Below are 72089 nucleotides of genomic sequence, written 5' to 3'. Positions count from 1 at the left end.
ATGTATGCCCTGAAGTTGAGAGTTTTCACTTCTTGGTGCAGTGGTGGTCAGCTGGACCCAGTTAACTGGGGTTCCTGCAATGGTGATTTACTGCAGGGTTATCCCTGTTCACTTTAAAGTTTATGTGGTGGCCATAGCTGCTTACCACATTTCTTTGAGTGGAATGTCTTTAGGGAGAAGATCCCTTGGTAACACGTTTCCTGCGTGGCACATTGAGGCTGAGGCCTGGAGTACGCTCTAGGGTGCAGGCTTGGGATCTGGCCGTGGCAAAGTCCTGCACAGGTCCTGTTTCGTAAACCTCCACCCGCAGTACTTAAAGTCCCCCTGTAGTCAATAATTGTATCCATTAAAACTCCTCTTTGATCATCAAAATTACATATTTAAAAAAAAAAAATTCTGGTGAAAAAAATCTTCATGCCTTAAAAAAGCTTGAATGTAATGCTACACCATTTCTTCTTTTAGTATACACAGATTCATGAATATGAAATTAGCCCTGTCCCCACTCACTCGCACGAGCTCAGAAATACAGTCAACCAACTTACTGAGGTAAATGTTGCACAATGGCACTCTTTAGAACGTCAGACAAATAGTGGTAATTAATATGATTATACTTTTGCTTGACTACGGTATTAAACAGCTAATAATGTGTTGCTGAGGTCACAACAATCAACAGAAAAATATACAGGGATAATCTAGCTTCTGGAGACTCCGTCCATTGCTTCAGAGAATAGTTTATGGTATGCTAAAGCCCGCCTACACATTGACGTGTGGTTCACTGCAGTTTTAAGGAAAAAATACTCAACAATGGTGTTGACTTATGAATTGGCACATGGTTTGTCTTAAAACATATAAAAAACACCACATAGACATTGCTTGATTTTCACCACAGGGGGACTTTAACAGAACACCGACCCATTATCCACAGCAGCACTAATTAAATTCCATACCTGACCCGACCTGTTTGACATAAAGACAGCGACCCGAACCACACCCACATTAAGTCTAGCCTAGGCTAACTCTAGCCTACATCGGGTAGACACATTTTTTTTAATTTTCACATGTGTAACAAGCAATTAAACCAACATGGCATTCTTGTTGATTGTTAAGGAAAAATAGACAAGCAGTTGGTCCTTGTAATACAGTTCGTAGTTATGGGAAGAAGGAGGCGGGAACCGGCGAATGTTTAAAGACTGCCGCGCACACACTTAATAAAATGTAAACCAAAACACAACAATGTCCAGGCCTGGTCCTCTCTCATCCTTCACTGTAGTCGCTCCTCCTTTTATGCATCCAAGCTCCTCCGGTGCGGCGGCCTTGTCCCATTCTCACGGTCTCTCTGCCTCGCTGCCACAGTCCTCTTAGCAGCATGAAAAATAAAACTTTTATTCAAATTGAGAATAGATTACATACAGAAAGCGAGCAAAAAGCGCTCTCTCACTTCAGAGTGCTTCAGAGCGCAATTAAAGACCAATAGGAGATATGCAAGCTCTTTCGGTTGTCCCTTCGTGCTTGGAATTTGCACCTGGCATGGTGAAAGCGTTTCTTCAGCTGTTCAATTGCTTCGGGTCACCCAGAAAAGGGTTCCCAGCATCAAAGCAGAGGATGAGCAAGTCTATAGTTGTGGCTGTATCTCTTCCATCACTCTGCCAGGAGTATAGCTGCCTCCAAGGCTCTTCTGTCAGGTGTATAACTTCAAGAGGTCTGTGAAGCGGCAGGCTAGTCCTCACCACACACATTCATGAGGTTTTACAACCTGGACATGGGCTCTACCACAGGGTACCAGGTGCTCTCGTCTTAGTGCTTTCTTCATGATTTCACACAAGACAGACATTTGTCTTTATGGCGGCATGGGTATAGACATCCCCAAAGCGTCATTTCAATGCAGCGTGAGTCCTCTTGAAAGGGAAAGTCTCGGTTATGACTGTAACCTTGATTCCCTGGAGGGGGAACGAGACACTGCGTCGCCCTGCCATAAGCAGGGTCCTTGTCAGTGACTTATTTCAGACTATTAGAAGCTAGCGCTACACTGTTTGGGCATACTTTATAGTTTCCTGGTTCGTGATGTCACCCGCCTCTGACGTCTCTTCACACCATTGGACTGATTTCACATGTGCTTCACGACGCAATCACTCAGAGCGTTCCCACAGTGTAATTTCTCGACGCAGCATCTCGTTCTCTCTTCAGGGAACCAAGGTTACAGTCGTGACCGAGGCGTTTCCAGGGCAGTTCAAATGTGACATTAATATGACAAAAATAAAAATCATCTTTTACAACCCCAAATCAGAAAAAGTTGGGACAGTATGGAAAACGCAAAAAAAAAAAGAAAAAAAAAGTGATTTCTAATTTTACTTTAACTTGTATTTCATTGCAGACAATATGAACAAAAAATATTTCATGTTTTGTCTGGTCAACTTCATGTCATTTGTAAATATGCATCCTTTCCTGTCATTCAGACCTGCAACACATTTAAAAAAAAGTTGGGACAGTAAAGCATTTACCACTTTGTAATGTTGCCATTCCTTTTCACAACACTTAAAAGACGTTTAGGGACTGAAGACACCAAGTGATGAAGTGTTTCAGGTGTAATTTTGTCCCATTCTTCCTGCAAACAAGTCTTAAGGTGGGCAACAGTACGGGGTCTTCGTTGTCACATTTTGCGCTTCAAGAGACAGGTCGGGACTGCAGGCAGGCCAGTCAAGTACCCGTACCCTCTTCCTCCGCAGCCAGGACTTTGTAATGTGTGCAGAATGTGGTTTTGCATTGTTTTGTTGAAATATGCATGGACGTCCCTGGAAAAGATGTCTTCTTGAAGGCAGCATATTATGCTCCAAAATCTCTATGTACTTTTCAGCATTAATGGTGCCTTTACAGAAGTGCAAGTTACCTTTGCCAAGGGCACTGACACAACCCCATACCATGACAGACCCTGGCTTTTGGACTTGTTGCTGGTAACAGTCTGGATGATCCTTTTCTTCTTTGGTCTGGAGCACACGGCGTCCATTCCTCCCAAAAAATACCTTAAATGCTGATTCATCTGACCACAGTACACGTTTCCACTGTGTGATGGTCCATCCCAGATGCCTCCGAGCCCAGAGAAGTCGATGGCGCTTCTGGACACTGTTAACATAGGGTTTCCTTATGGCACAGTACAGTTTTAACTGGCATTTGTGGATGTAACTACGTATTGTGGTACTTGACAAAGGTTTGCCAAAGTAGTCCTGAGCCCATGTGGTGATATCGCTTATAGATGAATGACGATTCTTGATGCAGTGCTGCCTGAGGGATCGGAGATCACGGTTGTTCAGCTTAGGCTTGCGCCCTTGTCCTTTATGCACTGAAATTCCTCCAGATTCCTTGAATCTTTTAATTATGTTATGCACTGTTGAATGTGAAATATCCAAATCTCTTCCTATCTTTCTTTGAGGAACATTGTTTTTAAACATTTCAATAATTTTCTCACGTATTTGTTGGCAAACTGGCGATCCTCGGCCCATCTTTGCTCCTAAAGGATTAGACCTTTCTTGGATGCTGCTTTTGTACCAAATCATAATTACAATCACCTGTTGACATCACCTGTTTCAAATCACATCATTATTTAACCATTTTACCTCATCACTAGCCCTAAATTGCACCTGTCCCAACTTTTTTTAAATGTGTTGCAGGTCTGAATGACAGGAAAGGATGCATATTTACAAATGACATGAAGTTGACCAGACAAAACATTAAATATTTTGTGTACATATTGTCTGCAATGAAATACAAGTCAAAGTAAATTTAGAAATCAGTTCTTTTTTTTTTTTTTTTTGCGTTTTCCATACTGTCACAACTTTTTCTGATTTGGGGTTGTAGATTTACAAACAAAATGCACATCAATGCAAACTTTCTGATGCCTGAAAGCAGACACATGCCTTTCAGAAGGAAATACTTAATACATCTCCAGCAGAGTCCCTTCGAGATGCGGTCAATAGCAGTTAACAGCTTTAAATAGAGTTATTGACAGGGTGCATTAACTTGACTATGTATAGATGAAACCTCCCTTAAGCATCCTGAATTCGTCATCCCAAACAGATCTAAATAATTAAAAAATAAATAAATGTATGTCTTTTGTTACCCACAATCACTGCAAAGTGTCTGTTCATTATTGTACAAGGGAAAACCTTGGAGATTGGCCATACATTTAAGCAGCAACTCAAACAATGTAGTTGTCATGGTCACAGACCATAAATTGTCAGCCCTACATGTGCAACCCAGTCCATTAAGATGCTTGAGTTCAATTAAAGTTCTTCTTATGTTTCCGTTTTGCAAAAGAAACGTGACCATTTCAAGTGCCAATTAGGCCTTAGACCCGACTGACTGAATGAATGCCATGTGCACCAGGCTGTGTCAAGACAAGGAACCTTGTGCAATCCATCTACTGCAGCAAATCTGGCTCTGATTTCCACTCGCTGTCCATCAGGGTTTGGCTGCCAGTCCGTGCCTGAGGTTTCTAAAAGAAACCGCAGGCACACGGACTGGCAGCTCCCTGAATAATCAATATTGACTTCCAGGCCTGATCTATTTTAGGGCCACTCATGCTGCAAACTATAGATCTCTAGGATTACTAGATTGTACTCTTCCCACTCTGGAAGTACTGTTCATTCCGTGTGTGCACAGTACTCGCAGTGCCATAAAAGCTCAGCTGGTGCTGTTTGTAGGCTATAAAGTCAAATATATTGATACACTTTTTTAAAATGCATGCTGCCACAGTGATCCCAACTAATACACAACAGTTAATTCCAGTCCTCAAATCTGATTGAGCAGTGTTCAAAGAGTGCTAATATACAGTTCAACATCACTTTTGATTTTTCACTGTTTGTATCACTCTGCTTGACTGTCTTTGCGTGTTTTAAACCAGACTAGGCCTACAGGTTCATAAGTAGCTGCATTAGTGATAGGGATTTTTCAATGAGTTTCTGCAGTTTACATCAATGCAGTAGGTGGGATCTGTGTTTTTGTCAAGTGGCTGTGTTTAAGAGTGTGTCCAAACATGAATCATTTAGTCATTCATTTAAGGTATTGATTCATTCAGGAACCAAACACGTTGGCCTTTACGAGGGAATGAGTGAATCATTCACTAATCAGATTCATTCAAAATGCTGAATCATTCATGAACTATAAGCAATTGGCTGTATGAAAGAGTCATTAAGTCAAGTTTCTCAATTAATCAATTCGTTCAAAAACACTGATTCATTTATTTGTGTGTTCAGAGGCAAGATCGGATTCTTTGACTTTTGAACATATTTTGTTCAAACGGAGCAAGAATAGACAAAGCAACTGACAGTATTGTGTCTATACAAAAGCAATATCGCAATCGTATTTAGCCTTTGGTTCACTGACGTAATTTTGGTCATCAGTACAGTCGAAAAGAAGTATACCTGGCCGGGTCTTTACCAGCTCATGTGACGTTGCTTTGCACAGAATGTCTTTTAGCAAGAAAGAATGATGTCTTCTAGTATAAGCTGACCATAGCAATTTTACTGTATATGCAAGAGGAGATTAACTTCATGCTCAGTAAACAATAACAATTTCCCGATAGTTAATAGATAGAGAGGAGAAAAAATTGGTTTGGAAAACATTTCCTTCACAGGCTCTTGACAGCTCAGTGAAGCTAAATGATTTCTCTCAAGCACTGCTGGATCAAGTTAAATGTCTTGCTTGCAAACATCAATCCTGTTTATCGCATGTGGGCTAGGAGGTGTTTGTGCACTCCTGTTTAACACATCTCTCCCTCACAGGCAGAGGCTCTGAAAAAGCACAACGGCGAAGTGGCTTTTTCTTTCCCTCCCCACCATGGAGCTGCCGGCTCTCAGCTCATATTTATCTGTGATTGATACGCGACTCTCACAAGACGTGTGAGACCCAGCTATCATACTGTGTCAGGCCACTATCAAACAAATAGTGCTCATTTCCCGGACAGTTTCTGGCACTTTTGTCAGTTGCGAGGTATATACGACTGGGGATGATGAGCTAAATTTCTCCAAAAACGTCATTAGCAAGGGGTGGTCCTCAAAAATGGTTCCTGAAAAAGAACACACAGTTAACACACTAAAGCCACATCCAAACGAAGCCAGAGCTTTCCCTATCCAATAATTTTTTTCCTTGTCTCCAGAAATATCTGCGTACACACCACGAAATCACTGATACTGACAATGTAGTATACATGCCAGACCAGTATGTGGCGCTGTAATTCTGCCACAGAGATACACTAAAAATGGAGAAAAAGACTTGGAGCATGCACGAGACGTGGAGTGACGACATCACCGTTTCACAGAATATACGGATTGGCTGTACACACGAAAACACAAGGGTGTTGTTTTCAGATTTATCCACTCTGGGACCCAAAACGCCGGATCCCTGTGGACGAAATGTCAAAACGATACAATTGTTTTACATATACAGCTAAACGTGTCCCCATGTGGAGGGGGCCTAAAGCGCTATTAAAAGAGCCAATGGAGAGCTTTCATAGAAAACAAACTTCTACCTTGAGTGAGTGAATATTCAGAAAAACATTAAAAAAATTTTTTTTTACTAATTATTCCCATCCCTTTTAATGGCTTTAAAGGTGAAAATGACTGTTGAAGAAGAAGCATTGAAGCATTTTATGGAATATTGCAGTAGTTATTACAAATGATTTATACACTGTAAAAAAAAATTGGGGGGAAAAATTGTGTAAATTGATCATTACATATTGGCCCAATAAATGACTTCCAAATAATTATAGCCATGCAAAAAGATGCATTGTACTAATCATAGCTTAAGGTCTTCACTCAAAATTAAAATTGTATATTCACCGAACATATTTAATTGTGCTCAGTCAATCTATGAAGTCGAAGTGAAAAATCCATGTTGGCTGAACAAGTCCTCCCTCCGAAAAACAGTATACGCATGCGCAAAATGACCTTGAAGAAAATCGTTCCTGTGGAGATTTCAAATGCGGATGCCCGGGAGCGGCAGCGCGAGCGGAGCCGATCCAGCAGGTGCTGAAGACCGAAACAGACATTCCCAAGAGAATAGAAAGATATTCATCTCACAAAGACGTTGGTGAGTATTTAGCACTGAAATTATTCTACAGAGTTTTGCTTTATGACCCGGTATGACGTTTAAAAGACCTTTTGTAGAATCACGAGTTCATGCATTCATTGTTTTCATGAGTGTGTTCTCGTTTACCACATAATTATCTAATGGTAGCCTGTAGCCAATAGTTTTATTTTCCTCATGTCTTATATGTCTAAAACAATAGGTAATAAGGAAATTAAGTCATTTGTGTGATGTGTGCGGCATGCGACTGTTGAACACGGTGCATTTGGCGTCGGCCTCTTTCAGGGCTTAAGTTATTGCCTTTTATCAAACACATCAAGCTCGTGATTTTCTGATGTCCATTCATTCGTCTCATCCTCATTATATAATGAAGAAACTTCTGTTCTGTCTCTTGCCAGATGTGATGCAGGGGAGCTTTGTCATTAATGTTAGTTTTTATTTTTATTTGCAGGATTTTAGCTTGCAGTGCTGCGTTGTCTTCACCACAACAAGACATCCTGTTATGCAGAAGACTTCTTGAATGTATTCAGAGTTTTTCCTTATTGAAAATAAGGTATTTTCACCCAAATATCCTGTGTTGGAATTTACTTGTTAATAAAGTAATGTGATAAAATGTCAACCCTGTTGTCTGTTTCTGTATTTTGCTTAATATATTTATGTTTTAAGTCATTTTTGTCTTTTGGGACAGTGAGAAATAAACAATTGTTACTACAATTTAATATTTAATTGGACCAACCTCACAGTTTCACTGTAAAACATTTCTCCAATTCAAAATTTTCTAGTGACTGATCACATCTAAATTTTTTAGTTGGCCAAATTGAAAAATTTTGATGTGATCGGTCACTAGAAAATTGACATTTTTTACAGTGTTGGTAAATTACATTTTTCCATTGCATGGCTCAACATATTATTTCTAATTGAGCCCATGTTAACAGGCTGTTGCCACAATTGATAAAATTACATTTACAGAATTTCACTTGGGCCAATTGAAAACTTTAGATGTGACCAGTCACTAGAAAATTTTGAGTTGGGAAGATTATACATTTTTTACAGTGTACTTGCACATCATTATTTTATTTTATTTTGCCCTTGTAATCTTTAATCAAAATAACTTCCCTTCCCACTTGCAGCAACATCTCTTGACACTCACTGATAGAACGTTTGGACCCGGAAACAGAGGCGTGTGACGTCAGACTTAACAATCGTATACTCAAAAAAAAAAAAAAAAGGTTCTATATGGCACTAAAAGTGGTTCTTAGTCGTTATCGTAGAGGAACCACTTTTGGTGCTATATAGCACCATATCTTAACATGTTCTGTATATGGTAGCAGTGCTATATAGCACTTTAGTCAGTGGTGCTATATAGCACCCTAGCAAAAGAACCGCTGAAGAACCACTGAAGCACCAAAATTGGTGCTATACAGCACTTTAAAAAAAGGTTCCCACGAGCCAAGAACCAAGAACCAAGAACCAATCCTACGAGCCAAGAACCAACCAACAAGAATGAGTACTTAAACTCTTTTTTATTTAGCAAACCACAACTATCCAATGATCCAATCAATTTCCTATGGACAAAATCAAGTCCCACCCAACATTATTTCTTGTTCGAGAAGCCAGTTCACTCGTACTGTATATACACTCTAAAAAAAGGTTCTATATGGCACCAAAAATGGTTCCTGGCTCGTAATCATAGGGGAACCTTTTTTAGTGCTTTATAGCACCAATTTTGCACCTTAGTCAAAGAACCGGTGAAGAACCTCTGAATAACCACTGAAGAACCACTGAAGCACCAAAATTGGTGCTATATAGCACTAAAAAAGGTTCCCCTATGATTACGAGCCAAGAACCATTTCTGGTGCCATATAGAACCTTTTTTTTTTGTTGAGTGTACAGAGTGCCAGGTCCCATGGCATTAAATTTTCATTTTATGAGGTTTTTCAACATTAATATGAGTTCCCCTAGCCTGAATATTGTCCCCAAGTGGCTAGAAATTTTGATCGGTGTAAACTGAGTTCTGGCTGTCTTTCTCTGCCTTTGAGAAAATGACAGCTCAGACGGGCTGATCTTGAATTCTCCTGTAATGACGTCATACCAGGAACGGTTACCTCCCTTTTCTCCGCTCAGAGAATTTGGCACGCCCATGCGAGTGCCATATTTGTTTGTCCTCGAGAGATCATGGCTTATGATGAAGCATAAGCCATGATCAGTGGATGCAGTGAATGCTGGCAGTTTCTCAGTGTTTGGATGTACAAATAAAAACAGAAGTCTTTTTTCAGTTCCTTCTGATCTGTGATCAGTGATTTTTGATGTGTAGCTAATTATTCAAGTTCACACAGAACTTTATTATTCGTGCACACGCTGCGGCTTCTCTCTCTCCCGACAGAACTGTGTTTTCGTGTTTTCTATCTTGTGAGTCAGTGTTTTTTGTACGTCCTTGTCGCGTCTATCTGTTCTAAAATGAGCATGCAGTCATGAGTTTCTGCTCAACATCGGCAGAGCCTCATCTTTAGAGATAAACCTCACGCACGTCGAGGCTCGGGCTGCACTGGCCAGTCGGCCTTCAACATCACCGACCCCCAGTACTGCATCTGGCCCACAGCGGAGGCACCAAACGCGGCGCGAGATTAAGCAGACGGGGGGTAAGCGTGAGCGTATCCGGGCTAGCCAGCCTAGCCCCACAATAAACTGGATTACATTCGATTACTGCGCTGTTGTGTCTTTTTTTGCGCTGTGTACTCAATGCGCGTCACTGATGCTTTTCATATGATAGGAAAATATCTAAAAATAATGCTATAATCAGCACTTACTCATAACTCATTCATCTCCTGTATCTCCGTACATTACATGTGTTACAAAGTTGGTAATAAGGAGGAAGGCGGGCTCGGCGTGACTGGGACTCGTGTTTATTCAGAACTCTCAGATACAAACAAAATAAACTTGCGCTGACAGCGCTCTCATAACTCAGTACAATATCACTATATTTAGCAAATTTCTCCGTCTCTGGTCCATTGATGTCCGGTTCGCGAACGAATCGTTCTTTTGAACCGGTTCTTTTTAGTGAACCGAACCAGTTCACCAAATCGAACTGAATCGTTCTAAACGGTTTGCGTCTCAAGTCAGCGCTGATCCATCATTTACTAAAGTTACTAACTTTCTGACATGAGTGACAGTCCCTCCGACTAGAAATAAACTAATAACTTTAAGTATATGCTAGTAACTACAACTGTTCACTGAACTGAGACGTGCTGAGAGAACTGATGAGAAGTGAACTCCATGCGTCTCTCTGGCAGGCTCGTGCCTCGTAGACCTCATTAAACCACGCCCCCTCCCATACAAGATCTAATACTCATTTCAAATGCAAAGATGTCAGCCAATCACAACAGTTGGCGTTTTTACTGAAGTCTCACAGCAGACACGCCCCTTGAAACAGGGCATTCAGCCACAGGGCAAACATCAGTATAGAAAAAATACCTTTTATTTCTAAATTATGACATTTTATGATGTAAAAATCATACTAACAATATAAGTACACCTCAGAATACATTATACAATAAAATAAAAAATCCATGCCATGGGACCTTTAAGTTCCCTTTAAATTCCCTCATTCCATTTATTGTAACGTGTGTCAATGTGTAACTACTGACAAGAGTGTGGGATGTTGGGCCACTTCATGCCAATTAATACACTCTAAAAAAAAAGGTTCTATATGGCACCAAAAATAGTTCTTGGCTCGTAATCATAGGGGAACCTTTTTTAGTACTATATAGCACCATTTTTGGTGCTTCAGTGGTTCTTCAGCGGTTCTTCAGAGGTTCTTCACCGGTTCTTTGACTAAGGTGCTATATAGCACCTCTGAAGAACCACTGAAGCACCAAAATTGGTGCTATATAGCACTAAAAAAGGTTCCCTTATGATTACGAGACTTTTTTTTTAGAGTGTAGTGTGACATTTTGTGCCAAGCCAGTTAACATCTTATCCACTGATTCTTTGATTTATAGGATGCATCATGGGTTCTAGTTGAATGTTATTTTTGGAATGATGCACATTTAATGCCTTATCTTTATGTATCTGTTGAGACATTGTGTGGGAGTAAAAATTTACAAAAATAAACATAAATATGTCCTTGTTTGTAAATTATTGTGATTAGGTTTTGTCATGAGTTTTGTCATGGATTGGTAGTTTTAGCCTCAGTAAAGTTATTTTTTTTAGGTTGTGTTCATGTACTGCAGTTGCTGGGAAAAAAAATAGGGTGCAAACCATTTGTCTGTGTTCATAGTGAATATAAAAAAATAAAAAAATAAATACAACAGTTGCTCTGTTGGCCAACCAGCTATTAAGCTTTAATTTCTCTTGTCATGCTTCTGTAATACTGCGTTGCTAATAGAGATCATGACATTTTCAGCTTGGTGCCCGAAAGCCAGAGTGGCTGGTAATGCAGGAGGGTTGAATGTTTCTTTTAACACAGGCACTTTGAGCTATTTTCTAAGCCCATTTGTGTTGCCCAGACACAGTTGTTATTTGTCCAGCTGGGTGAGAGGGACATCCTTTCATGTCAAGCCTTTGTTGATGCAGCATCTCAGTGGGTTGGTTACCTTTCAGTGCACACAAGTAATAAATTACACCTTTACCATGCATAATCACAGAGGGCTTAACCAGAAAACATTCTGAAACATAATGCATTATAATCTATATTATACGTGAATTGCTCTAGTGATTATAAGGCTTCAGAATGAAGAAAGGTACAGTAATTAGTGGCTTTCAGTCGTACTTTCGAACAATTATGCTAGCTGTCATGTCTTGTAGTTGGGGGTCCCTATAGCATTTAAATCTATTCATTATTTCGTACTTGTATACTGAACAAACCTCCTGGAGTAACCGATACAAAAAAGGAAAGCATTTTTTAAGGGTCAGCCATATTTTTACCACATGATGCAGGGTTTTAGGTTACAGTCATTTCATATATTGTATCTATTTTTCAGCGTATCAAAAATTATGCAGTTATTTATTTATACAGTCAGACCAAAAATTATTCAGACACCAGATATAATTTTTTTACTAGTGGGTGCGGGACACTATAGTTTATTTATGTAAGTGAGGATAGCAAAATAAAGTAAACTGTGACATATTATACACAAAAAGTCTTCATATATTGGACAACCAGTAAAATCTATAAAAATTTGGGACCAAATTTATTCAGACCTGACCATGTTTTGCTTAAGTGTTTTTTCTTTAATTGCTAATGCAACCTTTTTCATCACAGACTGAACAAAAAACATTGCTTGGTGATTGGTTGACCTAAATTTGTATTATTTGATTGTGTACTTAAATGTAACAGCTGATTGGTTGATTGTAATCCATTACATACCTTTCTATCAAAGTTATCTGACATTATCAAGATGAATTTGTTCTGACACAGTTTAACTCTTGTCATATTTTATTACCATTTTCTAAACTATAGCGAATCAACTGATAATGTGAGTGAATTTTGGTTTGACTGTATATATTCACACTTTTTTGGTCAAATTTCGCATTCATTACATGAAAAATCAATCATCAAAAGATTAATTTTGTTTTTGCTTCTTGGAAAGAAAATATAACGTTGTTTTTAAAGCATGAGGGGCATACAGTCATGCATGATGTCACAACATTAATAAAAATGTGGCTTGGAAGTATAGGACTGTGACTTATCTCATTACTGATTTCAGATTAAAAAGCTAAATCAAAATCACTTGATATAACTATCTGCTTCTCAGAAATCGTAATATATGTTAATTGTGCTGAAAATTGCTATTCCTTTGAGGAAATTAGTATAATCAAAACATTATTCTCATAACAATTATTCCGTGACAATCATATTTTCTGTAATTACATTAACAGCATTTGCTGCCGTTGTGACTCAAGAGTGCATGAAAGCAAGATTTGGGATCTAAGACTGTAGAATAGGCCATGGTCCTGAAACAAAGAGATTAATTGCAAAGTGATAACTAATTTGTTGTGAAACCATAAGCTTCCACCGACGTAATTGCTCCTCAATTGCTGCCACGTTCTATAATGCTTAATTTGTGCGCTTGTGCACGCTGTCCAACCGCACACTAATATTAACAGACAGCCATTTCCAAGCCTTGCTAATGCAATAAGGGGCTCATGTAGAATAACACTCTAAGTATAGGGAAGGTAATCAAGGCTGAACAAATTCCTCATTCCCAGCTTTTCACTTAAAGGAAAGGCTGGTTAATGCTGGGGGACTTTTTAACGAGGGCCTGTCCTTGGCTTTATTAAAAGTGTTATATCCAAGGATGGCTTTTCTCAATTGTCAACAGTGCCAGGAAACTCTCCAACAAAGCTAAACCTCTGTTAGAAAGTTACAGAGCTGTGAAAAATCCCATAACAGCACTCTAAGCTTGCAACTCAGTAATTATTCCCCTCTGTTATACTTTAGAGCACTGCTGATTGTTCAAGAGAATGGGGAATATTTCGTAATGCCCAAGACATTTGTGACAGTCCTGCAATGATAATGTCTGACAGTTTTTCTGTGATGTGTCTGTTCTGGTCTCAAATCTGATTGGTTGATCAGCTCCAAGAGTGCAGATGTTAGTCCAACAACACTGTCGGAGCCATTGCCTTGTGGGCAGCTCTCTGACACATAGTGTAACAGCGCTTCGGGCGACCTGAGTTTGAGTCCCGGCTCGTGGGTCTTTCCTAACCCTGTGCTCCTCTCTCCTCCACTATCTCTCCCTGTCTATCCTTCACTGTCCTATCCAATAAAGGCAAAAATGCTCCAAAACATAAAAATTAAAAAAAAAAACTAAACCAACAACAACACTGTCTGTGTATCGTCTGTTTGTTCTTGCTTTCCAGACGGACTGTCAGTCTGTGCATTAGTGGCGGGTATTTTCACTAACTCTTACTGCAGGTTTCCTCATTACATTAAGCAAGTAGGTGGCGAAAAGAGACTGTCTTTATGAGTCATTGAATTGTTCCCTCAAAGGATTCATTTAAAAAAATGCTAGTTTGTTAAGGAAGGAAACTGTCTTCATGATTGAGTCATTTAATCATTCACTAAATCAATTTACTCTACCTCAAACAGGCTATCTATGAATAAAAATATTGATTTAACCAAGAACAAGTAATGGAATCATTTACTCAACCGATTCTTTCAAAAATGCTCATTTATTTGGTAAAGTAACAAGTGACTGAGTCATTCGCTCAAATTATTCATTAAAAACTCTGATTTGTCAAGGAACGAAAGTGTTTACTGTTTGTCACTGAACAGATTGTTTCATTCAGGAACAAAAAAAGCAACTGACTGACTTCACTGCATGCATTTAATCAACCGATTAGTAAAAAAAAAACGCTCAATCATTAAATGGTACATAACACACACAGTTTCTGCCAATCTCATGTTAATCTTGAGAACCTATTGAGTAGTATTGCATCCTTCATATCTCAAAAGAATATTTAGTTTTTCATATTTATAAAAGACAGATATGCTGTACCAATTCTTTCTGAAAACAGCCGAACTCGTGGAGGCATGCAGTGGCCGGAGCTAAAGAGTCACGAGCACACACACAAACACACAATACATCATCACATCATCCCTGGATAACGTTCTTAGGTTACGTATGTAACCTATGTTCCCTGAGAACAGGGAACGAGACACTGCGTCCTAAGATGCTTTGAGGAACGCCTCAGCATGAAAGGTGTCTGAAATCACTATCAAATCATGGTAGTCCTATTGACCGGCGACAGCCCACGATGTCATCAATGTGCAACCAGGAAGTATATAAGGGCGTAAATTCAAATGAAATGCCTGAACCACTCCCCCTCAGGTCACACTGGGCTGTCAGTGACAGCATTCCCAACAGTCATAGCCCAAGCTTTAAGCCTCAAGAGGAACCTTTATGCACATTACATGAAGTCCTACCCAGGCTGCTCAGAGGCCTTGGACCAACCACTTCAACAGAAGGGGTCCCTTTAAGGGAATGTGGCTAGGCAACACAGTCTCACTCCCACTCGTCACATATTGACGCTTGGTCAGGACCCCTCGTCGTCACTTTTTTACGTACAGGGTACCCCTTGAAAGGCATTTTTCAACGTTAAGGGTACTGCAGTGATTCCAATGAGACACCTTTGGCGTCATACACAGACGTGTTGGGCATGTGAATGTTATCATGATGTAACTATTTATTGGGTTATAATTTTTCCATTATGACATGTTGGAGTATGATTCTCAATTTAATCAGCCAGCATTATTTTATTTACATTTATTGATTTGTATTTACGCTATTCAGACACGTTTGAAAGTAGCCCAACCCCGCCCCTTAACCTACCCATTTGCGTTATATGATATAAAACACAGAATATAACAGACAACATGCACACTTTATTGAAAAATGTCAAGTATTCCAACTGTTCCGAGGCCAAACGATTGATTTGTGTGAAGAAAAGACCCAAAAGCGATCTGCGTTTCCCTCCGCACCCCGGCGTCATATTGAAGACGCCACAGGTACGGCCATACCCCTCGGCGTCAGTCTATAGACGAACTGGGAACTCCATTGCTTTCAATGGGAAACCTTTGCCGGTATTCTATCGGTATGAAATCTCGCTGAAGAAGTCTCTTTCAGAATACATCGCGATGTTTGGCATCAGTGCACGTGGGCCACATGTTGGTGAGTAGCCATGAATATTTGATATAAAGTATTTTCTGTCGTTATTGATCAGATTATGTTCAGTCACTGCATTATATCTTTCATTTCCACTCAGGCTTCGCTTTTCTTTGCTTTCTAAATCAACACACCTTGCTAATAGGGCGATTAAACACTGTCACGTGACGTGCTATAGACCTTTTAAACAGTTATTCATATTTAATAATAACAACTAGTGTAGTTCCAACGTGGCATTTGTAGTAGAAGCACAATAAAAACAACCTTAGTTGTAATGTGATGATTGTTGTAAATAGACAGTATCCACAACACTTACCATGCTTTTTAATGCCTTTTAATGTAAAATCCAAATATTGTGATGTAAATAGTACTTTGTCCTGTATATAATGTATCTGTTATATATTATGACTTTTTCCTCTTTTTTTTTTTTTTAACCTGAAACGACCAAAAGGGCCTTTCGGACTCAGTCAGCCCATTCTTGTTCATGGAAAAGTAATGGAGAAGACCGAAAGCAGCAACAGCAAATATTTGCAATGGTAAGTATGTGTTGGTTTGAACTCTTTATCAAGCATTTGTTGTTTCTTAAACATATTCTTACAAACCCCATGGCTCAATCAGTGAGAACATGTTCTCAAAGTCTTAATAATTCACAAGATTTAACAAGCTGTCATTCATATGATACTCGTACATATTTGTACAAATACTCATACATAATCCTGCAGCTTTTACTCCGACTCCTGCCATTGGCTACAGCCTCAATTCCTGTACATATTTATCATGATTTTTGTAAATCAGTTGCGCCCCTTCTTGGAAAGCAGTCCCAGAAAGAAAAGTTTATATTAGGTCCAATGTATTCTTTAAAATGATTACAAATTGGGCCATTGGGGAGGTCTCTTCACACCTCATGACCTACCTCTGTTTGCAAGAGCGGAAATGCTCACATAACATCAGATATTCAATTATTTTGTCATCAGTTGCACTGCTGATAACGTCCTGTTTGCATGTAAATAATTTACGTGATCAAAAGATCAAGTAAATAATCAACATTTTTAAACAAATTCATATGTGCTACTAAAAATATACTTTTAATAATGGAAATGCACACCTATCAGTGAACTTGTTTCATAAATGTATGTAACATTTAATTATGCAACACTTTTTAAAGAAAGAAACAGTTATGTATGAAATCACAACTTGCATGCAATGTAATGAAATTTCCTTTCTTTCTGTTTTGCAGGATTACTTGCAGATTACTTTTATGAGCCAACCCTCACAAGAGCTACTAGTTAGTTGTAGTGAATCTTGCCGTAATCAGGTAAATAATATTTTTAGTATATCAGTATTTACTCATGAAATGCTCCCCTGAATTGTATGTAAATTCATTTTATTGTAACTGTCTTAATGTATATGTTTCAAAAACAATAGTAATTGCACATAAAGTAAGTGAGACTTTCTTGTTTTACAGCAGAGAAGAAAGACCAGACCCTTATATCGAAGCAAGCTAATCGAATAAGTCCTTTGTTTAGGGTGAGGAAGGAACATGGCCATCTTGTGCCCAAAGACGACAGAAAAGTGCGCAAGTCCATTGGTATGTCTTGTATTGATGTATTGTCTTGCTTTAATATGTAGTACAGAATTTGATGTTGATCTCTCAAAGGACAGCTGTGATCATTCTTTCTATACTCTGATAAAATACACACCATTATTCATGTCTAAATCTTTTTATAACTCCTAAAATGAGCAAATTAGGTTCTGTATCTTGGATTTATCTAAAATGGTAAATATTTGTTTCCCTTTTTGATACAATTATTATTATAATGATTGCCTTTTAGCCTAAAGGCTGGAACACTTTTGGCCTTCAATTCTTAAAAATGGCACCGTCTGTTTGTCTTAGATAAAAGCAGACATGTATTGAAGGGTTAAAAAAAGCATTTAGTTGGTATAAACTCCAGGTATTTCTCTATTGTTTTGTAGACCATGGGTGGTTCTGTGTAGCTTTGGAAGATAATGAGTTGTGGCATATATTAGGAATCAAATAGTAAATGTTCTTTGAATTATGTGAAATATCTGGTTAGTTTTTTGGCTTGAAACAAGGCTTTATACTCCACAGACTAAAACACATTGCATTTGTGTTTTAAGATGGATAGCAAGAGAAGGCACACACTTCAGAAGATTCTACAGGAAAAGACTAATGTGCAGCCAAGGAGGAATACAAGAGGCAAAAATTCCAGTCTCTGAGAACTATGCATGGCCATGGGTGCTTCATAAGCATGGTAAGTCTTGTGCCTCTGTACCTATTGTATTGCCTTATTTTAACAATTTTACATTGTGCAGGCTATCACAAGTGATGCTCTTGAAACAAGTGACAGAAGAGTATGTTGTCTTAAAAGAAATCTAGCATCACTGGCAAAGGCTAAGAAGAGACCATGCCTTTCTAAAATATATTTTTAAAGATCTGCTGTTTAAAAGGTTGCTGTTGATATGGGTAAAATATTTTTTGTCAGTACTTGGCTAATATAATGTTCTGCAATATTGTATACATAATGCTTCAATGTGTATATTATATAATGTACTGACTGCGGCTTTGTAAATTTAAATTAGGAATGGGCAAATCTGGGCTTTTTGAAATGGAGAGTTTACCTCCAAGACTAATCGAGCATGCCTGGAATTTGTAACTAAAGTCTTCAGGTTTACTTATAGATAATTATAGGCAGGCGGGTTTGAGGTTGGAGCTAAATCTGCAGGACAATGGATGCTGAGGCCCAGAGTAGCCAACCACTGCTTAAATCATGCAGAACATATGCTAACCTGACTACATTAAACTTAATTTGAATTGTGTTTTTTCTTTTACTTTTAGACCAGGACTGGAGAATGCCTGACAATGGGATGTTACAACTTCTTCCTCTGGTTGAGAAAAGGCTACACCACATCAGTGACCACATCATCTGTTTATCAATTATACACTGTAGGGTACAAGTGGGCAAACTGTTTAGAAGAAGAAGAACAGGATAGAACATGAACATGATAGAGGGAAGAGCAAGAAAGCAGTCTAGCTGTGATAATGAATCATTATTTTTCAACACAATATCAAATCTGTTTTCTGTATCATAGTTGACTGGATGGGATTCTGTGGCACTCATTTGTGTGGCTTCAGCAGCTGTGAATGGATTAATATGATGTTAATGTATTTTTGAAGACCCATTTTTATTTATCTTGAATCTAATTTTTCTTTATGCTACTTTATCAACTGTATACTGTATCCTCCAATAAAGAGTTGAGTGATAAAGTATGGTGAATATTGTGTATGGTGTTTTTAAAGTAAATACACATTTTATGAGTTGATTTAGGTTATCAAAGTAATTAACAATATTATTTTACTTGAAACATAAACATTTTTCATCTGGTTATATTATATTTGGTACAACAATGCACCAAAAAGTTGTATTTGCATGCTGTGACAATACGCCAGTTTTCAGTGAAATAAAGGGAAGGATTTCAAACACTTCAAGCTTAACTGACGATGATCCATGTTGATAAATCCGGTACATCTACTACTGCAATAAAAATTAAAGCATGCACATTACCGATGTCAGGTACGTGAAAATACATACAATTTTGGCAATGTCTCTTTTGTTATTTTACTTAATGGTGCATTGTCCTATATTTAATAATAATAGTGAAGTGTAAATCTAAATAGTTCCCTTTCGTTCAGTCACTACGACGTACGTTAGTGACTAACGAATGGGGGTTTCGCTTAGAAGCCAATCATCTTCTTCGTATTCAACAGCGCCCAATGGCAGTGCCAAAGCCATGGGCATGCGGAATTTGCATGCGTAACTCCGCCCCACCTCGTGGGTATATAAGGAAGTACGCTGGCAACATCGCATTATGTTTCTGCTTTGGAGCCAAGAGGATCTCTTCACTCCTACAAGCCTGAATTCTGAAGTCTTCTCTTCAGTCTTCGAGACCAGCGGTTCTCCAGGGTGTTGGTGTTACGGCGCGTTCCAGCGATCTCATGCTGCCTGCCTGCTGATCTGTGCAGTGATCTGCAACAGCTGTGTGTGTGTTTCCCTGGGCGCTTCGGCACTCTGCAGAGCTTTCCTCTCACAAAAAGAGCTTGCGCGTGGCACGTCTTTTTCAAGACGGTTCGCCCGTGCACTTCCGGGTGCGATCGATCTCCGTTGCTGTCTATGGGCACATTCACTGCTCGATGTGTTTGGGCTTCAGCACGTTCGGGCAGTGTTTGTGGATGCGTCATGTTCCCACTGCGGGAACGTGACCATCGCGATGTTGCGGTCGAGACTCAGTGATCTCCGTGAGGAGAGAGAGTCCCCTCTGCCACACCCCAATCTACCGTCTCCGAGTGAGGTGGTACTTTGGCTGGTGGCCAGGGTGACCTGAGTGCGGTGCCGTGGTATTAAGAACCCCGACGATCATTCCTCGGGCCACGCCCCCTCTCGCACATTGCTTAAACCCGCGAGTGTTGGACTGAAACAGCGGCCCGTCTCTGACGCCTCGTTCGTTTCGTCCACGCTCCAGATAGCAGTGAGATGTCGATCGCCGCATCACAAGGTGGGCTGGAGTCCTTTGGGGATGACGATTAGGAGTTGTGCTCCGCCTCCGGGTGTGTCAGCGCTGCCTGATCCGACCTAAGGTTGACAGCCATGTTATCTCGGGCAGCCGCGAGTCTCGCGCTGGTGTGGAACTCCGCCCAGTCGCGAGTGCTCGTGGTTGCGCGATTGGTTTTTGGGGACGGCACCCGACAGCTGTTGGGCCCCGCCCCCAATGCCTTTCGCTCCCGAGATGCATGAGGAGATCACGCGGTCCTGGAAGTCCCCGTGCTTCCCGCGATCGTTTGGTGGCCTCCTCCGCCTTCTCTGCCCTTGATGGGGCCGCGGCCTAGGGTACACTGGGGCCCCCTCACCCCCACTGTTGAACTCTCTGTTGCGCACTACGGTGTCCACAGAGGGCTTGACGTGGCGTGGTGTGGCTGTCCTAAGCACCCTCCCAAAGCCTGTGGGCTCGTCTACTTCGGTGGCGTGGTCCTGCAGAGCTACGGGCAGGCCGCCGCCCCGTTGCACATGCACAAGGGTGGAGCCGACCCAGGGCTCTTCATTGAGCTGCGTGCCGCGACTGATCCCGCCCCCGGGCGGTGAAGGTGGCCACACGCTCCCTGGGTCGGGCGATGTCCACAGCTGTGGTCCGGGAGATCACCTGGCCTTACCTGGTGATTTGGAGGACGTTGAGTGGGCCCGCCCCCTCAACTCACCCATATCCCAGGCTGGCCTCTTCGGCGGCGCGGCTGGGAACTGCGCCCAACAGTTCTCGGCCGCCCCAGAGCAGACTGAGGCTGTAACACGTACTGCCCCGGCGGCCAGCTGCTGCACCAGCCGCCGGCTCAGTCGCCTCAGTCCGCTCGCCGCCGAGGGCGCCCTCCCACTTCCCGCCCGGCCCCAGCAGCAGCCTTAACCTGGGCCGCGCCGTGGAGGTGGTTGAGGATGTCGCCCAGTCCGCTCCCCAGACTGGTTAAACGCCACGCTGGAGGTGGACAACTCAGAGATGGGTTCCAGTTCTTCCCAGGGGATGGTAGCAGGGCCTCTCCTTCCCCCGGTGGAGGGCCGGGGGAAAATCCTTCCGCTGCTGGCCCCCGGGCTAGCAGCGCTTGGGAAGAACTCATGTTCCTGTCTCTGAGGACCCAGAGACCGGTGATGACAGTGCGCGCCACCCACGGGTCCCGCCACTCGCATCCCTCTCTGTCGCCAGCCTCCTGGAAGAGCAGACCCCAGTGGAACGCGCGTCCTTCCCTGGTCTCCTCTGTCAGGACGCAGCCGTTAACCGCACCCCCACACCGGGACGCCCAACAGCCTCCCTTGTCCGGGTCGGTAACGCTGCATCGCTGCCCCACTCCGGGTACACCTGTAGTCCGATTGACCCCGCTGGTGCAGTTCCTGGGAGCCTGGCTTCAGATTCCAGGGCTGTCCCGCTGGGTCGCGAAAGACAGTCAGGTGCGGCTACGCGATTTAGTTCGCGCAGGTTCCTCCCTGCTTCCGGGGAGTCCGTTCCACTATGATCGGGGCTAATGCCCCCGTCATGCGAGCGGAGGTTGCCACCCTACTGGTGAAGGGTGCGATCGAACCTGTCCCTCCAGCCGAGGTGAATTCCGGGTTTACAGCCCGTACTTCATTGTACCCAAAAAGACCGGTGGGCTTGACCGATCCTGGACCTGCGCGTCTTGAACTGTTACCTCCACCGGTTTCCGTTCAAGATGTTGACAGCGAAACGCCTTTTCTAATGCGTTCGTCCAGACGATTGGTTGCAGCGATCGACCTGAAGGACGCCTACTTCCATGTCTCCATTCTACCTCGACACAGACCGTTCCTACGGTTTGCTTTCGAGGGGCGGGCATAATAGTACGCAGTTCTACCATTCGGGCTATCTCTGTCCCCTCGCGTCTTTACGAAGATTGCCGAGGCAGCCCTTGCGCCCCTTCGGCAGCACGGGGTTCGCATCCTGAATTACCTCGACGACTGGCTCATACTGGGTCACTCTCGAGAGCAGGTTTGCGGACACAGAGATTTGGTGCTCCATCACCTAGCCCGTCTGGGCCTTCGGGTCAACTGGGAGAAGAGCAAACTTTGTCCCGCGCAGAGGATCTCTTTTCTCGGTATGGATCGACTCGGTCGCCATGTGCGTGCAGCTTTCGAGCGAGCGTGCGCAGTCTCTGCTGACTTCCCTTCGACAAGTCGAGGGCAAGAGTGCGGTTCCACTGAAACTGTTTCAGAGGCTCCTGGGGCATATGGCATCTACAGCCGCGGTAACGCCGCTCGGATTGCTTCATATGAGACCGCTTCAGCACGGGCTACGCGATCGAGTCCCGAGATGAGCATGGCGGTCTGGCACGCTCCGGGTACAAGTGACTCGGGCCTGCTTACAGACTCTCTCCCCGTGGTCGAACCTCAGTTTTCTACGGACCGGAGTGTCCTTGGAACGAGTTTCCAGGCATCTTGTTGTATCAACAGATGCATCATCCACGGGCTGGGGTGCCATGTGCAATGGACAAGCAGCCACGGGCTCCTGGATAGGACCCCAGCGCCTTCTGCATGTCAATTGCCTCGAGTTGCTGGCAGTACGGTTCGCCCTGCACCGCTTCCGAGCGTTGCTGAAGGGTCAACATGTACTAGTCAGGACAGACGACACGGCCGGGCGGTCTACGCTCCCGCCGTATGTCTCAACTCGCCCGCCATCTCGTTTTTTGGAGTCAGAAGCATCTGAGGTCCCTTCATGCTGTCCACATCCTGGGAGTCCTGAACCGTGCAGCCTACGAGCTCACGGCTTCAGCCACTTCCTGGAGAATGGAGACTCCATCCCCAGACGGTCCAGCTGATATGGGAACGGTTCGGCGACGCACAGGTAGTCCTGTTGCCTCCCAGGACTCTTCCCATTGCTCCCTGTATTATTCCCTGACCTATGGTCGGCACGGATGCACTGGCGCACAGCTGGTCGTCGGGGCTACGCTATTATGCGTTTCCCCCAGTGAGCCTTCTCGCACAGGTACTGTGCAAGATCAGGGAGGACAAGGAGCAGGTCATGTTGGTCGCCCCGTTGGCACGGCCGGACCTGGTTCTCAGAACTGCTACTCCTTGCGACAGCCCCTCCCTGGCCTATTCCTCTGAGACTCCTCAGAGACGGGGCACCTTTTGGCACCCGCATCCAGCGTTCTGGAAGCTCCACGTGTGGCTTCTGGACGGGACGCGGCTGGTTTGAGTAGCCCTTCACCTGCGGTGGTCGCTACCATCACTTCCGCTAGGGCAGAGTCTACACGACACCTCTATGCGTTGAAGTGGGACCTCTTCGTCACATGGTGCTCTTCCCGCCAGGAAGACCCCTGGTAATGCCCGATCGGGTCTGTGCTTCGTTTCTCCAGGAGGGGGTGGGACGAAGGCTGTCTCCTTCCACCCTTAAGTGTTCGTGGCCGCAATATCTGCCTACCACGATCTCCTGGGAGACAAAAAGGTAAGTAGCAGCACGACCTGATCATCAGGTTCCTGAGGGGGGCGAGGAGACTGAATCCTCCTCGCTCTCCTCTCGTTCCCTCTTGGGACCTCTCAGTAGTCTTAAGTGCTCTGCAGAGGCCTCCCTTTGAGCCTTTGCGGTCGGCTGAGATTAAGCTCTTGTCTATGAAGACGGCTCTGCTGACCGCATTGGCCTCGCTTAGAGGGTCGGGGACCTGCAAGCATTTTCGGTTGACGAAGCGTGCCTTGAGTTCGGGCCGGCTAACTCTCACGTGATCCTGAGACCCCGGCCCGGATATGTGCCCAAGGTTCCCACCACTCCGTTCCGAGATCAGGTGGTGAACCTGCAAGCGCTGCCTTTGGAGGAGGCAGACCCAGCCTTGGCATTGCTCTGTCCAGTACGCGCTCTCCGCGCCTACGTAGACATGACGCAGTGTTTCAGGACCTCAGACCAGCTCTTGTCTGTTATGGTGGAGAGCGGAAGGAAAGTGCTCTCTCAAAGCAGAGGTTGTCTCACTGGATAGTGGACACCATTGTTTTGGCTTACCAGCAGCAAGGCCGACCATGTCCCCTTGGTGTGAGGGCACACTCCACCCGGAGTGTGGCCTCCTCTTGGGCTCTAGCGCATGGCGCCTCGCTAACAGACATCTGCAGAGCTGCAGGCTGGGCGACACCCAACACATTCGCCAGATTCTATAATCTCCGAGTGGAGCCAGTGTCCGACTATGTACTCGCCCCTGCGGGTGGCCGGTAATGGACCAGGCTCAGGTGTCTTCGCTTGCTCGCCATTCCACTCCCAGGACTGGATACGTGCGATATTTTCCTCAGGTGAGCTCCCCGAGAGCCCTGAGCTCCTCCAGCACTGCTTACGCCGACATCAGTTCAGTCTGCCCTTTCGAGCCCAGACCCTCATGTCCGGCCAGGTGCTCCGTGTGCATGGTTCCCCTCCGGCGACCCCCACACGAGTATTCCCACCGTAAGCCTCCTCAGTGAGCAGGTGTCTTTCCCTTGGCAAGTCCCTGCCACCCCTAGGGTTAAAAATCCACCTTCGGCTGGTACCCTAGAGATCTTCCATATGCAACCCTCAGCGGGTCATATGTGTATTCTCTAAGTCCTCCCTACGGTAGGCATCTTGGCATTCCCTCACTGGGATATGCTTCCCAGTGTACCTTGGTAATCCTGTGTTAAGTGGGAGTCCTACGGCCTTAAGTGGCGGGTCTCACACTTACGCAGGGCACTGGATGACAGCCGAGTGGCGTTGTTGAATAGGATCCCCCATTCGTTAGTCACTAACGTACGTCGTAGTGACTGAACGAAAGGGAACGTCTCGGTTACGTATGTAACCCTCGTTCCCTGAGGAGGGAACGGAGACGTACGTTTCCTTGCCACGTCAGCTGTGCTGCCTGGAACGCGGAGTTCAGTCTTGGCTCCTGCAGCAGTAACATAATGCGATGTTGCCAGCGTACTTCCTTATATACCCACGAGGTGGGGCGGAGTTACGCATGCAAATTCCGCATGCCCATGGCTTTGGCACTGCCATTGGGCGCTGTTGAATACGAAGAAGATGATTGGCTTCTAAGCGAAACCCCCATTCGTTAGTCACTAACGTACGTCTCCGTTCCCTCCTCAGGGAACGAGGGTTACATACGTAACCGAGACGTTTTTGTTTACACTGGAAACTGGATAATGGCAAGTTGTTGTGGGTTCATCCATTATATTTATGGGTGTTTATCCATAAAAGAAAATAAATATTAATAATTATATTACATTTCTTTCAAATATTTCTGTATTTCATCAGATGGTCTCACAATACCCATCAAAACCTAATACAAGCATGATGTTAGAATAGAAAAGAGAAAATACTCTGATATTTAAATGTGACTCAAAGTTTGTTGTCCATGATGAGGAAAATAGATCTGTGAATGTTGTACTGCCCTTCCGCCCTCAGGGTAGAGGCCCCTGGAAGGGCAAAAAAAAGCACATTTCAAATGGCTGTTACTCAAAGTCTGGTTAGCGTATCACAGAGAAAATTGGCAGGACAACTGCTTATGCTATGTTTACTAAATAATGTTGGGCACAGTTTTCAGACAGATATGGAAAGCTGGCATAAAGGTTTTCTAAAAGTGCTCACAGTAAAATATCAAATTTCAGCCTGCCCCTCATATATGTCATAAAGGTTTACACAATGAACATAATTAGATATCCAGTTGTCCATTAAAGATGTCATTTACTTAACATTTATTGTCTCATTATTAAACGTTTTAAACTACATTACCCATATACCTTTGTCAGTGTATCAATGCAATGGGAAACATGGCGCTGTAGTTCATTGAAGTGTGCAGAGATGCTTAGGGTTAGGGTTGGGATCTCGGTAAAGGAGTAATTTCTCACAACATAGCGACACTTTATAGTTAACTTAACGTATTACTAACGTAACAATAACACCAAAACATACTTTGTAACATGAAACGCCGTTTTATATCGGTTAAAAGATAGTCCAATCACAGCGAGTTCTGCGATAAAGTCCTAGCCAATGACAACGCAGCAGAACAGAGGCGTCACACTTGCTTGTCCATTTATGGAAAATGATGACAGATCTCATCCGGTTCCAACTGAAGGGATATCCTTAAATATTTAATATTTAGGCTGCTAAATATTTATTTCTTCTAATTAATTAATACAACTCACATTTTAAAACAAAAATCTCCTTTGTGTGGTTAAACTGATGCATAAATATCTCTCTCTCTCTCTCTCTCTCTCTCTCTCTCTCTCTATATATATATATATATGTGTGTGTATATATATATATATATATATATATATATATATTAGGGATGGGACGAAATATCGTTTGACAAAATATCGCGATACAAAACGTGGCGAAACGCATCGAGGTCGAAAAAAATGGATCGCGAAATAAAGATAGATGGCACTGCTGCATGATTTGCGTAGTATATAAATAATTTAGTGTATTATATGTGTGTGTATGTATATGGGGAAGACATACAGTCTATGGTGGCAGGCTGGCAGCACCATCTGCTGATCAAGCAGGGTAAAAAAAACTAAATGAAAAAAAATGTATATCCGGGGAACGGTGCGGTACGTCGTCACGTCAACAGCGCATGTTGCAACAACAACACTGCAGCGAGCTAACAAATATTAGCATTACCACCAACTGCCTTGCCCCCAAACAGCCGACCATGGAGTCAAATGAGGTCGAAATTGAGGACGTTCCGCCTGGATACAAGTCATATGTCTGGCAGTATTTTGGCTTTCTCATTAAAAAAGACAACGACGGCAATAGAGTAACTGACAAGACTAAGACTGTGTGTAAGCTATGCCGTGCTGTCATTCCGTACACCACATCCAACACATCCAACATGAACCACCACCTTCAACGTCACCATAAAAATGTGAAGAAGGCCCCGGAGAAAACGAGCCTACCGAAGGGACAGCTGACTATGAAACAAGCGCTGACACCAACTCTACCTCCGTCAAGTCCGCGTGCAAAACAGATAACCAGGCTCATTGGCGAATTCATAGCGGACTATATGGCTCCATTTAACATGGTAGAGAACAGAAAATTCATCCAAATGTTCAATGTGCTGGAGCCCAAGTTTAAGATGCCATGTCGAGGACATTTTTCAGAGAAGGTAATCCCGGAAATTTATAATGAAACCAAACAAAGCGTGAAAGAGTATCTAAAAAATGCCGACTGTGTCGCCCTGACCACCGACGGCTGGACCTCGCGTGCAACACAGAGTTATATAACCATCACGGCAGAAGTCATCAACGAGAAATGGGAGAGAAAAAGCTTTGTGTTGCAAACTCGTGAGCTAAGTGAAAGTCATACTGGTGTTAACATAGCTCACGTGTTGAGAAATGCACTGAGTGAGTGGGAGCTAACGAGGCCACAAACAACCATTGCTTGTGTCACAGACAACGCGAGCAACATGGACATTGCTGTGAGAGAGAGCGGCCTCCACCCTCACATCAAGTGCTTAGCACATGTTGTGAATCTGGCCAGTAAGCGAGGCTTGGCTGTATCCCGCGTCGCGCGCCTTCTTGGTCGTGTGCGAAGAATAACTACATTCTTTCACAAGAGCACCACGGCCACCGCCGTCCTGACCAACAAGCAAACCCAGTTAGAGCTGCCTCGGCATAAACTTATCACCGATGTCCAAACCAGGTGGAATAGCACATACGACATGCTGGCGCGCTACCTGGAGCAACAAGCAGCTGTCACAGCTGCGTTGAGCTGCCCAGGAATCCGAAGGAATGCGAGAGAAATTGACACTCTGGATAACAGTGATATATCAGATGTCGAGGACATAGTGAAACTGCTTAAGCCACTGAAGACAGCCACAACAGTTGTCTGTGATGAAAAAGAGCCCACTGTTTCACTGATAATCCCACTGAAGTTCATGATCGAGCAAAGCATGTCACCAGACGAAAATGACACACAGACCATCGCCAATATGAAAAGCGCCATTCTACTCGACATCTCGGACCGGTACTCTGGGGACTGTTATGACATGCTGCAGGAGTGCACTGCGCTTGACCCACGATTCCGAAGCCTGTCCCATCTGAATGATGAACAACGCGAGTCCGTCTATGCCCGAATACGTGAAAAAGCTTCAGCACTTCATGAGCAGCGCAACCAGGTAGGCTAACTTTTATTGAAAAAAAAAAGAGGTGCCCTGCGCGTGTGTGTAGCTCTGTATGTGTAGGCCAGAGCCCGAAAAGTTATTTCTCATATTGGTTTTTTGTTTTTTTATTAGTCGATGAGAGAGAGAGATAGAGAGTGTGAGTCTGTGTGTGTGTGTCTGTGAGAGAGGGAGGGAGTGAAGGATTGAAAGACAGAAATGTTTGAGCTAGTTTTATTTTATTTTTTTCAGACCAGTGACATAGATGAAAGAGCCACTAGGGCCAGTGCTTCAACATCAGGGGCAGCAGCAGAGCAGGCCAGGGTCATGGTTGAGGCAGCACAGGGAGCAGAGCAGAGCCAGGAAGAGCCAGTGGAAGGAGAAAGGCAGATGCAGGACGTGACACAGCCTCCCCCACCAAAAAAGACAGCGTTAGAAGATCTCCTTGGGAGCTCCTACACTACTGTTGTTGAGACAGTGCAGTCGAGCAGAGGGATTGAAATGGAGATACTCTCCTACAGAAATGGGATTCCTATCCCACTCAACAGTAGTCCACTTGAGTGGTGGAAAGTTAATGCATATGCTTACCCCATACTTGCCCCCCTGGCCAAAGCCTACCTTTGCATTCCTGCTACGTCAGTGCCCAGTGAGCGTGTCTTTTCCACAGCAGGAGACATTGTGTCTGCTCAAAGATCACTGATTACACCAGAACATGTTGATATGTTAGTTTTTTTGAAGAAGAACCAGTCCTGAGATAACTTAACCTAGGATTAGAGCAGCACTAAGGGAGTGTTCTTGTTTGTGTTTGGCCAGTTAGGCCTTGTGTGCTTTTTCCCTGTGTGCAGCTGAAACAAAAATAAATAAGTTGTTGTTATACAGTAATATTTTCTTCTTTTTTTTTCTTTTTTGATATCGTATCGTGACGTATCGTATCGTAACCCTGGCATATCGAGGTGCATCGTATCGTGAGTTTAAGTGTATCGTCCCATCCCTAATATATATATATATATATATATATATATATATATATATATATATATATATATATATATATATATATGTGTGTGTGTGTGTGTGTGTATTTATATATATATATATATATATATATATATATATATATATATATATATATATATATATATATATATATATATATATATATATATATATATATATATATATATATATATATATATATATATATATATATATATATTAGATCACTTCTTTATGCCATCGTTCACCATCTGAACTCTTGGAATTAAAATAAATGTAACAAAAGCATAATGAATGCACACAATTTTGTAAGCATATTCCAATATTTAATGTCAAACAGTTTAAATACAAATGTAGCGGCCAAACTACTGCACAACAGTATAAAATAACCATGCTGCGGTACAAATAAAAGAAATGAGGTTAAACTTTATCTGAAAATATATTGGTTTCTTGCCTTTAAGAAATAAATAGGCAAAAACATTAAGAACATTTTACATTCTCAACTTTAAAACTATATAAACTATATCCTTGTGATTATTGTTCACTTCTATTGTAACTAAATGAAAGGCCAATTCAAATAGTTAATGATTATTATCAATGTTAACCATTTTCAGTAAGAAAATGCTTTAATAAAATACATTCATGTTACATTTACATTAGCAAGGTAGTGATATAATGATACCATATATTTAGTTATGGTGGACATTTACTATAGTGAATACTATCCCACTGTAATAAAAGGTTTAATGAATACATATTGATTTCAAAAGGTGTTCACTCTCACTATCTTCATTTGTTCAAACAAACACTGTTATACAAATGCATATATATGCAAATATACAAATGCAGATATATACATTGGAATATAGCATCATGAAGTCGATGGCAATAAATATGTCCTTTACTAAAACTCCTGATGAGCACTGATGCTTTTTTGATAAAGGCATAAGCAGACATCAAGTACAGTTTATGAATATTGGTTCTGCATATATCGAAGAGATCATGAGGAGGAGTGGTACTCCACGTGAAGACTTTGAGAAACTGTGACATAGCAAAGGGTGCACCTCACTGGACATATCCTACGCATGCCCAAACAACAAAACCCCAAAACAGTTATGAAGTGGACACCACCAGGAAGACGCAGGAGACAGGGAAGACCAAGGAAGACATGAGACAGATGTTTCGTGAAGACCTGAAGAATGCAGGTGTTCCATGAGAAGATGTGAAGAACGTGGCCACAGATCGAATATGTTGGAGGACACATGTTGCCCAGTGTGCCCAGGACAGGACATGATGATGATGTTGTTGTTGTCCCTTTACATAACTGTAGGATTTCCTTCTGTAAAAAGTGTTGCATAATTAAATGTTAAATACATTTATGTAACAAGTTCACTGATAGGTGTGCATTTCCATTATTAAAAGTATATTTTTAATAGCACATATGAATTTGTTTAAAAATGTTGATTATTCACTTAATCTTTTGATCACGTAAATTATTTACATGCAAACAGGACGTTATCAGCAGTGCAACTGATGACAAAATAATTGAATATCTGATGTTATGTGAGCATTTCCGCTCTTGCAAACAGAGGTAGGTCATGAGGTGTGAAGAGACCTCCCCAATGGCCCAATTTGTAATCATTTTAAAGAATACATTGGACCTAATATAAACTTTTCTTTCTGGGACTGCTTTCCAAGAAGGGGCGCAACTGATTTACAAAAATCATGATAAATATGTACAGGAATTGAGGCTGTAGCCAATGGCAGGAGTCGGAGTAAAAGCTGCAGGATTATGTATGAGTATTTGTACAAATATGTACGAGTATCATATGAATTTGACAGTTTGTTAAATTTTGTGAATTTTTAAGACTTTGAGAACATGTTCTCACTGATTGAGCCATGGGGTTTGTAAGAATATGTTTAAGAAATAACAAATGCTTGATAAAGAGTTCAAACCAACACATACTTACCATTGCAAATATTTGCTGTTGCTGCTTTCGGTCTTCTCCATTACTTTTCCATGAACAAGAATGGGCTGACTGAGTCCGAAAGGCCCTTTTGGTCGTTTCAGGTTAAAAAAAAAAAAAGAGAAAAAGTCATAATATATAACAGATACATTATATACAGGACAAAGTACTATTTACATCACAATATTTGGATTTTACATTAAAAGGCATTAAAAAGCATGGTAAGTGTTGTGGATACTGTCTATTTACAACAATCATCACATTACAACTAAGGTTGTTTTTATTGTGCTTCTACTACAAATGCCACGTTGGAACTACACTAGTTGTTATTATTAAATATGAATAACTGTTTAAAAGGTCTATAGCACGTCACGTGACAGTGTTTAATCGCCCTATTAGCAAGGTGTGTTGATTTAGAAAGCAAAGAAAAGCGAAGCCTGAGTGGAAATGAAAGATATAATGCAGTGACTGAACATAATCTGATCAATAACGACAGAAAATACTTTATATCAAATATTCATGGCTACTCACCAACATGTGGCCCACGTGCACTGATGCCAAACATCGCGATGTATTCTGAATGAGACTTCTTCAGCGAGATTTCATACCGATAGAATACCGGCAAAGGTTTCCCATTGAAAGCAATGGAGTTCCCAGTTCGTCTATAGACTGACGCCGAGGGGTATGGCCGTACCTGTGGCGTCTTCAATATGACGCCGGGGTGCGGAGGGAAACGCAGATCGCTTTTGGGTCTTTTCTTCACACAAATCAATCGTTTGGCCTCGGAACAGTTGGAATACTTGACATTTTTCAATAAAGTGTGCATGTTGTCTTTTATATTCTATGTTTTATATAACGCAAATGGGTAGGTTAAGGGGCGGGGTTGGGCTACTTTAAAAAGTGTCTGAATAGCGTAAATACAAATCAATAAATGTAAATAAAATAGGCTAATGCTGGCTGATTAAATTGAGAATCATACTCCAACATGTCATAATGGAAAAATTATAACCCAATAAATAGTTACATCATGATAACATTCACATGCCCAACACGTCTGTATATGACGCCAAAGGTGTCTCATTGAAATCACTGCAGTCCCCTTAACGTCGAAAAATGCCTTTCAAGGGGTACCCTGTACGTAAAAAAGTGACGACGAGGGGTCCTGACCAAGCGTCAATATGTGAGGAGTGGGAGTGAGACTGTGTTGGGCTAGGGGACCTGAGGGAGCCCCAACCAAATCACTACTCGGGGGAACATATTCACCCAAATGCCACCAGGGAGGCCTGACCTGGTGCCACTTATATTGGACACTTTGGTTTGGCCAACCCTGTCTGTTCAGAAACAGAGCCTCTGGACACTTGCCTTGGTGAGGCATCCAGACGAAGGGACTGAAAAACTGGCAGTACCCCTCAGACCGGATCTCAGAGACGGGTATCCTGGAGAGCAATACTCAGCGTAGCCCTTTACAACCCTTGCTAGTGAGGGGAGTCTAACTGCTCGATCCAAGGATCTACAAAGCCCTCATGTTCAAAGCACTAAGGATGCCGGACAGGCCTACGGACTGATCTAACTGGAGGGCCTCACGAGAGACCCTCAGTGAAGGGATCACCGAGCCTGACCCGGTAGGTAAACCAAGCTGCTTGTCTGATAAGGCCAGATCAACCGATAGCAAGCATCCACTAGCTGTCAGAGTCATGCCAGCTGTTTAGTGTCCAATCTCAGGAACTCGCTTTCAGGGAGGCCTGGTGAGTCCTACCAACTGACAGCAAGCCTTCAGGGAGGATAGAAAGTTAAAATCTGGCTACTATGAACCCAGATTTTCTGGGGCTCAGTCTCAGGATGGCCTGATACGGCCAACCGGCTGACAGTAAGTCCACTGGCTGACAAAATAAATACCCACACTGCTGGGGACTCGTCCTCAGGGAGGCCTGGTAGGGCCTAATATCTGATAACAAGTCTTCTGTTACACAAAACCAACATCATTGGGAAGCATATCACACCAAGACATATATTGGGGCCGCCCACAGGAGGCCTCTCAAGGCTAGCTACCTGGTTGCAGCTGCTATGCATGTCCCCCAAGCGTTGGGACTCTATTCCAAGGAGGCCTGCTACCTGTCCGGGAGTCTACTGCCCAGACTGACAGAGCCAACTGCTCGTTTTCAGCCAGCTGGCCGAACAAGCCCTTCTAGGGTCGACCGTCTTAATGGCCTGCTGAGGCCTACTACATGACAGCACAGTCTTCAATGGCAGATAAGCTGTTTACACAGTGCCTACAGACCTTTGCCACATTGCCAACAGCAGTGTACTCAGCAAACTGCAATAAACCCTTTAAGCAAGGGGAGTACAACTTTCGCCACCCTGCCCACTGGAGGCCCTGGATTCAGCCACAGATGTCTCTTGTGGCCACCATTGCCGCCATCGACGCGGCAGCAGTCTGTTTGGTGGCCCGGAAAGCCAAATCAGCCTGGTATGCCTGCAGCACCGCCATAGTGTGACCCGCTGCCGCGTATGCTCTGCCATTGTTTTTAGCGGTTTGGATGGCAGGGTTGGAGCTTTCAGTGTTGATGACCGCCCAGAGACCAGATAGTTTGCGAACGTCTCGTCTATGGGCGGCATCGACACATACCCATACTCTCCCATCCCCTCAACATCAGCAAAACTAGCCCGCTGATGTCGGTGAATATGGGCAGAATATGGGTTCTTCCATGCCCCCTTGATCTCCGTATGCAGATCAGGGAGAAATGGAAGGCTCACCTGAGCTGCTGGTCAATGGCCGGGGAGAAATCGATTGTCTAATCTGCTGCGAGCAATCTTTTCCTTAAGGCGCCGCCAAGGCAGCTGCAGCCTGCCCACGGTGTGTTCCATAACGTCCAGCAGCTCAGCATACATAGGATTACACCCCTCTCCAGGCGATCGGTGAGCTCCATCTGGAACCCCCATGACATGCGCTGCCGCTCTGCCTCAGCATGAGCGGGACCCGAGCCACAAGGTCCAGATGCTGACCTCTCTTCCCTCGAGAAGAGAGCCAGACAAGGGCGGAGTGTTTTCACAACGCTCACAATTTGCACAGGCAATTGTGCATGCTCTTCCCCCAGACAAATAACGCACATTTTGTGTGTGTCACCCGGCGACAAAAACCTTGGGCACAGGTCTGCACACTTCTGAAAGTGTTCAGCCTTAGTGCATTTCATACTTTACCTAGATTCTTAGCACTCTTACAGACATACAGTCCCTGAAGACGGAAAGGTGAATGTCATGTTTACAAGGCACCCTTATTTACTTCCTGGTTGCACATTAATGACATCATAGGCTGTCGCCGGTCAATAGGATTACCGTGATTCAATAGTGATTTCAGGCACCTGTCATGCTGAGGTGTTCCACAAAGCGTCTTAGGACGCAGTGCGAGTTCAATTTCGAAAGGGAACTTTTGATTCGCTATATGCTTGTGTTTACATTATATGCACTTACGCCATGATTGCCAGCAAAACACAGACATTTGATGCAGTTTCACTCACTTCCTGCGGTTTCGACTCATGACCGGGAACAAACAAACACACTTGCAGTATTCCGTTGCTGCTCCGGAAAAAAACAAACAGCATTTACTGTTTCCTTAACGCTGGGTTATTTGGGAAGCTAAACAAGGTTAACTTTCCCTCACAACCAAAAACACATTTCTTGGAAAACGCTTTAGATTACAGCCCGAAAAGTACTGCGTAAGTAAAACGAATTTACAGCGTAACTTTTGGTAATTACAGTGTAACTATAAAGTACGTACGTTTAGGTATAAGGGAATAATATGTACTATTTGGGGAATAAAGGGGGAACTACCAGGAAAATGTGCTAATTATTTATATTTTTAAATAAGTATTTTTTTATTTAATTTTTTTAAATTTCCCTGGTAGTTACCCCTTTATTCCTACATATTGCTCCCTTATACCTACCTACACATACATACTTTATAGTCACACTATAATTACCGAAAGTTACGCTGTAAATTTGTTTTCCTTACACAGTACTTTCCGGACTGTAATCTAAAGCGTTACCCACTTCTTTAGTGACATTGTTGGTCCAAAATGACAGCGCTGGGAGAAATGCCCATTCAAGGAATTCCGCCCTTTATGACATCACACAGTGCCATACTCAGAAAAAAATAAAAAACTTTCAAAAGCTTGTTCAAATCCTGAAGGAGTGTATTTGGCACAGAAATACTGCATCATACGTCCAACTTTTTTTTTTTTTTAATTTTGGCCATGTTTAGCACAAGCCATATTTATGTTTAGCACCCCCCCCCCCCCCCTTAATAACAAGTGTATTTTTGATTCGAGTCTTTTAATCATTCGCTCAAACAGTAAGCTATGAACGATTTGTTTAAAACTTGTATTCATTCAGAAACAAATGAAGCAATTGAATTAGAATGAGTAGCTGAATAATTTACTCTATTTACTAGTAAATATGTAACCAGCAACTTGCATTTTTCTTTATTAAATAATTTATTCAAATTAATTTGGAAAATTGTCTTGGCCTTTATTTAACTACGAACACACACTAAGAAACGTGATATGTAACACATATGCAAGTTTTGTTGTGGTCTTGCTGGGATCACACGAGCAACCAAAAGACAACTGTTGTGAACTTCAGTTGTTTGTTGAAGAATAGACCAGGAGACGTCGGATCAAGACAGAATTATTCTTTTAATGAGAACCTTCTGTGCTGCAGGTCGTCCGAAAACAGTCTGATTTCACAGCACAAGATAATGCAATTTATCTACATTTCATGGGAAGTGGTTCTACAGCAGAGGAGGAGACATTCAAACAAAGGAAATGCATATGTTGTGTAGGTAAAAGACACACCCTACTATGAAATCCCTACCAGTCCCATTGAATCAGCATACCTATTCGTATGCTGATACTAGCCAGGCCAAAAAGCCATTAAAGTCTGGGCTCCCAAAAGGTGGGCTCTGACTCATTTAAAACACAATAGAGAATAACAGTTCTGGCAGGAAAGAAGACTCTTGTTAGAGCCTTTGAAGTCAGTAAAACAGGTCTGGGAGATTTGCGTAGCAGACTAATTCATCTGACATCATCATTTTTACCTAAAATCCTAAATGCAATGTACTTTCTAAAATTTGTAATCCCACAATTCCCCCCTTTGGGAGTTCTAATAACTCCCACATAATACAAATTTAAACCTTCATCAGTCCATTCTGTAGCTTATGTTTGTTAACATATGCCCCATCTTCTAGTCATGTAACTTGGAAAAAGTTACAGGCACATTTCACTTGCTCTGTGTTGATTGTCTGTAGTGACAAATGACATGCTGCCACAGAAACAAACATGCCAATAGGGTCCGTGAAGTTCATTACGGGCAATATTCTTTTGTGGTTGGAACAGTCCTTGTGAGATCTTTGTTGACCTTACAGGTTTCCGAACCATGAAGAATTATCTTCAGTCATCTGAAAGATCAAGAATGTCTTGTTGGATTTTGTTCAAGAGTCCTTGACCACCATGTTTGTGCATATGTGAGTCCTTGAATGCAGCCATCTTCTGTGTTGGTGGTAGGAGAGAACCAGGGTGCACCTGCCATTGAATTGGCTGAGCAGGATGTTATATACAGACGTTCCTCCCATCATGTGCCACCCATGGGATTCCTGCTCCTACTGAAGGCAGGTGTGGCATGCAAACGTTCTTTCCAGCAAACAAGGTGTTTCTTGACATATTCATCAGCTCTGAGAATATGTTGTTTCTGGAGTCTACACTTTGTGCGATGTCGCAAGGCAATCTTGTAGTAGTAAGGCTACTAGTAGCAAGTAGTAGCAAGGCAGTCTTGATCATGTTGATGGAAGACTGAAGTTCCCGTAAATCATTCTCTGCGTTGTGTATTTTTTTTTTCTTTCTTTTCTTCTTCTTGACAGTTGACTCATTTGTGGGTCTAGTTGTCCTTCAGAGGTTGTGGCTTCATACGCAGGTGAGGATCGGTGCGTATGAATCTGGGGACAGCCATCAATAGGTATCTGCACAAAGAAAAACAAAAGACAACAAAGCAGTATTTGTTCTAAAAGACAGCAAAACATCAGGGTTGTCTCATCTGTTCAATCGGAGTCTGCTATTGTTGTTCCTTCTTTCCCTATTTGTTAATTCCTGTGACACCTAAAGAAAACAGTGAGGTAAGGATGGACTAGTGGATGGGGATGCCTACAAGGGAATCCTCGCCGCAGGTTTGGCCCCCGAATGCCTGTTGCATTCAGTTCTTTCCTGGGCTACTCACTGATTCGTGTCCTACCCTATCCCTGTTGGTGGGGGAACAACTTTATAGTGTGACATATGACTCCAGGTTTTCCTTCCCTGACACAAAACTGCAGCTGCTGTAATGTTACCTTCAATCACTTGAGCTGAACCCTCAACAAACAACTCCAATTCTGCATTCTCAATGGGAGTTTCTGCTATTTCATTCGTAGTTGCGTTTGTAACCGTAACACAATCATGAGTCATTTCATCCTCTAACAAAACTTCAGTCATTGCTGACATCATACATGAGGATGGGTTTGTGACTGGTGGACTCTGTAGAACAATGTTCGGGGCTGTGACGCTAAATTTCACTGAATCAACAGGCACATCAGATACTGATTGAATGGCTACATCTGTTTCAAAGAAAGCTTGCAAGTCAGGATTAGCGTTATCAGTCTGACTAACTTCATTCACATCAGTTTTCTCTTCAGCTTTGTTGAGGTTCAATTTCTTAGTCAAAGAAGCTACTCTAGCACAGAGTTCTTCGTTCTGTTTCTCTAGCTCTGAGATCTGCTGAGACTGTTGTCTAGCTAGCGCTAAACCAAATTCTCTGTGACAACAAATAATGCCTTTCACATTGTTCTTGCGAATACATGCTCCTAAAACTTTTTTACATTCATCAATCGACCAATTCTTGTCCGGATGGATCTCATATTTCTGAGTTAGTTTTTGTCTAACTTTCTCGGTGACAATTAAATTCATCTGCACTCCTAACTGTGATATGAAATCACAGTCTGTCCACAGAGGAGCTGCGAGACCACCTTTTTCAGTTGTCGGGGTCAGTCTAGGATTCTTCCTAAACATTTTTGAATTTCTTTGTTCCCACACACACAAACACTCACTTCTCTGATCATTTCTTTGTTAACACAGCTCAACTATTGTTAACTTCCTTGACAAAAAACAGAGGACAACACAAATATTAACTAAATGTTAATCTTCCCTGCTTGAAAAACAGAGGATAACTCATCCCTAAAAAAAACAGACTTTTTTTTTAGAGGGTAACACAAATATTAGCTAAATGCTAATCTTCCCTATTTAAAACAGAACAATTATTAGTTTGTGAGGCTAATAACTTCACTATTTGACAAACAGAGGATAACTCATCCCTAAAAAACACTTTTTAGAGGGTAACACAAATATTAGCTAAATGCTAATCTTCCCTATTTCAAACAGAACAATTATTAGTTTGTGAGGCTAATAACTTCCCTATTTGAAAAACAGAGGATAACTCATCCCTAAAAAAACAGACTTTTTTTTTAGAGGGTAACACAAATATTAGCTAAATGCTAATCTTCCCTATTTAAAACAGAACAATTATTAGTTTGTGAGGCTAATAACTTCCCTATTTGACAAACAGAGGATAACTCATCCCTAAAAAACACTTTTTAGAGGGTAACACAAATATTAGCTAAATGCTAATCTTCCCTATTTCAAACAGAATTAGAGGGTAACACAAAACACAAATATTAGCTAAATGCTAATCTTCCCTATTTCAAACAGAACAATTATTAGTTTGTGAGGCTAATAACTTCCCTATTTGAAAAACAGAGGATAACTCATCCCTAAAACAAAACTTTTTTTTTTTAGAGGGTAACACAAATATTAGCTAAATGCTAATCTTCCCTATTTCAAACAGAATTAGAGGGTAACACAAAACACAAATATTAGCTAAATGCTAATCTTCCCTATTTCAAACAGAACAATTATTAGTTTGTGAGGCTAATCTTTTCTGTTTGATAACAGAGGATAACTTAGTTAACCAAACCCTACAGCCGTCTGTTAACTCTTCCCTGGCAGCCAGAGGATAAACAAATTTGTACTGGTCTTTTAAGGTTCTTTTGGATAGAGCAGCACTCACCACAACCCTTGGTTGAAAGATTCAGTCTGGAAAATCTTTGTTCAGCTGGAAGTTTCGCTCTGGATTCCAGTCTGGAACGTAGGCAGATCTTTTTCTTTGAGCTTGAAGTTTCAATCTGGATTTTAGGTGAGGAAGCTGGAAACTATATCCGGGTCACAAGGCACCATCTGTTGTGAACTTCAGTTGTTTGTTGAAGAATAGACCAGGAGACGTCGGATCAAGACAGAATTATTCTTTTAATGAGAACCTTCTGTGCTGCAGGTCGTCCGAAAACAGTCTGATTTCACAGCACAAGATAATGCAATTTATCTACATTTCATGGGAAGTGGTTCTACAGCAGAGGAGGAGACATTCAAACAAAGGAAATGCATATGTTGTGTAGGTAAAAGACACACCCTACTATGAAATCCCTACCAGTCCCATTGAATCAGCATACCTATTCGTATGCTGATACTAGCCAGGCCAAAAAGCCATTAAAGTCTGGGCTCCCAAAAGGTGGGCTCTGACTCATTTAAAACACAATAGAGAATAACAGTTCTGGCAGGAAAGAAGACTCTTGTTAGAGCCTTTGAAGTCAGTAAAACAGGTCTGGGAGATTTGCGTAGCAGACTAATTCATCTGACATCATCATTTTTACCTAAAATCCTAAATGCAATGTACTTTCTAAAATTTGTAATCCCACACAACATATGCTGGTCCACCAGCACACCAGCATCCCAAGCTGGTCCCAGCATGCAAAACATAACTTATGCTGGATTTTTCAGCAGGGTAACCCCTAACCATACCCCACACCCTAACAGGCAGCTTTCCCCACACCCTAACAGGCAGCTTTCGCAACCAATTGTAAAGACCTTTCGTCACTCCCATTACCGCAACCTGCAGATATTCACACTTAAAATAGACGAGCGCCATTGTGTCTACAATGAAAGTTATTTAATATGAACTTGTTGTTTGTTGAACTGTAAAAGCAATATCACACTTATATCACACTGTTGGCACAGGCTCGCTCATATATCATACAACACCATAAGATACATTTGAGAAAGAACGTCCTTTCAGTTGAAGTTTAGTAGAATTTCTTGCCTATGAGTATCGGAATGAGCAGAACAAAAGCACTTTTGCTTGTGACATTGCATGATTTATTGACCAAAAAAGCATACGACAAGCTGTGCAGTGCACAGAAAGTAGTTGTCAATTTACAGTAAATGGGTAATGCAATGATATTAAGTGGGAAGACTATGAAAATTGCATTTGTAATATTTATAGTCTAAAAATCTGAATATTTTCCTGGTCAAGCCTTCATAAAAATCAGAATACATGCAGCATTATGATAATACCGTCACTGCTGAAGGATCTGAAATGAAACAATTTTAGACCACTGGCCATCACAATCTCCAAGTGAAGACACTCAGGTTCAAGTTTAACATTGATGAGTGCAGCGTAGCATAATCTAACTAGGGCAGCCAATGACATTAAATTCTTATCTTGCAGAGAACCTATATTTGAACACAATTGAACAGAGGTCTGGCTGAAGGGGCTATTCAGACTTCAGCAAGAGTGGGTCACAGCCACAATGAGATGTGAACTAATATAAGCTCTCACAAAAAAAAAAAAGATGGATCACCTTCGTGAGAAAAAATTTACAATAATTGGGGGAGATTTCTGCTATGTCCCCATTCAAGCAGTGGACAGACTTTGGGTGGCATTTCATTATCCTGACAGAAATTGTCACTAGAACGAATTCATCAGCGGACAAAAAAGCGAGATAAATGGCTCGACGAGAAATAGACAAGCCTATCTCCTGAGCTGATGTGGAAGACTTTTTTATACATGTATCATTATGTTAGAAGAGTGGAAGCAGCATGCTCTATATGAACATCTTTTTCAATTTAGTGTGTTTCAAATATTAATGGCAACATGATTTGACCTATTCACGAGGCACAGGCCATGCAATGAGAAAGATGGCTCATTTAGTGAGAGGAGACCTCTGGCCCTGCTTCGGCTCCCCATATGGTAGGAGATGAACAATGAATGTGAAAAAAGCCAGCTCATGCATTTTAAATTACCCCTCATCGCTCTATCTGAGCCATGGAGGAGAGTCCAAATGCCTTTTTCCAAATGGAGATGCATGTTTGTGAAACTATTGACTTGCCTCACTTTTCATACAGTGTGGTTATTTATATTATAATATTTTGAGGCAAATAGAAGGCGACAACTAATGCAGCTAATCTGATTAGGAATATACATAAGTAACATTATGCATGCAGTTTTCCAGGTAAAATATTAAAAAAATCATTGAAACAAGATACATTTACTTGAGAAGCAAGTCTGCTTAAGATATTAATGGGTTAGTTCACCCAAAAATGAAAAAGTTATCATCAATTACTCACCCTCGTGTCGTTTCAAACTCATAATACTCTCAGTCATTTTTGAAATACAAAGGATTTGAATGAAATATGAGAGATTTATGTCCCTCTATTGACAGCTACGCAACTATTGATTAGGATCCCCCGATACAACCTGGAAGGGAAGACAGCAGGGGATGGTAAAGATGGTTGAATGGATAGGCTTTTCCAAAAAAGAAACTCATATTCAAATGACAATTTATAAAAAAGAAAAAAAAAAGACAACCATTTTTTAAACATCTTATGCTGTGCTTCTCTAGTAAATATTACAGTTTTTTAATGATGAAATCAACCTAAACTGACTTCCAACCTAAAATGAACTCTGAATTTGAAAAGCCAAATTCATGATGTGCATTGTAGATGTCATCAAAACACCCACTGTCTGTCTAAAGCTAACAAAAAAATACACCTCCAGCATAATTACAGACTGTACATCTACATCCTGACAGAAAATGTGCAATGTTTGTCTATATTCCATAAATGTAGAAACAGCAAAGATGACAGCACTTGTTCTCTCAGGTCGACTTCATCTCTCATTGTGTTAGTCTGGTTTATATACTCCTTTTTCAGTTAAGTTTGGAAATTTTACAATTTCATTACCTTCCTATTTTTCTCTTGCATCCAGGCCATCTGTGGCTGCGTATCAAGTCACAAACAGGAGCGAGACAACAAGGGGGTAAAGAAGATTTTCTTGTGTGGAAGAAGTAGGTTGTATTAAACTTGCATAGAAGTGGAGCTGAGCAAAAGTGAAGGACAGTCTTATAAATTATGCAACAGCCAAACAAACAAACAAAAATAAGAGACTCCAGGAAAAAAAAAAAATTCCATCTGGTTGCTACAGTTTGAAACAGCATTCCATCAGTCCCAGTATTATTTGTTATGCTGTTTGCTCTTTAAAGCAAGCAAGAAACCTCAAAAAGGAACAAGTCCTTTTACATACCACGTAAAAATGATTGTGCGCTCTTTGAAATATTCTGCTGTTATACCATGAGGAGGGATACTGTTTGAAATGGGCTAAGATGCTACAATTTTGGCAAATAAAGAGACCTTATTCATTTTCGATCGCTTGATCTACTGATCACAGATCCTATATGTTTGATGTTTATGGCGTCTGTTTTTGTATGATTCGTTTATGTGCATTAAATCTTTGACAAGTACGATCACAGAGGAACATTCAAATCTGCCCAGATCTGACCCAGAGCAGTTGTCATATAGGTATACAGCATGAAACAGTTTCACAAACAGTTTTTTCAACCACAAAGTATTCTTATTTCTGTCATAAAACTATTCAAATTATCACAGGGGTACTGGGATAAAAGTTTATAGTTTGCATATAAACACTGATGTCTACGGTAGTGATCAGAATAAATCACCTTTTGGAAGTAACTCAACGCTATAATGTGTATTCGTTTCAGGCAACTGAAAATGACTGAACCATTGGCCAACAAATACTTGGTCTAAAGTAAAGTTAAACTCTCGCACTCTCCCGGCGGCTCGCACTCTCCCGGCGGCGCTCACTCTCCCGGCGGCGCGCACTCTCCCGGCGGCGCGCACTCTCGCACTCTCCGGCGGCGCGCACTCTCGCACTCTCCCGGCGGCGCTCACTCTCCCGGCGGCGCGCACTCTCCCGGCTGCGCTCACTCTCCCGGCAATAATTATGGTCAATTAATGACCACTTAAAATATATTTTTTTGTATTATTTATATTACATTTAGTTAATAGCTCAGTTTATTTTTGTGTTATTTTAAGGGCGTTTTTAATATGCGCATATATGCGGGTGCACAACGCGCATACACTCTGCTTATTACACACACAGGGCATCAGCAGGTCATCAGCACACAAACATGCCAAATATTGAAGATAAAAGGATTCAAATGTAAAAGATTATTATTGTGTACATAAAGATAAAAATGCCTACATATCATAATGGATAGTCATTGCAAAGAATTACCTATTTGCAGTAATGATGACAAAAATTGGCTACTTATTTAACCAATAGTGGCAATACACACATGTATTTAAACTGACTCGTCAGGTTGAGGGTGTCTGTATTCCACCATGTAAATAGCAAATCCACCATGGTGCAAGCGCAACTGGCTTTTAAAGGGAATGGGAGATGAGATTCTGATTTTTTGCACATTACACCCAAAACACACCCATGATTCATTAAGAGACCATGCGCCTGGCGCACAGACCATTTTTTCGTTGTTAAACTAGCAAAGGTGGATTCTGACTTGCGTGCACCTGCACCATGCACTTCAGACCATGCGCTCAGATCGTTAAAAAAGGCCCCTTATGTGAAGCCATTTTACCATGACACTAAAGCTACTTGAATCTGAATGATTTGATTTGTGATGCAGAGTTTTTCAAAGAGGAGGAGACATGACTCGACACTGATCATGTCTCTGTTCATGGTATGTAAACACTCAATTATACATTTTGAAATATTGCGCTTGTCGCACTTTCGTTACAATTTCTGCTATTGAATCAGTCATTCAAGAGATTTGTTCAAAAATGCTGATTTATCCTGTAACCACTCATTGCAATTCAGGGAAACTCATGAACTCATTTAATTACATATTACATATGTTATTTTGTTTAGTTGTCTATTCCAGACATCCCAAACCTGCACATTGTGATTCTCAATTCATCCAGAATCAAGCAGCTCTACTGTTCATGAATAAAAGTGTTAAAGCTTGTTAGAAATCTAGAAAATCCTATCCATTTCATTAATGTATGAGGAGACAGACTACATTTCCCATCATCCTCCATTCTTATGGCTTCACGAAAATGCTAAAATAGATAGAGCATCAGTTACACTCCTAATGTGCATAATTTGCTTTTCATGCTGGATTGGTGTTTTAGAAGTAAAAAAGGAATATAAAATTGTCTAGCAAGTCCATTTTGTTCAGACCAAATAAAAAAATAAATATATTTTGATTTTAGGACTTGAAGACATCATCTGTATTTATTACTGAGGTGTGGAGTGTATATTGTCTGGATGTGGCATTACAGAGCACACACACACACACACACACACACACACACACACACACACACACACACACACACACACACACACACACATATATATATATATATATGCACTCACCTAAAGGATTATTAGGAACACCATACTAATACTGTGTTTGACCCCCTTTCGCCTTCAGAACTGCCTTAATTCTACGTGGCATTGATTCAACAAGGTGCTGAAAGCATTCTTTAGAAATGTTGGCCCATATTGATAGGATAGCATCTTGCAGTTGATGAAGATTTGTGGAATGCACATCCAGGGCACGAAGCTCCCGTTCCACCGGTTGCATCACTTGCACATGCGAACTCCGAATGTTGCATCACTTATTTTTAAGTCTACAGTTTATCTCACTTATCATATCCACTTATTTTTTATATTTTTTATATTTTTATATTTTTATTTTTATTTTTATATTTTTATTTTTATCTTATTTCCTATTTTTATCTTTTACTTGATTTATTTATAATTCTACTTATGTTAATACTTTTTATTCTAATTTTATTCTATTTCTATTTTAATTTCTTGTAACTGTTATTTGCACTGTCCATGGAGCGGACCTGTTTACATTTCACTGCCAGTTGTATATTGTGTATATAACTGTGTATGTGACAAATAAAACTCTTGAATCTTGAATCCAGCACATCCCAAAGATGCTCTATTGGGTTGGGATCTGGTGACTGTGGGGGCCATTTTAGTACAGTGAACTCATTGTCATGTTCAAGAAACCAATTTGAAATGATTCGAGCTTTGTGACATGGTGCATTATCCTACTGGAAGTAGCCATCAGAGGATGGAGGGATGGACATGGTCAGAAACAATGCTCAGGTAGGCCGTGGTATTTAAACGATGCCCAATTGGCACTAAGGGGCCTAAAGTGTGCCAAGAAAACATCCCCCACAGTGGTAACAAGGCATGATGGATCCATGTTCTCATTTTGTTTACGTCAAATTCTAACTCTACCATCTGAATGTCTCAACAGAAATCGAGACTCATCAGACCACGCAACATTTTTCCAGTCTTCAACTGTCCAATTTTGGTGAGCTCGTGCAAATTGTAGCCTTTTCTTCCTATTTGTAGTGGAGATGAGTGGTACCCGGTGTGGTCTTCTGCTGTTGTAGCCCATCCGCCTCAAGGTTGTGTGTGTTGTGGCTTCACAAATGCTTTGCTGCATACCTCGGTTGTAACGAGTGGTTATTTCAGTCAAAGTTGCTCTTCTATCAGCATGAATCAGTCCGCCCATTCTCCTCTGACCTCTAGCATCAACAAGGCATTATCGCCCACAGGACTGCCACATACTGGATGTTTTTCCCTTTTCACACCATTCCTTGTAAACCCTAGAAATGGTTGTGCGTGAAAATCCCAGTAACTGAGCAGATTGTGCAATTGGCACTAAGGGGCCTAAAGTGTGCCAAGAAAACATCCCCCACACCATTACACCTCCACCACCAGCCTGCACAGTGGTAACAAGGCATGATGGATCCATGTTCTCATTTTGTTTACGTCAAATTCTGACTCTACCATCTGAATGTCTCAACAGAAATTGAGACTCATCAGACCACGCAACATTTTTCCAGTCTTCAACTGTCCAATTTTGCTGAGCTCGTGCAAATTGTAGCCTTTTCTTCCTATTTGTAGTGGAGATGAGTGGTACCCGGTGGGGTCTTCTGCTGTTGTAGCCCATCCGCCTCAAGGTTGTGCGTGTTGTGGCTTCACAAATGCTTTGCTGCATACCTTGGTTGTAACGAGTGGTTATTTCAGTCAAAGTTGCTCTTCTATCAGCTTGAATCAGTCTGCCCATTCTCTTCTGACCTCTAGCATCAACAAGGCATTATCGCCCACAGTACTGCCGCATACTGGATGTTTTTCCCTTTTCACACCATTCCTTGTAAATCCTAGAAATGGTTGTGCGTGAAAATCCCAGTAACTGAGCAGATTGTGCAATACTCAGACCGGCCCGTCTGGCACCAACAACCATGCCACGCTCAAAATTGCTTAAATCACCTTTCTTTCCCATTCTGACATTCAGCTCTGGTCTAGACTATGTGTGTGCGCTGCGGCGGTGCGCGTCAAAGTAACGAAACCAGACTTAATTTGCCTTAACTGAAAGCATATTTACACTGTCTGAATCGTTTCCTATTGCATGTATAGTGCGCTATGTGCCATTCACCATGTAGAAAATTGTAAATGTTTGAACAGCTGACCGATTTCAGCCGCTGCTTCAGCGTCTATTTATTGTGTAGGGGTGGGCGCTTCAGATTCTAGAGACCATTTGATTGGACAGAATATGTGATGAGAAGTCTGCGATGATGTCATCAAAATCTGTGACCATTTTAACATTGTTTTGGAACACACCAGCTTATTCATAACCTTGAGGCTAACATAGTCATACTAAATGCTAAACTTCAGATATCAGGGGATGATTTTAAATAATCTCTTAAAAAGTCTGAAACATAAAAATATCCCTGGAAATTAAACAAATATATATTTTACATTGTTTCTCTCTAAACAATATGGGACACTGTTCTTCAACAGTGGGACACGTCTTATTTTTATGTTCCCCATGACAAAGTCATACAGGATATGAATGACATAGGGGTGGGTGATCAAACAAATTATGACTTATTTTTCATTTTTGGATAAAATTGAAGGGTTAAATTGGATGTGATGCCATGCAGCAGTACTAGATCCACCAACTGAAACTTGACTCAGAAAATTGGCAAAAAGGTCATAATTCATAATGATGGTGTAACAAGCAGCACAACGACAACGCTTTAGTTACAGTATTCGGGAAGGTCAAAATAAATGAGAAGCGTTGTGAAATACAGACATTCCTATTCAGTCTCAAAGGAATTGTTCACCCAAATAATGAAAATTATGTCATCGTTTATTCACCTTCATGCCATTCCAAACCTGCTCTGTCTTTCTTCTGAGAAACACAAAAGATATTTTATAAGCATGTTTTTTTTTTCCATACAATGAAAGTCAATGGGGTCCAATGCTCTCCATGAAAAAATAAATAAAAATTTGTGTTTTGCTGAAGAAAGAAAGTCATACAGATTTGGAATGACATGAGGGTTGAGTGATTCATTTACAGTACATCCGACCCCATACACTTTATTTTCATTTTCGCTCTTGTAAGGATGTCGTATATCCAACCGCTCCTTCCTGCCCCCTTCTCTGAGAAGCATTCTCTTTAGATCAATTACCAGCCAGAGCTATCTAGGTTGTTTCAGCATCATGGCAAACATGGGATTAATTACTGAGGACACACCAGCACCGCGGTACAAGGGCGCCTCACCAAAGGAGGGCTTACAACCTCTCTGTGCGGGCCGGAGCTTGTTTGTCAAAAGAGGAGAGCGAAATCCAGCCGAACCCCTTGTGCAGCACTGTCTCACAAACTAGTCATTAATTACACCGTTTCCTTCATCCAGAGCAGCATCTCATGAGTAGCGTGCCATACCCCTATTGCTCCCAGTTTCGCCCTCTGGTGGGTGTCAAGCTCATATAACTTTATATACTAGGACAGGCTTACTTTTCAAGCGTCACGTGCAAGTTTTAAAGCAATTCCCGCGCTCCTGCTCACACCACAAGGCGTGTTGTGTCCTATTCAAGGCACAATATTGAGGGTGACTTCCGTTGCATGATTATAGAGTGCACATTATTTGGAGGTTAGGTTTAATTGTTATCCTCGTGGAGCCCGGGGTTGTCTAATTACATAGATTTGTTAGTGGCATTTGCGTGGCCAAAAGGTCATTCGTTTCTCATTTTTCAAAAGTAATTTTCCTTGCAGTTATTTATCAGCATTGTGAGGAGGGCAGCGATTTGCAAATGATGAAGGAGCTCTAGGGAACTAGCGAAGGGTCAAAATCTTCAGAGCTGCCGTCAGCTGTAATTTGTGCATCTGGTGTTAACTGTAATGGTGGGACTTAAATGACCTGTGTCTGATTGTGTTTCAGAGTTATGGCATAAGCTCAAAACATTGTTTGTTTTTAAATGTTATTTGCTCTGCTTTCACCACTGAACACCTTGAATAGTCAATTTCCTTCACAGCAACATACTTTCTTATCCGAGACCCCAGAGGTATCTCGGATTTTCAGGTAAAGTAATACATTTCTGCTTTCGGCAGGCAGCAGGCTGTTGGGATGTGACCTCACTCGTTCTTGGCACACCTTCGTTCTGCCTTTATGAAAGTCTTAATCTGGTTGGGTGCCAGCATGCAGCCTCTCTCTCTCTCTCTCTCTCTCTCTCTCTCTCTCTCTCTCTCTCTCTCTCTCGTCCTGTTTAAAAGACTGAATTAACATGTGTTTTCACACATTGACAGCAAAGCTCAACTTGATAAAAGCATAATCAGTAAACTGTAACTGCATCATAATGAGTGACATGACAGTGACAAATAACTTCTGAAATACACCATTTCAATATGAGGGGGCTGGTTGGTTTTTGAGCTAATTCCTGTTGCACAAGAAGAGTTGATTTGAAAGCATGCACATTAACTGTGTATATGCCATTATCAGTTCTCGGTTGTTTCATGTGAGGGCGATGGAAAACACACAATAGCATACAGTCATTATTTTATGAGGATAGATATTTATTTATTTGGCCACTTACTAGATAAATAAATACACCGATCAGGCATAACATTATGTCCTAATATTGTGTTGGTCCCCCTTTTGCTGCCAAAACAGCCCTGACCCTTCAAGGCATGGACTCCACTAGACCCCTGAAGGTGTGCTGTGGTATCTGGCACCAAGATGATAGCAGCAGATCCTTTAAATCCTGTAAGTTGCGAGGTGGGGCCTCCATGGAGCGGACTTGTTTGTTCAGCACATCACACAGATGCTCGATTGGATTGAGATCTGGGGAATTTGGAGGCCAATTCAACACCTCAAACTCGTGCTCCTCAAACTATTCCTGAACCAATTTTGCTTTGCGGCAGAGCACATTATCCTGTTGAAAGAGGCCACAGACACCAGGGAATACCGTGAGATGGTATGTCGCCGGTTTCTTCCTTGGACCACTTTTGATAGATACTGACCACTGCAGACCAGGAACCCCCTACAAGAGCTGCAATTTAGGAAATGCTCTGACCCTGTCATTTAGCCATCACAATTTGGCTCTTGTCAAACTTGCTCAAATCCTTACGCTTGCCCATTTTTCCTGCTTCTAACACATCAACTTTGAGGACAAAATGTTCACTTGCTGCCTAATATATCCCATCCACTAACAGGTGCCGTGATGACGAGATAATCAGTGTTATTCACTTCACTGGTTATTCACTGGTCATAATGTTATGCCTAAGTGGTTTATATGGAAATGTAATGATTTGAGTTTTAATAATTATTTAATTATGTGAGAAGAAAGACACTGTGAGGGATAATTATACGATAATTATTTCATGGTTTTTTAACTTAAATTGAGGCTACAAATCAAATTATATGTTTTGCAATATTGGATATTTATAAGATTATAAGTCATCAAAAACTCACTTAAAGTTTAAAAACACTAATCATTTAATAACACTGTAATTTTGAGCAAATCTTTAAATACATTTTCATACTTTGTGTTTTAATGCCTAAATTCACCTTTCAAGCATCAATTATTACAAATGATTGATTATAGTATTAAGTGTATTGTTTTTTATTGATTTAGACAAAATAATGTAGAATTTTAATATTGTCCATGTATTAATTATTGTCCATAACAAGAAAATATTTACTAGCTTAGCCAATTTAAATTTTAAGAATTTAATATCAGTGCCAAGGCCTCTTTTAGTGCTCCACTATTTAGTACAATCAATATATTGTTGATTTACTTATATTTATTATCCATAATACTGTAAACTGTAAATGTGTTCATATCTGTAAATATGCCTCTTCTGACACCTAACTGTGTCTTTATACTTCATGTTTTTATTCTGTAATTGTATTATTATGTGTCTGTGTTTATATGCATGCACTAAAATCTTAATTTACCTTGTGTGTGCAAGCACACTTGGCAATAAAGCTCTTTTGATTATGATTTTGTTGAGTTTGAGCCTGCTGGTTGACAGGGACAAACACTTTAGTTTAGTGTTCATAATAGAAAAAAAAAATTTGAATGCAGAGTTAATATGCATTACCTAATTTACTCCAGAGTTGATATATGCACAGAAAGGCGGTGCTGGAAGGAGCTGAACATGGCATTACTGGCATCCTGGTTATGCCAACGCTAGTTCTATTGGAAAATGGAGGTGACGGAGGTGTCTTATAAGAAATTGAACACACAATGGCCAATTTGGGAAATTATTGCAACAGCTGCTGCTGGGTGGGGTGGAAATGAGGAGAAATATGAGAGAATCTTCCTCAGCCAGAATCGTAAATATCTTCTTCATTAGTATGCATCTCCATGCCCTACCGGTGGCAGCTATTCGTGTGTTTCCAGCCAAAACACCTTGGAAAGAAAAAATATATGAAGGTATTGGTTGTTGATTGGCTGCTGTGGGATCTGTGTAGAATTGTGCAATTTAACCCCTTCAGACCTTGATGTCATTGGAATGGACATCACATGGTTTTTAGTTTAAAGCAATAAAATGTCATGTTTTTATCAAATGAGTAATGCCTGGTCAATGATTGGTCTCTGATCAGTCAATCACTATGAAGATATGGCCCCTAACTTAATCTGATTGAGCTTCAGGTGTCACAAAAGACAGACATGGCTATCCAACTAGACAGGAGGAGGAGGAAGCCCCTTTATTATCTTTTATATGCAGATTTATGTTCATAATAATAATTAATAATAATAATTTGTTACATTTATATAGCGCTTTCCTAGGCACTCAGATCGCTTTACATAGAAGGGGGGAATCTCCTCAACCACCACCAATGTGCAGCATCCACCTGGATGATGCGACGGCAGCCATATTGCGCCAGAACGCCCACCACACACACCAGCTGATTGGTGGAGAGGAGACAGAGTGATGAAGCCAATCATATATGTATATGGGGATGATTAGGAGGCTATGATGGACAGAAGCCAATGGGCAAATTTGGCCAGGATGCCGGGGTTACACCCCTACTCTTTATCGAAGGACATCCTGGGATTTTTACTGACCACAGAGAGTCAGGACCTCGGCTTAATCTCGTCTCGTCTTCATGGTCTCATCAACTTGCACCTATTATAAACATATTATATAATAGTATCAGGTGATAAGTTATTTATAAAATCTTTCAGAGTTGCAGAACACAGGAACACTTTTTTTAAAGTTTAATGCCCATCGCAATAGACATCAGCAATAGTTGTTAAAAGATAACAGCAGGAACCTCATGAATTAGTTGTGTGCCAGGTTGTGAATTTTGAAGTCTTTCAAAGCTAAAATACAGAGCTTAAAATTCTAATGTTGATGTTTTATGAACATTAATGTTAATTAATTAAATATGATTCATATGATTTCTATTATGTATAATCTATGATAAACTGTCCATAAATTTTTCATTGGTGTTAGTGAGAAACAGCCACAGTGGATGTTTCTTCAAAGAATACACAGCAACACACTCACACACCCTCCAAAGTCCAAACACACTGATGTCTTGATGCTATAATGTAAATGCACTCAATAATATATTATTCATTATTATTAATATATTCATCAAAACAACCAGCAAGTGCACATAAAGACATACACATACACACAAAGACATATACTCTGATTCATGGGTGTCGGAAGCAAAAAATGTGGGTGGGTCCTCCCCCAGAAAAATGTTACTTGAGTAGATGCCAGACAAAATTATGAATTATTTACAGTGGCAATAGTTTAGGGGTAAGGCACATGGCAGAAAGTTTTGACGCAAATCGACCCAATCGACCATCATGCTCTAATCCCATTTCCCATCAAATATCAGATCGCAAAGGCATTTATTTTCAATAAAAATTAAGAAAATATTTGAAAAGTGGAAATAAAGCATCTAACGTGTGTAACGACGGTAAAAGTAAGTGGGTCCAATATCATTGGTCTTAAAAAGTGGGTGGGTCTTGTCCCACCCACATACAATGGTTCTAACGCCCATGTTCAGATTCACCCACTGCAACCAACCAAAAGAATCAAAAAAGTTTTTTTAGACTTTATATCATCTTACTTTTTTATCGCATTGTTCATTGTGCGTGTAGTTCATTTCAGTATGTGTTTCAACACTATTTCAACACTATTTCAGCACTAGTTCACAAACTGTAGTTCATAAGCATGCAGGGGCGTAAATCACGGGGGGGACGGGGGGGACAGGACCCCCACAATCTGAGGGCTGTCCCCCCCTAAAAACCATGCTGAGTATTGTAAATAATATAATGATATATACTTAAAATAAATGTGTAAGTAGTAAAACAATACAAAAGCAAACGGGACAAAAAATGCGTTTAAGTTTAGAAACATTTTGAGTCCCCCCTCCCCCTTGCCCCATAGTGGTTTGATCCACCGCGCACCTCAACTAACGAGAACGTAAAAAACTACCACAAGTTTGGGGAGAGAACAAAGCTCTTCAGACAGCAGTTGTGAAACTCCAGTAAGCTGTCAATGCTATTTTATTAACTTTAAACATCAGATGAAGTGACTCTTTTCTCTTTAATACAGATTAGGCAAAACCCTGTTAGCATCACTTGCCCACCGCGGCACCGCCCCGGGCCACCGTTGTTTTCATTTTTATAGTAATAAAATAATTTTGTTTAGTTAGAGAACAGACACAACAATTAAAAACTAAACGTGTCTGCTCAATACAGCACGAGCCCAACGAGAGTCAGAATTCATTCATCACTAGAGCAAACAGCTGACAGACAAGATGATCGCGGAAGTTTTGGTTTCAAAGCGAAATGCAAAAGTGCCTATTTAAGGGAGTGTGTCATTGTACTGTTTTCTTGCTGTGTTTTTCATTAAGAATAATAGGCTAATGAACCCATAATTCAAGCAACCCGCCCTCGAATTGGCGCTAATTCTAAATCTAAAGTATATGCGCACGGCGCTCTGTCAGATCTGTGTTGGGTTTTGCTCAATATGATAATAAGTGGCAGATCAGGCTTGCTGCAGTTGAATATCTAAAGATCTGAATATCATAGTATAAAATACTATGTGGAGGATGCAAGATAATTTTAAATAATATGACTGTGTGGTAAACCTTACTCATATTTAAACAACTATTGCTTTGTGTTGTTGGTCAGATAAAATGACAGAGAAAAGAAAAACAGACATTAGATAATTTTTCAGTGCACCAAAACGCCAAATAAGCACAATTATTTTTATTTTTTTATTTTTTGTGGTACACATATCCTTACAAGTACGATTTTGGCTATATTATTTGTGTCCCCTTCAAAAATTGCTCTTGAGAAATTTCATGTTTATCGTCCCCCCCAACTGTTAGATAAAATTTACGCCCCTGTAAGCATGGTTAAAATATGAGGACTGCTTCAGTCATGATGTCCGTTGTAGTGGATGTAAAAAATCTAATGAAAAATTAGTTGGCTAAATTGTTGTTTTTTAGATTTAATTCTACATTGAAGAAAAGCAAATATCAAGCAAGTAAAACAATGTTTTTCTCCATGGAAAAAAAAATCAGGTCTGAAGGGGTTGAGATCTCATAGAGTATCCATACCATGAAACGTCAGCTGTTCTTCTGCATATTACCAACATACTGAAGATAAACACTACCTCAAATGAGATATGACAAAACATGTCAGAAAGGGTTCCCAAAAAGGTCACGCCATTAAGAGTTTATGGAGATAAAACTGATAGTTTGCATTTTTGCCCTTTGCTTGACCTTTTAGTAACAGTATATGTTTAGAGTCAAAGTGTCTCATTATTTCTGTTCTCCGTGGGATTCTGTTAATTAAATTTGGCAGTGAATAGGTACCGTAGTTGCCACCAAATAACGCAGCATTACAAAAATAACATATTTTTACATAATTGAATAATAGTAAATTCTAATCAATTCTATTGAATAAAACATCTTGGCAATCATAATCAACAACAGGAAGTACTCAACAGGAAGTGTAATTGTGCTGCTGTAAGCCAAACTATCAACAAACAATGTAAAAATGTATTTGTATTTTAAGTGTCTATTTACACTAAGTGCAAATAGTGTGCCTTGTTGGCAAGTGCTATTTAGCACTAGCACTAGCTCTGCCTACCAATGCCTGTTTGGGAAAAACAAGATAAAAAAAAAAAAACAGGTGTATTCCAATGTTTTGAGTGGCAAATAGTCAATTAGGCATAAGGCTTAAAGATCTAGTTTTTGACGCAATCAACCCGGGTTCAAATCCTCCTTTTGCAGAGCTCGCTCTTCTCTCTTTTCCTATCACATCGGAAAGGCATTTACTTTAAATATATATTTTTTTTTTCTAAAAATGGAAATAAAGTGCCTAACAAAATGTTTAATAATAATATAATAATTTATTGGGTAGGAGTAGGTGTAGGGAGGGCTTTCATTGTCTCATTAAGTAGCATCCATTTAATAATTTTAATAAATATAATCATTTACACTCTGTTATTATTGCATCCTGTTTATGTACAGCAAACTTGTGATTCATTTGCTCTCTGTCAGTTGTTGAATGTTATGGTCCCTGTTTTCTGTTCCTTGTGTTTGTTACTTGTTTCTTTATTAAAACCCTGCACGTAGATCCTATATTTATATTTATGCATTTGGCAGACGCTTTTATCCAAAGCGACTTACAGTGCTCTTATTACAGGGACAATCCCCCTGGAGCCACATGGAGTAAAGTGCCTTGTTCAAGGACACACTGGTGGTGACCGCTGGGATCAAACCAGCAACCTTCTCCGTATCAGTTCCATGGTTTAACCCACTGGACCACCATCTCACTCAGATCCATGCCTCAGCCTGCTCTCAGTCCAGTTCTCTGGACTGTATAAATGTAAATCCTGAATATATAGTTATAACTCTGAATCAGAGCATACATGTGAGCGAAGTGGAGTGGTGTGACGCTCCGCTCAATATTCCACTCCACTCAAACATTCACGGCCCAAACGCTCCCGCTCCGATATGAAATTTCTATGTAGTGTTACTGTACTATAGCCTTTGTTGATGCTTTTTAAGGCATTTTTGGGGGCATTTACCATTTTGCATAGATGACAAATTACCTATGAATATAACACTCTGTGCGTGGGTGATCACATTAATTATAATTATCTGAGATAGGCAAAACTGTGCATCTCTTTAATTTCATACAGATTACATTGCAGGATAATATTTGTTTTAAATGAGAATTGTTGTATTTATTTCTTTAGACATATATTTCATGTTTGTGTGATAAGTAGGCTATTCGCTGAGTTTCAGTTCACTTTTAAATTTCAGAAAGATTCTCGCAGATACAGAGACAGATGGAAGCGCATCGTTTTTTCTCTCATTTTATTTTACAAAAGCACAGTTTTGACTTTATTGTGAGTGTACACAAATAAAAGTAGACCCTTTGTAGTTGTCTTACACTAATCTGTATGGCCAAAAATTGACGAAGTTGCTTCCGCTGTCATTAAGGAAAAATCCAACAGAACGCGCCGGCGCGTTCGTTGTTCAGGGTTAGAGAAAACGTAGCTTATTTAGTTTCATATTTATGTTTCAAAATTATAATATTATATTTTTTTCATTTTTAATTTAATCTGTGTTGATTATGAAAAGTGAACAGCATGAGTAAGACACTAAGATGCACAATATGTCGGGAGACATGGAGTGGGTCAGACATGATTTTGACCACTTCATTAAATTTTGTTCTATAGAAATCCTTTCTTTAAAGTGAATTTCGAATAAATTGTATCTTAATTTTAATCAATATTTCATCAACCAATTGCCTGGATTTCATACATGAGAAGAATGAAAGTGCGCAACAAACACTACCATGTTTCCGGGGCCTTTGAGGCAGAAACAATATGTCTTTCTGTTTTAATAAATTCTTAAATACATGTCTCAATCACTGTAGGCCAGTAGATAGTTATGATGTTTGTGGCCTTAAAGCAATAGTCTATATTGTATAAAGTCGTAGGCTATAAATAAACGTGACGTTACATTACTGGATAGTGCTGAATTACAGAGCTGGGGCAAACATATCTACATCACTATGATCAACAGTTATAACTATATATTCAGACCTATAACTATATATTCTGAGTTATATTTATATATTCAGAGTTAAGACTATATATTCAGGATTATATTTATATATTCAGAGTTTTAACTATATATTCAGATTTACATTGAATTGTTTTCTGTTTGGCCCCCTGTAATATACAGTATATATGTGTTTTAAATATGTATTTTTTACTACAAAATGTAAATTGGCCAGTTAACATGACAAATGTGGCCAAGAGATGCATGTGTTATTTTTGTGTATGAATTGTGTTAAGTGGATTATGCAGCTCATTGGTCTGTAAGTTTGTTAGTTTTTGCCTCATTAAGCTTCTTGTGCAAACTCCATATTTCCAATCAATATTAGAGAGGATCACTGAGCACTCAAAATAATTTCTGTAACATCACAATCTATATAAATAGCACGTTTTTTTTTGTCCGTTTGAAAATCTGCCACTTTCATGTCATTCAATGTTATTTATTTTTCCCATAGAGCACAATCAAGGTTATTCCATGCAATGACAGAATGTCCATGTCTCCAAAGCTTCAAAAAGTTTCCAGTCCAGTTCAGCAAAGCTATCTCCCAAGTGAGACCCCATTTGTCAGTCTTTGACATAACATTGAACGTGACTGACAGATAAGGAACTGCATGCATTTTGCGGAAGAGCATTGTTTTGGTTGTGCTTCAGCTCTGCGTGACTATATGTGGATGAATATGACCCTTCACAATAGATACTGCTTTACAAAGAACTCTGTAAGAGAGCTACATATGGCAATTTATCAGTTCAATAAAATAGCTTACTCACCTGTTGAGTAATAAAATCACCATCTCCACATCACTTTTACAACATTTCAAATTCATCAGTTCTTGCCATCTCCGATAAACACTTAAAATAGCTTACCATATTGAAACAGGGTAAGTCAAAAACAGTCTTGGAAGAAGGATTGATGATGTATTGACTCATTATGTATTAAATTATTTCCATTATTAAAAATATATTGTGTACCTTTAATGTTTTTTTTACGCTTTTAGAATCCTGGCCATTATACACTTAAGAATAAAGGATCCAAAAGGGGCGTTTCACAGTGATGCCATTGAAGAAAAGTGTTTACACATGTAGTTTGGTTTCGCTTGGTTCGTTTGGTCCAGACCAAAGCAAAACTCCAAAGCATTTATTCCTGGTCCGCTTATCGTTCACATTGGCATTTTAACACTGAAACTAAAGGCACAGGGATATGTTCACAACCTGATTGGTCGGCTTTTATTATGTATATTTTTTAACAGATCTTACTGAACATCCAAAACAATGCTGTATGTTGTGCTAAATGCACTCGTTGTATATGCGTAGCCTATGGCATTTTGAGTATTCGTTGAAAAGAGCTTATAAAATGTGTAAAGGAGCCAAAACAGCAGCAGGAATCCCTCCGTCGCACACACACAAATGAAGATCTGCTGCAAGGAGAGGCGGTTCTGCTGCCTGTACTGAACTGTGATGGGCAGCATCGCGACTATGACGAGAAAAAACAGGTATGGTATGCCTTTTTAGGGTAAAATCTTGTGACATCATGTCCCATTTTTGGTTCATTTACATGTCTTTGGTCCGTGTTGCGTTGCGTTCATATCCATCTTTTCAGCGGTCTCGGTCTGTTTAGGTGCGCACCAGGGTTCGGATGGCAGCGTTCACACTTATTCAAATTAACCGCACTAGCAGAGCAATCACACCAGGCTTCGTTTTAATCAAACCAAACATGCCAAGTGTGAACACACCCTTAGTGTGAAGAGCGTTTAAGAAATCCAAAGAACCTTTTATCACTATAAAGAACCTTTTGTGGAATGGAAAGATTCCATGGAAGTTGATGCCAATAGAGAACGTTTATGAACCTTTGTCGTATGGTAAAGAGCTGCATCAATTTTCTTCAAATTCCTCCTTTTGTGTTCACTGGAAAACATCAGAAGATAGGATTGGAAGGACATGAAGGTGAGTAAATATTTTCACGTTTGTGCGAAATATCCATTCAACAGCATAAATGTTGTAATGTTACTAGACACTGTGCACTATATATTTTTTTAATTTTATTTCAGTATGCCTTGTTTCATCAGAGCTGGAGAGACGAAACACTGGCTTTGAGGCTGTGAATGCCACTGCTCTGTGCTGCTTTGATAGTGAGTAACTCACCAACCGGTGAGAAGAAGCGTGGCAGAGTCTCCAAAGCACCAAGGGGGAAAAAAGAGCCCCTGACCTCCGCCACCCCTCCATACACATTGTCAAATTTTGATTAATCGCCGCTTGCCATCATTTATAGATGAGTCGGTTTACATTAAGATTCAAGTTCCCCTCGGTGCGCAGAGAGTCTCACCTTGGTTCAGGTAGCTGGCTGCGCAGCGGCCTGGGGGAAAGGCTTTCGGCCAGCTGGAGGAAATCTACTGTCCTAGATCCTGGGATAGTGCCACCACACCTGCTGCGATTCACCTCATGTCCTTGGGTTTGTGAACCCACTGGCCATATCGACTTCAGCCACAAAAGAAAAAAAAGAAAAAAAAAAAAGAAAAAAGCTGGTTACTGTAATTCATGGTAAATTGTTCTGTGTTTTATGATGAGCATCACCAAATGTAAAAGTTCACAGTTCACTAACAGTGCATAATTCACAAAGGCACAGCAGAACCTTGCAAAGGTCTTATGAGTTAATTATAGTCTGTGCGGCAAATGGATGATGAGTTACCACAGCTAACAACATATTCCAGAATCATGGATGTTGCCGGCTGCTTAACTGCTTTTTGGGGTGGCTGTCACAATTTTTGACAGAAAACTAACCATTTTGTTAAATGAGGAGTCAATTAAATGTAATTAGTTATAATTAGACAATGCTCACAATTATGTTGCATGCAATTTTCCAGTAATGGACAACTAGGCCAAAAAAAAAAAAAAAATACAAGTTCCACCTTTTAATTATTGGCATTCCAAGTGCAATTTTCAGCGCAGTTCACAAATGAAACAGCTCTGCTGTTTGTAGCGATCCACTCAAGCTGGATTGATCTTACTTCAATGTTTCATTCCATGTGGCAAAGCCTCCAATAATGATTACACATCGATTTGATGTCCAGATAAAATTAGCTGAGGGCTGCACTGCAGAACATCTGTTTTGACGACGCCTCTTGTCAATAAGGGCTGCGAGAAACAGAATAAAGGTTTGAAATCATAAAATAAGCAAAAATCTTTTCTCTATTGATGCCTCAAAACACCTCTGAGGCGTTGACCACGCCAAAAGCCTGCACATGAAAAGATGTGCGACATGTTTACTATGTAATCAGTTTTAGAATCTCTAGTTCTCTTCTTGAATGTAAATTAGAACCAAACCGATGCTTTGCAGATGTAGAACGTACCTGGAGAAAGCCATCTGTTAGCATTTCCATTTATCTTAATTTCTCATATTTGACTGAAATGGGAAATGTAATGTGGCAAGGTAACTGTCAAAAATACCTATTGACCCTATGGTTCTACATTCCAAGACTAAGGGTTGACCAACTTCAGATTTTTTTGAAGTTGACATTTGTGATGAAAATCGAATCGATGTTGTCTAGTCGTTGATGATGTCATTAATGAACAAATAAGCCTGAACCTCGAGCTGAGGCTTGAACACGCGTTGCCTTGTACACAGCTACGGCATATGACACAGCGCTACCCACAAATAGGGTGGCCATACATCCGGATTTTGGCCGCAGCCTCAAGCCGGACACTCATTTGTCCTCCTTTTTGGAGTTGCGCTGAATCGGCCTATAAAAACCAGCTCTAGAATCTTTATTGGGACGCAGCAGCATAGTGTATAATGCCGTAAGATTTTTGGTCAAACAAATGATTGGCTGAAAGCGGTGTCAAATAAATATCTAATATATCATTGATTAAAAACGTAAACAAGCCTCCACGATGTGCTGGCTACGTCATATCATAACGTTAACATGCCTAAATGTCAGACGCTTAGACCTCATTTAATCCGGAATGGACAAAAGAGTACAAATTTATATCAAAAAGCACACTGTGAAGTGGACGTTAGTAGTCAATGGAAAGCCGCCATTGACCGAGCACAGAAAAGCATAAAAGTAACCGACGAGCTGCAGTTGGCTACATCTTCCCTTAGGTCATTTTTTCGAGAAGCAACATCACCTCAGGATGAAAAAATCTCAGCTGCAGAGCTTTGTAAAGTCTATCAATATCATGCAGTCAAGCGTCACCAGTCATACATAAATAACCAAATAATGAATGCGAAAAATAAATAAATACACATTTCAGTTCTTAACAAAGAGTTGCCTGAGCTGATGCAGAGGGTCAACTTCTTTGTTAAGAACTGAAATGTGTATTTACTTATTTTTTTGCATTCATTATTTGGTTATTTATGTATTTCTGTTATTAAGTAAGTCTAGAAATGTTATGTTTTCAGGCACTGTGCACTTTGCAAGACAGGTTCATTTCAGTGGTCAGTTTTTGAAACAGACATCACAAGATCTTGAATAAATAAAAATACTGTGACTTTTTTGCCTCTTCTGTTGCACATAGGTCTACATCAAGATATATCGTAGATCAAATTGTCTGGCAATGAATAGAGTAGGCTATTGCAGAATCACTGTATCACGATACCATTGATATGATGGACAAATTTGTATTGTAGTTGTGAGTACACCAGAGTCCTATGCAATTATTCTTGCCTCACTAAATTGACCTATCGGTAAGCCCCGCCCCCCTTAGTTACTGTTGCTAACTCGGACAAACAAACGGAGTTGCTATATCTTACAATGACAGCTGTCAGTGTGAAAACATTATCCCAAGATGTTTTTGGACACATAATGTAGCGTATATCCCGTCCGAATGATGGCCAAACTTTACTGATGGTTTATCAAGTTTATTATGTCCTTTTTCACTCCAAAAAAATCATCGTAAGAGCTGAACAAGCATAAGAAGTGCGCTACTGCATTAACGTTAATGTCTAATTCACAAATTATCTCTCTCCGTTTCATTACCATTAACATACACAGCAAATTACACAAAAACACTAATACTAACAGTAAACAAACATATACACAGACCTTTTCGAGGGTGCAGTTAATAACTGGTAAACTTTGTATCTGCAAAACAACTCCGATAAACTGCGTGCAAGCTCTTCCTTTCACTACGTTACCCGTAGACTATAATACCCATCAAAATAGGAGTCCTCCTTAGTAGGACAGATAATGTAGACCTTAAACATATCTAAAATTAAATTAATTTACATATAACCCGTTTAATATGGAGAGGCACTGAAATGTAGACCTTCGTGTTTTTGACCTACATTGTTACATGACGTGAGAACAGTTAGTTATTTCGGTTTGTATGTTAGCAGGGACTTTAATCGTAACTTAACGAGAGTATGACAAACAGAAAATCCTCTCAGGATCCCTGGAATCAGTGTTACAGTACCTCAGGCACGATATTTTAGCATTTTTGTAGCATAAACACCATCGAACCAATGAGAGCTTCGGATTTTCCAATGTTTCTCTATGGCGCTGACACCTAAAGTTGTCCGAGTTCCGGTCCCAGCGCAACTGATACTCAACTGCTATTGGCTCATCTGCGTTCGAGGGGAGGGGCTTACCGATAGGTCAATTCCGCAAAGTGTCCTCCTTTTTGCTGTTATGGAAATGGCCACCCTACCCACACGGCTATTGCTCCTACTATTGCCATCAGTTCTTTTGTCTTTGGGTTGTTATATTTATCACAGATTTCAGCTCGTTCTAAATCAGATACAGGTAAAGTAGTACAGTAAAGATTATGTTTATATGAATGCATTAGTGAGAGAGAGAGATTGCGTGTGAATTAATTCTACCTGGCAGCGTATCTCTACTGAAGCTGTGGGTTTTAGTTACTAAAAATTAAATTGTTAAAATCACAGAAAAGTGTCGACAATACCTTCCTGCGCTACGTAATGATTCTGTGTAATGATTACAATGCAGGAACAGCGCATTAGTTTAGAACGGCGATTAACTTGCGTGTACAATAAGCTGTCGAACGCCTGTTTCACACATACTCCGTTTGCAGTGCATAATGCGTATGCAGTGTGTATTTTTTTCCGTACCCATGTTAACCGGTTAGAGCACAGAGTCTATTTTTTGCAGTGCTGGACGCGCTGAATTAAAGTGACAGTGCATTGTTTGCATTAAAACAAACATGTATTGACCAAGCGGCTACCTCCCGCAGTTTCTCTTGAAGCCAATACGGAAGTGACTTAAACTGTAGTTCAGCGACTGGCCGCTAGGGACAGGATCCAGAAGGAAGCAGAATCTCATTGAGCCCCATGTTAAAATGCCCAACTTTACAGCAGAAAAAAAAACATGTTTACAGCCTGGTACAAATTGTGGTTTTGGTCAATACGGCTAATTTTCCCTTCATGATAACTGTGAGGGGGGTGAATTTTCTTATAACTCATTCATTTACATTATATAAAGCCTTAAAGTTCTGCATAATTAAGAGCATGGCCACTTTGAGTGACAGGTGGATAGCCATTTATCTGTTGTCTGTTAGTCATCGCGTCACCTCAGCCCACCCACGTCCCGCCTCTTTGCCCATTTTCTATAATCCGGGAGTGACGCGCGATGACGCGCTGCCAAGATGGCAACGGCCAGCTCGTCGCTACTTTACGCTTCAAAACTGCTCTTCAGACATCACGGACACTACGTCCATATTTATTTACAGTCTATGGTTGTTACATGTTGGTCTGTTCCTGTTGCGTTTCGTTTCATGTATCACGTGTTGCCTTGTTAGTCTAGTTCTGTTCAGCTGTTTAGTTAATCACCTGTATCACCTGCCCCTCGTTAATCAGTCATCAGTGTTTGTCTTTAGTTTCCTCTTGTTCACCCAGTATTTGTCTGGTCTATGTTATGTGTATGCTGTGTGGTGTTCTGTCCGATGTTTATCCGAATAAAAACCTATCTTTGTGGAAGTCCCAAATCTCCTCTTCACTGCTGCACCGTACATCCGTAACAATGGTATAGACTAGTATAGATCTAGTAATTTCACTACAGATTAATATAATTTGAATATAATTTATAATTCTACTCTGTTTCAAAGTCATCACATGGCTTTTTTACCTGGCATTTAGCTAAACAAGGAGAAATAATGGATAGCACTCGTCCTTCCTCCTTTCTTGGAGGTGGAAAAACAAAGTTCTTTATGACCTGCAGGATCGGAAAAAAAAACGAAATAAAAGACAAGATTTTTTTGTCTATTGTAAGTTTTAATTTAAAATGTTTGTGATTTTAACATTGACTATAACATATGTTGAAATGTTTTGCCACTTAATATATATATCGGTCCCACTTTATATCAGGTGGCCTTAACTACTATGTAGTACTTATTGTGTTCATATTGTAGCACTTTTGCTGATATTGAGGTGGGATACGGCTAAAGTTAGGGACAGGTGTGGTGGTATGGGTAGATTTAAGGGTACGGTTTGGTGTAAGGGAAGGGTCAACAGTGTAATTATAAATGTAACTACAGAAATTAATTACAGCTGTAATTACATGCAGGTATTTTTAAAAAATGTAAGTACAATGTAAAAACATGTATGTACACAATAAATGCATTGTATCAAATGATTAATTTAAATGTTAGTACATAGTAGTTAAGGCCACCTAATATAAAGTGGGTCCTGTAAATCGAAAGTACTAGGCTATATAAATATAAAGCAATTTGAATAAAGGAATTTAATAAAATGTTGTTTATGTAGTGCGTTTAAACGTGACATCTATGAAAGAGTGTTAACAAGAGAAATGCAATGATTCAGTATTCTAACAACTTTTGGATTTGAAATAATAAAAATAATGAATAAATGCTGTGTTTGTGGTATACAGCCGTGGATCAGTTACACACTGCAAATGCGGCATATGTGAAAGCACAACAGCGCGTGCGGCTCCTGCATCGCATACGTACTGCAACACGCAACGCGTATGCACTGCAGACGGAGTATGTGTGAAACAGGCCTAAAACGTACATTCTCCTGATCAATTTTGAGCATCCAGATGGTATAATCAAATATGTCTTGTGGAGCACATTTGTTTGTCATTTTAACTGTTTGGAAATGGAGCGTAAAAGTAGACTTCAAAGATTTCTTATCCTGTTGCGCCATCCATAGAGCAGAGCATTAAAGTCGACAAATCTGTGCAACCCCTAATCAGAACATATTAAAAAAATCATCTGGTCCTTGACCACCTTAAAATTGGTTAAAAACAACCTGTGTCATTATTTATTTAGCAAAAACTAGGCCAAAATGGAGAAGCAATGGGTGACAAACTAAGTACACCCTTGCTGCTTCCATTGGAATTAAGAAGGTAAGTAGCAGTCAGGTGCTGCTAATCAAATATCTTTGATTAACTGATCATCAGCAAGCGTGACCAACTCTATAAAAGCAGAAGTTTTGGCAGTTTGCTGGTCTGGAGCATTCAACACAATGCCAAGGAGAAAAGATGTCAGCAATGATTTTAGAGAAGCATATGTCGTTGCCATCAATCTAGGAAGGGTTATATACGGCTATTTCCAAACAATTTGAAGTCCATTATTATACAGTAAAGAAGATTATTCGCAAGTGGAAAACTTTCAAGACAGTTGCCAATCTTCCCAGGAGTGGACGTCCCAGCAAATTCACCCCAAGGTCAGACCGTGCAATGCTCAGAGAAATGGCAAAACACCCAGACTCTCCAGGCCTCAGTTAGCATGTTAAATGTTAAAGTTCATAACAGTACAATTAGAAAAAGACGGGACAAGTGTGGCATGTTTGGAAGAGTTGCCAGGAGAAAGCCTCTTCTCTCTAAAAAGGACATGGCAACATGGCTTAGTTTTGCAAAGTTGCATCTGAAGAAACAACAAGACTTCTTGGGTCATGCACAGGACAATGATCCTAAGTTATTCAAGTTATTGCTGGTAAAAGTGGCTGTACAAGCAAATTAATCAAAGAGTGTCCTTAGTTTGTCACCCATGGCTTCTCCATTTTGGCTTCATTTTTGTTAAATAAATAATGACATAGGGTAATATGTCATGTGTTGTTGTTCATCTGAGGTTGAATTTACCTCATTTTAAGACCTGCTAATGACCAGATTCTTTTTTTTATTATGTCCTGATATGTAAAACCATAGAATTCAAAAGGGTGTATTTTCACACACACACACACACACCCACCCACCCACCCTTTTGCTGCACTGACCCGTCAAGGCATGGACTCCACTAGACCTAGAAGGTGTGCTGTGGTACCTGGCACCAAGATGTTAGCAGCAGATCCTTTAAGTCCTGTAAGTTGCAAGGTGGGGCCTCCATGGAGCGGACTTTTTTTTTTTTTTTTGGCAGACGCTTTTATCCAAAGCGACTTACAGTGCCCTTATTACAGGGACAATCCCCCTGGAGCAACATGGAGTAAAGTGCCTTGCTCAAGGACACACTGGTGGTGACCGCTAGGATTGAACCAGCAACCTTCTGCATATCAGTTCCATGGTTTAACCCACTGGACCACCATCTCACATTGTCCCACATCTCACATTGTTTGTTCAGCACATCCCACAGATGCTCGATTGGATTGAGATCTGGGGAATTTGGAGGCCAAGTCAACTCCTCAAACCATTCCTGAACCATTTTTGCTTCGTGGCAGAGCGCACTATCCTGCTGAATATGGTACAATTCCAAAAAATAAGTAAAAATAAATGCTACAAATAAGAATACATCGTTTCGCTGTAGGGCCGAAACCTTGTATCTTCATATTCCGTAATTTTTACTATAGTATTTGAGTTCTTCTTCCCTGAGAAAGGTTTAACCAATACATTTGTGTTTCATTTTATTAAAAATAAACTAAAATAGGCTATGTTGCCTGGAGGCAACACCGTACCATAGAGGGTTAACACTTTGAGAACAAAGAATAAAAATAATAATAATTTGCATGGTTTATGTTATACGAGCGATCGTAAGATTTAATCACCATTGGTAGTGCAATTTATCGTAATGTTCCCAAAAGTGGCAGACATGTTACTTGTTCAGATGACATTTTCCGGTGAAAATTCTTATTTACATGTAGGTAGGGTTGCCACTCGTCCCGTATTTACAGGCAAAATGACGGGTCCTATATTGATTTGTCCCGTATTTTACATAGGTCCACAAAAAGTTCAATAAACACATACGAATTTTGCAGTATGGAGAATACTAATAGCAAATATAAAGAAATCAATTTCAAAATAAGTAGTAGGCTAGAAGCTCATTTGCACGTGATTGCATTTTAGCGGCATTGTTGCCATAGCGAGGGAGTCTTGAGAACATGCTGGAAACTTGTGCGGTTTTTTAAAACATGTCGAGCTCGCGTCCACCGTTTGAATGCAAGAGGATCTCCAGATATAGGGCTGAATAGAAAAAAGGTATCAATGGGTCTGTCAAGTAACTCATGAAGAACCTTCACACTTTGCTGAGAAGCATTTCAGTTGCTCAGACTGTCTGGCTTAAAGCAGCATGCAGTGACAGACACATCCGTGCTTCTAAAGGTATAGGCTTAGGCCTATGGTTTTTTTTTTTAATGTATAAGTATAATATTCCATACATTATCAGAGTTTGGCAGACAGAATTATATATTTTTTAAAGATAATAGACAGGTTAATTAATAGATTGTAACCTAATTAATGTTAATATTAATGTATCATTTAGCTAGGATATATTTATCATAAGTAATAAATAATCCTGTCATATAAAGTTTTTGACATTTTGAAAAAGATATTTAGAAAAAAGAAAATGGGAAAATTTTTTTTACATAATAATATAGTCATATTTGAAATAAATTACTGATAATAAAAAAAAAACATTTTTGAATTACGGGTTCAGAATGACTGCTTAAAGGGACAGTTCACCCAAAAATGTTAATTCTGTCATAATTTTCTCACCCTCGAGTTGTTCCAAACCTGTATACATTTCTTTGTTATGTTGAATACATAGGGAGATACATTCCTACTATGGAAGTCAATGGTGCCCCCAAAGCAGCCTGGTTACAAACTTTCTTCAAAATATCTTCTCTTGTGTTCAGCAGAACAAAGAAACTCATACAGGTTTGGAACATCATGAGGGAGAGTAAATGATGACGTAAATTTCATTTTTGGGTGAACTTTCCCTTTGAAGTGCACCAAATAGGCTAGTAAAGAGTTCTTAAGAGATAAATAAAACAATCAAATGTAAAATAATATAAAATGTGTTCTGTTGCAAGTTCACCTCCTTGATCTCATGATTTCTTATGGTTTATTGTTGAGCTGTCAATTTGTCATTGTTGAAATAATCAGTTCATGACTTTATTTGTGTCCTCGAAGTCCTTGATGCAATTATGTTAGGTTTTTTTTAGTTAATTGTCGCATAGTTGCCAAGACAATCATCTCTCCAGTGTTATACTTCAGTTACATTTTTGTAGTCTATTTTCAGTATGAAATTAGCAAATCTCTTTGTAGATGTAAGAATTTCAGGATTGTTTTACCGTATTCTGTCCCGGCACAATGCTTTCTTTCAAACTCATTAGATTAAGGTTTATCATTTTGGAAACTACAATCAACTCAGTCTGATCAGCTGTAGTTCTATCTTCCAGTTGTCAAACACATGGATAATGAAAAAGGTTCAGCTGCTGTCATTTGTCACTCTGTCAGTATAAACCCAGTGTATAACTCATTCAAATGGGTCAAGGTTTCTCCTGTGAGTGTACATGTTTAATGGGTAGAGCTATACATTTCTACATAGTAGACAGCATCTTTTCATTTTGCTAGAGATGGAAGGACTATTTCCACCTAAAGGTCGACAAAGATGCTGACACATGCCGACGAAAGAGGCACATCCTTCTGTACAGCGCATATATTTTAAAATGTTTATGTAATGACATAATTACATAATTATCCAAGGTGTGACATCATTGTGGCTCTAAAACATTAAAAAATTCTGATCCAATTACAGAAATTGGTATGATCATTTCAAAATTTCAGAGTAATGGCTAGCTCTAGTTCTCTGTTTTCAATCATGTTATGCGTCCTGGTAAGTTGATTTTCTAGACGGTGTAAACAAATCAATTTATCAAGTTTAAGTGTCTGAGCTTGACCAGAGCATGCACATTTCTGAAAGTATCCTTTTATAGAAATATTGCTTTATATTATAACATGAGCATATTCTTATTTTTAAGTTCAAAAGGTACTGCATAATCAGGATGGACCGCACAGTTGGAAGTTTTGGGTAACACTTTACAATGAGGTCTTATTTGTTAACATTAGAACAATACCTCTACACTGATAAAAAATATTCTGTGGTGAAGTAAATACTAAAGAAAAAAACATGAAAAAGTTAGTTCAGGCGAGAAGGAAAAAATATATTTTCGCTGCTTTATCATTGCTTTTGTTGTTAGGTTAGTAACTTGCCATTTTGTGACATTTGGAGTTCATCTTCTACTCAAAATGACACTTTCACATGGCGCTCTCTGGGTTCATGGCGCTCTCTTGTTAGTTCCAAAACAAACCAGCACTGTGAATACATTTGAATGGCTTAAACAGACAACAGCTTCACTATACAGGTATTTGCAGCATTTTTTGGTAAACAGTACAGCATAGTGTGCATTGATTATTACGTCAACCACATTTACAGTATCATTTTATTATGGAGAGTGATGGAGATTCATATTAATATTTCGTTTGTATTTAGCCCAGAGGTATTCCTTATTAATTGGTCACACTCATACTCATGGTCATTGGTGGTCAAATGTGACCATACTTAACTATTTTTCAATCAAATAAATGTTCTATGTTTTAGTTAAATTATATATATATATTTAATATTTTGAGGATATATTTTGGTACTAAATACAATTTGTGCAATAATTATGGTCCATTAATGACCACTTTACATATTTGTATTATTTATATTACAATTAGTCTAGTAATTACGGTTAAAATAGAGAATTCCAATGCAAATAAGCAAATTAGAGTAATTTTGTGGCTGGAAAAATAATAATTTCCATTTGTAATGCCATTACCCACTAGGTGCCTGTATGGCTCTTTAAAGTGATAGTTCACCCAAAAATGATAATTCTGCCATCATTTACTCATCCTCAAGTTGTTCCAAACCTGTATGAGTTTCTTTGTTCTGCTGAACTCAAAATAAGATATTTTGAAGAATGTTTGTAACAAAGCAGATAGCGCAACCATTGACTACCATGGTAGGGAAAAAAATACTATGGTATACCATAGTATTTTTTTCCCTACCATGGTAGTCAATGGTTGCTCTATCTGCTTAGTATCTAGTCTAGTTACTCAAATATTGCAGATCATAACTGCTTACTTTTTTTTTAAGTTTTGCATTTGAATAAATATTTAGACATGATCAAACACAATTTTAAAACATTAATAACTTACATCGTAATATTTTTTAATGATACCTATATATAAGCACACACAAGTGAATATTAATGAATGCGAGCAAATATAATTTAACCCAAGAAAAGTTTAAAATAGTGATTAAAAGGGCAAACTTATTTTCCCTTATATGGCTATATACATATGAATTGATATTGAATGAAGATCGAAATCGATATTTGTGTCAATCTCACGCCACCCTGAACTTAGAAGTTGGCAACCCTGCTACTATTACGTAGGGCTGGGCGATTTTTCCCCCTAAAAAACTCGATTTACGATTCGATTCGATTTTTTTCCCCCGCCCCCCATTTAAAACAAAATAATTGCAAACTGTACATATATTTTAAAAATATATATTTATTATATTTAATTAAATTGCATCAACATAAAATTGCAAAGGCAAACCCTTTATCTAACTGAAAAGTCACTGTGCAGTGTGCAACAAAGATTGTTAAACATCCAAATTATTTATACACTCTAAAAAAAAAAAAGGTTCTATATTGCACCAAAAATGGTTATTGGCTCGTAATCATAGGGGAACCTTTTTTAGTGCTATATAGCACCAATTTTGGTGCTTCAGTGGTTCTTCAGCGGTTCTTCAGAGGTGCTATATAGCACCTTAGTCAAAGAACCGGTGAAGAACCTCTGAAGAACCGCTGAAGAACCTCTGAAGAACCGCTGAAGAACCACTGAAGCACCAAAATTGGTGCTATATAGCACCAAAAAAGGTTCCCCTATGATTACGAGCCAATAACCATTTTTGGTGCAATATAGAACCTTTTTTTTTTTTAGAGTGTACTGTATTTGGGTTGAGCTAATAAACAACAAAAAATCCAGAGGTAAAGGCCTTTGCACACTGAGTCCGAAATTCGCATGCAAAATTTTCGCACGTCAAAAAATAAATTCGACCTCACGTAATGTCAATTACGCTAGCACACTGCCTCCGAAACTTTTGTCCGTCAAAAAAAAAATCGGAACAGGTTCGATTTTTTGCGTTTTTCGCATCCGTTATTCCCATCTACAGTGCTGATGACCAACCTAAAACTGCTGGCAATGCTGGTGAATGAATCGCCAGTGCTCAGATAACTACAATTATATATACAAATTTTATTGTATCAAAAATACTACAAATATTATTATATCACAGCTATAATTATAGCACACTAAGTCCCTGTAAACCGTGTGTGTGTCTGTGTGTGTGTCTGCGTGCGTGCGGATCCATACCTTTAGACATAGGCTGTCAGTCTCTGTTCAGGATAAATTGATTCACGGAAATTTGTGGTCTTCTTTTTAATATGTGGCTCCAGTATCGCTAGCAAAGCATCAAATGGAGCCACTGACATTCTAAAGTAAACTTTGAATCGGTCTGGATAATCCCGCAACGCTCCTTGATAAGGAGGTGGAACTCTCCTTCCTCTCTACGCAATCGCAGAAGTGGATGGACCCAATATTTCCTCTTTTTCATTTTTTAAGAGAGAGGACAAAAAAATCATCCTCACTACTTGAAGACGGCATTTTGTGTTGTTTTGCGTTTTTTTCCGTATCGCATTCATTAATACGCATATCGGACTCAGTGTGCAAGGTCTCTGTGCGTGACGAATTTTTCGGATAATTTCGGACTCAAAAAAATTTTAG

The 72089-nt window shown here is 40.3% G+C and overlaps 1 protein-coding gene and 1 long non-coding RNA gene across 2 annotated transcripts; both read left to right on the top strand.

Moving 5' to 3' along the window:
• The first annotated feature begins 16184 nt into the window (after positions 1 to 16184).
• LOC307142067 lies at positions 16185 to 18680 on the top strand. Its single transcript, XR_013818421.1, has 5 exons — positions 16185 to 16276; positions 16978 to 17055; positions 17206 to 17328; positions 17880 to 18013; positions 18598 to 18680. It is a non-coding gene; the product is annotated as an uncharacterized lncRNA (long non-coding RNA).
• Positions 18681 to 26952: 8272 nt separating this feature from the next.
• Positions 26953 to 33590, top strand: LOC307141790 (E3 SUMO-protein ligase ZBED1-like; the record flags this gene model as incomplete). Its single annotated transcript, XM_079842244.1, has 3 exons — positions 26953 to 28416; positions 28651 to 29120; positions 33389 to 33590. 3 exons carry the CDS (start codon positions 26953 to 26955, stop codon positions 33588 to 33590), a joined length of 2136 nt encoding a protein of 711 aa, XP_079698370.1.
• Positions 33591 to 72089: the final 38499 nt, after the last annotated feature.

The sequence above is a fragment of the Gobio gobio genome, assembly GCF_949357685.1.
Source record: "Gobio gobio genome assembly, chromosome: 18".
Lineage (NCBI taxonomy): Eukaryota > Metazoa > Chordata > Actinopteri > Cypriniformes > Gobionidae > Gobio > Gobio gobio.
Note: the sequence above shows the minus strand (reverse complement) of the source record. Positions and strands in the feature narration are given on the sequence as shown.